Here is a 72,089-nt window from a genome sequence, read left to right on the forward strand (position 1 = left end):
CACATGCTGACGAAAGTGAGATCCTGCTTCCGCCAACAACATTTTGCTGTCCTTGTACAATCAATCATTCTTTCCAGACTGGACTATTGTAATTCCATCTATCTAAGTCTAACCAAGAAAAATCTTCAAAGACTTCAGCGGATCCAGAACACTGTGGCTAGGTTGATCTCCGCAAAAAGCAAATTCGATCATGTTTTCCCACTTCTGTCAAAACTTCACTGGCTTCCAGTGATTTCTAGGATTCACTTTAAATGCACCTGTCTAATTTTCAAGATCCTACATGGCATTCTTCCTCCCCTAATCCCATTATCCTGGAATTCGTCGAGACCTGAAACTACCAGATCTGCCCACATACTCAAACTATCTTTCCCCTCATTAAAAGGTGTCATGTATGCAGGTAAATTAGGGAAATCCCTTTTCTTCAAATTCACTGAGCTTTGGAATAACCTCCCTGCCCTGCTGCGGAACCTAGGCTCATTCCAATTTTTCCGATAGCATTTGAAAACCTGGCTTTTCTCCAAAACGTAAATCTATCTATTTAAAATGTAAAGCTAGCTATCCTCTTCCTAACCTCTAATTTCTTATTATGTCCTTCCCTCATTTATTGAATTACCTGTAAACCGTGTCGAGCTCTATCTTTATGGAGATGATGCGGTATACAAACTTAAGGTTTAGTTTAGTTTATCTGTTTTTTTCTGTTTGTAACCTTTTGCAAATGAAGTTATGTATGCAATCTATATATTTTTGTCATGTGCTTTATTTGCTGAATCCACCTGTTTCAAGAATGTCCTCATTGGAGCAATCTTTAATGTGAAAAAGAGAGTAGCTTTTTAGCAAGAAACATAAAGCTGTTTTTTTCATGTGCTGTGCTTTAGTTAATGGATCTTTCCCTCTAATTAGCAAATAGCATTACTGTTTGCCCAGAAAAATAGAAGGTTTTGCATGCAATATCTTTGTATTGATGTGCCCTGTTTATGTAGTGGCTTATTAAATGTATTTTGAGCTTAATAATGCAAAAATAAAAACCCAGAGAGTTATTTAGCAGATCGCATTAAGGACATCCAAACTGTGCCTAAGTTCCATCCTTAGATCTCAGGTCTATCTGAAGCCTTAACTATGGTCAAAAGTAGACTTCCTTACAATGCCTAGAAGACCTAGTTTTACAATTGCTATGTAGCACACTGGTTAAACCTACAGCCTTCTACCCTAATGTTGCTGGTTTGAATCCCAGTCACTCTGTCTGATGGAAAAGAAATAAAAGCATTAAACAGATCCAACTCCCAGTATTACAATTATAAAGAAAAACAGTCTAAAATCACCATTCTCATAACATAATAATAAAATATTATAACATTAAGGACATTGTTTGGACGTCTAAATCTCACCTAAAACCTGTTTCTCTACAGGATGCCTAAAAAGTTAGACACCTAAACAGTGCTGAATGTCGCTGAGCATGATTCTACAAAGGACACCTAACTTTAGACGCGTTTTGCAGAATCAGGGCCTAAATGCTAACACGTACATAGAATATAATGGGCGTATTAGCATTTAGCATGCACTAAATCAGCTAGCATGCCTTAGTAAAAGACCCCCCTAAGAAGTTGTTTGAACATTGGATGGGCTCTTATTTGCTTACTCCTGCGTGACTTCACCATATATGATATCTTATAGACTTTGTAAACATTTGTTTTGAATTTTGATAGGCTTTATGCCAGTTGTTTAGGATTGGGGGTTTTCTTGGGGGGGGGTTTGTATTTCTTTTTAAGCTGTTAGGGGGGTTTTCTAACATAGTAGAGGTAGGCAGGACCGATAATTGAGCCCAATATTCAAAAACAGCTGAGCTCTTAAATTTATGCTTCTAGGTAAAGATCGTAACTTTGTACTATTTTTGATCAACACAGGAGTCTAAGATTTCTTCTGAAAATTCACCTAAACTTATATACTGTATATACTTGAATATAAGCTGACCCAAATATAAGTCCAGACCCCCCATTTTTCCCCCAAAAGGAGGAAAAATGGATGACTCGAATATGTCGGGCAACATTAATAAAGGGTCACGTCAATGAAGTGTTAATTAATAAGAACAAAGACCACAAGACAGAGAGTGTTTTCACAGACTTTTTAGTCCTCTCGACTACCACCGTTGAAATACTGCTGAGACTCCACTTTTTGTGTTTCTAATGCTAGATGAATACAGGGATGGAGTTGGGCGTGATGCAAGCACTGACAATATTCAATGCCACGGCCTACACAACTAATCCAAAAGATAATCATTTGTTTACAAATCTTTTCTTCGAACTCTGCTCAGAGACATGAAGGCTGATTTCTCCGCCTCACCACCCAATCATTGCAGTGTTCAAAATGAACTCACTCTGAAGTATAAACTTTTTCAATAAATTGAGTGCTAGCTTAAACAGCTATGCTGACACTATCATTTCAAAGGTTTAATATTTTTAAAGAGTAAACTTAGCTTTGAAAGTAGTGACTGGTTCCGACGTGCCACGTTTCGTTGCTGCATCAGGGAACCGACAAAACAGCTAGATTTGAAGCTGGAGGTGAAGTCACATTAAATTTAAACGCTGGATCACTTAGCTACTCAGAAAATACTTCTTCTTAAGAAACTCGAACCAAGAAGTATTTTAAGAAGAAGTATTTTCTGAGTAGCTACGTGATCCAGCGTTTAAATTTAATGTGACTTCACCTCCAGCTTCAAATCTAGCTGTTTTGTCAGTTCCCTGACGCAGCAACGAAACGTGGCACGTCAGAACCAGTCACTACTTTCAAAGCTAAGTTTACTCTTTAAAATATCAGCCTCACATGATATCTTTTCTTTTAATCTTATCTGTAGGGGCTTGGGGCTAGATTCACTAAGGCCGCGGATTGGATCCGATCCGTGAGCGATCCGATCCAATCCAAGGCCGGAGGGGCTGATTCACGAAGCACCCTCATGCAAATGAGGGCGTTTGGAATCACGCTCCCAACCGACCACCCAGATCGTTCTCCAGCAATCCTGACGCATGCACAGACCATCCACTTTGCCTGTAGATGGTCTGTACATGCTCACCGCACTTGAAACTCTTTTTGTTATGTGTGTCAGGAGGAACATTACTTTTTTTTTTTTTTTTTTACTTCGCGAGCCCATGGTTTTAACCCTCTTTATACCTGCAGGTTAAACCATGGGCTTGTGCTGCGAGGAACGGCAGGAGAGAAGGGGCAGAGAGGAAGAGATCGGGGCAGGCAGAGAAGCAGGATCGGGGCAGAAGGCAGGGTAGTCAGAAAGGACCTGAGCGACTGGTCCTCAGCAGTCACTTATTTTTGGATCAGTCAACCCACTCAGTGTCCCTCATTTTTTTTTAGTGAATTGCTGCCTGCCAACATTTGAATGTCGTTCCCCCTCATTTACATGCGCTGATCGGAGGATGATCGGGATAGAGGTTAGTGAATCGGGTTGGAGGGAAATCGGGTCACAAAGGGGTCACTATGTGGTCGGAGCTTGATCGGTGGGCTTAGTGAATCTAGGGCTTAGTATGACACAGTATTTTGGAGCCCATGTGTTCCTATCTGAGGAAGAAAGAAGGACATGGATAAAATTGTGATAACAGATAACAGCGGAAAAAAGTACCAGCTAGCCAGTCTAATGTACCTCATTATTCCTGCATAAATGACACTTTAATGAGATTTTTTAATATAATAGGATACATTTCCAGGGGGGTCTGTCATGACAGACCAAGGCCAGGATTTTCTCAGCCTGCTTGAAGTAGACTGCAAAAGACTCGATACAGAATACTTGAAGGCTGGGATTTCATGAGTATGCCACACTGCTTTGAATAATAAAGCAAATTATGTGTCATGAATGCTATGCATTACTTTGGCTAACAAGAATAAATTGCAGAGGCAATTTTGAAAGATGTCTTCTGAAATGGAGGATATGCCATTTGTTTTCTGTTCAGCAGCAGGAACAGATTAAACATAAATGCATTAAACAAAGATACCTTTATATATTTTTATAGCATTAGTGTATTTTAATGATGCAGTGTCTAAACTCGGTTGGCAAGTGCTAATTATATATGAAGGGAGTAACTGCTTAGCCCAACCCATTCTCAGTTGGATTGAACTATATTAGCTTCTTGCCAAAGATTGTTTTAAAATCTGTACAGCGGATCGGTTATCCTATAAAATGTAGCTGAAGCCATAGTTAATGGTCCCAGGGGCCTCCATTCCAGGCTGTTTTGTTATCTCAGGGGGCTTGCTTTCTTTACTTCTGACACTATTGTGAAGGAAATCTGCAGAAAACATGAAGAGGATATTAAAATATTTATTTATTGGGATTTATTAACTGCTTTTATGAAAAGATTCATCCAAGGTTTTCAGGATACCCATAATGAATACACATAAAATAGATTTGCATAGAATTGAGGTAGGGCTTGCAAATTTATCTGATGCATATTTGTTGCGGGTATCCTGAAAACCTGATCAGCTAGGTGTGTCCCAAGGACTGGGTTGGGAACCTCTAGCCTGGACTGAAGGATGTACTGCTTATCGGAATCTGACAGACCAGTTTCTACTCCTCTCAGTGTCAGCTTTCCAAAGAAGTGTTCTTATCAGCCGAGTACCAAAACCTCAAGCACCAGTCTTGCATTTGGTCTTCATGGGAAATGGATGTTCCCTAGACCAGTGTTCTTCAACCACCGGTCCATGGACCAGTGCCGGTCTATAGAAATTTCCTACCGGTCCACAGGGCCAGCACGTGCATCAGGCCCAAAACAGTGTTCTTCAACCGCCGGTCCACGGTGCGATCGATGCGGCGTTATCTTCGAGCCAGCTCCCTCTTCCTCACTGATTCAGAGCACAAAGCCACGGGCAGTGGCTTCTACGGGTATCCTGCGCCTGAACCGGAAGCCTTCTCTCTGACGTTGTAACGTCAGAGGGAAGGCTTCCAGATGAGGCACGGGTCGTGCAAGCTGCAATTAGTACTATTATGGGGGCAGTGTCTGGGGTGGAGATTGGGTAGAGATGGGCAGGGTCTGGCCCACAACTTAGCCCAGTGTTCTTCAACCGCTGGTCCACGGACCGATGCCGGTCCACAGAATAATTCTTTTATTTCTGCCAGTCCATAGGTGTAAAAAGGTTGAAAAACACTGCCCTAGATGTTTATGGCCATTACAAAATAAACAAGCATTTGTAAACCTCCATATGAACAAGCATCTATTTTAGCAGTATTTTCAGTACACAAACTTTTATGTAAGTACATACAGTGGAACTTTGGTTTGCGAGCATAATTCGTTCCAGAAGCGTGCTTCTAAACCAAAGTGCTCTTATATCAAAGCGAGTTTCCCCATAGAAAGTAAGGGGAACTCGCTTGATTCGTTCCACAGACACCCCTCCTCCCTCCCCGTGTCCCACGAGGCCACCGGTGCTGCACGCTTCCACCCGATCCCACCACATTACATTCCCAAAAAGACTCCCCCACCCCCGAGGCCTCTGGTGCACTTCCACCCCACCCCTGAGAACCAGCATCTCCCCCCCCGCCAAGAACCGGCATCGCCCACCCACCCAAACCCTTACCGCAATCTGGCACCAGCAGAAGATCCTGCCGCTGATCTCTGCTGGGCTGGGCCTTAAACATCTGCGCATGCTCAAGGCTCCCGCTCTCTCCAAGATTCTCGGAGAATTTTTTGACTGAAGTCAAGAGTTTCTCACTGGTACATTAAGGAAATGAAAGATGGGCTTACAGTGGAAAGACTATGAAGAAAACACATACATTGGAAATATGGTCGTATGAAGATTCACTGAAAAGAAATAATTTAAAATGAGAGAGTGTAAGGGGTGAGGAGAGGTGGAAGACCTCTGGTAGAAGGCATAGCAAAGGAAATATGAGATTTGCTGTTCATCATGTATATACTTATGTTTATTACCATTTGCTTAATCACTTTTTTAATGCATAAATCAAAATGATGTACATTATAAAAACAGAAGTAGAATTTAAGAAAGGAACGCCATCAGTTTAGAGAAAGTCAACAATCATACCAAGAAGACTTCTCCCCATTCTAAACAAAAAAATACGCTGAATACCTCTCCTCCTTGGAAAGTAATGTCATTAAAAAATACTTCACCACAAAATGGGGCCTAAGTTTGACTTTAAATTTTCTGAAGGATGTTTCGGACCCATCATGTATTTAAGAGGACCTGGTGGCAAATTGGCCCATCTAGTACTGGAGGGTATAATAGAAAAAGAGACAGAAAAAAAAACAGTCTGGCAAAATAATATAAAAGTGTGTAAGGTCTACAAACAAGAATTTATTTATTTAGTTTTCTATACCATTCTCCCAAGGGAGCTCAGAATGGTTTACATTAATTCATTCAGGTACTCAAGCATTTTTTCCTGTCTGTCCCAGCGGGCTCACAATCTACATAATGTACCTGGGGCAATGGGGGGATTAAGTGACTTGCCCAGGGTCACAAGGAGCAGCGTGGGTTTGAACCCACAACCCCAGGGTGCTGAGGCTGTAGCTTTAACTTTAACCACTGCGCCACATGCTCCCCATGAAGTGAAAAGAAAACCTGAGCACATAAGACTGGAGCATTGCAATTGTCATTATTCATTCCAAAGATGTCACTTGATGATATTTTGATCAAAAACTTAAACTCTTTTGCCACAGTGCTTAAGCCCAATATTGGAATTAATTATGTTAGTGATTGATCAATGTCTTCACTCCAGAACTTTCACCTAGATTCTAGCCCAAAATCTCAGCCTACATGCAGGGCAGGATTAAAGGGTATGCCAAGTAGTTCCCACTCGGGCCTGAAGAGTTCAGGGGAGCCCCGAACACTTACTACTCTGATGATGTCAATGTACCTACCACCATGCCCGACTCCAGAAGTCCAAGTAGCACCTTCTCCATCCTTCTTCATTGTTCAGTGCAGCTGAACTCACAGTTTTCGAAAGGCAGTAGGATTTTGCATCAGAGGGAAGGCTTCCGGGTCAATGTGTAGGAATTGCTGCCCGCGGTCTTTTGAAGACTGCAAGTTTGGCTGCACTAAATAATGAAGAAGGAAGGAGAAGATGCTACTTGGTCTTCTGGAGCTGGGCCTGGAGGTACACTCTCGCAGGAGGAGTGGCATGGGGTGGGGCAGAGGCCATGAGAGGGCAGGGGTGAGAAAGGGGCAGGTCCAGGAAGCCTTATGTATTTGGGTGCCTAGGGCCCTGCCTACATGATCAATACTGTCACCTGGATCATCCATTAGTACCCTAAACTTAAAATGGAAAAAACAGAACTTTTATATCTTTCCTGAAAAGCTCCCATTTGCTTAACCCTCTGTGGATAACACTGGTATCTCTCTGTTCCCAAACCATTCATCCTCGAGGTCATGTTCAGTTTCTTGCTCTCTTACTTGGCACTATGGATGTGCATGGCAAAAGACAGGTAAACCCCCAAAATGTCAGGCTTTTTCACTGCCATTAGAAATTACGTGATGGAGTGGTGCAACAACATGGACATGTCAATGATATAATCCACGTTGTTTCATGTGATTAAAACCCAAAAATGACCAGGAGAAATTTGAAAAATCAGCCCTCAGAAAATGGTGGACACTATTTGACAAAATAAACTAGAAACTAAAACCCTGCAAATGACACAGGAAACTAAGCAAAGTGATTTTTTTTTTCCTGCACACCCGAGCTCTATACAAATCCAAAGCCTCGCTAAAATAGGTTTCTTTCTCAATAACATCACAAACATCCATCCCTTCCTCTCTGAATAATTAGTGAAATCATTATCTACTTATCATAACCTTCTCCTTAAGGTCTCCTATTGAATCATTTATCTCCACTACAGTCCATTCAATATTCAGCTGTATGAAAGGGATAAAAAATGATGTCTTATGCATGAGATAAATTTGCATACCAAGAAGGTGGCATATGGAAATCTATCTCACACATATTCAGTGTGGATATCCTGAGATCTTAACCAAGGTTCTAAAGCTTCTTATACCTCCCATGTTTTAAGTTTTCATTGCTAAACTTGTTTTTCTTGTAGTAAGCACTCGGTGGGCTCTTTGTTCTCGGGAGAGGGGGAGGGGCTCTAGGAACTGTAGAAGAAAAAGTTATTTTTGTCTGTGTGATCCTGAGTGGAAGGGGAGCAAGTAGGCTCTTAAGATCCTACCTTGAGAGACAATTTTTACTTCTCTCAGTTATCAGTGTCTCTCAGTATCATGTTACACAGTTCACCTCCAAAAAGACAAATCATTCCAATGGTATGATTACAAATATAATTTATTAATAGGTGAAGGTAAAAAAAATATATACAGTTCGTGACCTTAGAATTACAGGGTTCTAATTGTACCAAAAGCCATTCTCAGGAATTTGTGGGGCAATTGGGTGTTCAATGACATGTGCAGATTCATTTATTAATTTAACACCAGAACAGAGTTTCTCAAAATCCTCATGAGTGTTGTAACATCTACATGTCAGATAGAACCCGGAAGTCATTGGAGTTAAAAATACTGAAAATTGTCACTTAGAACCTTGTAATTCTAAGGTTGCGAATTTACTTCTTCCTTCACAGGGCTAGATATTCAAAAGCACTTAGATGAGAAACCGCAGCCAATATGTGGGAGGAGCATGGATGTTCCAACTAATTCTATACTTAGAAATTTTCAGCTGCTATCTGCATAGCTATATAAAGCAACAGAGAAAAAAATAATGCAGATAAAGAGCATATGGCCCATCCAGTCTGCCCACCATCTACTATCTCTTCAAGGTCCTAGGTACTTGATCTAAACTTTGCTCAATTCAGATATGGTCTTTTCCTCCACCACCTCCACCGGAAGGCTGTTCCACATATTTCCCATGCTTTCCTACTACTACTATGATTAATTATTTCTATAGCGCTACCAGATGCATGTAGCGCTGTACAGAGTCACAAAGAGTAAGAAAACAGTCCCTGCTCGAAAGAGCTTACAATCTTTCCTCAGGTTACTTTTCAATCTGTCTCTTTTCACCTTCATTCACCTCTTGTCTCTGTATAAGACTATGTTAGAAAATGATTTTTGCTGTTATGAAACTGTTTTATATTTATTTTAGTATTTATATACCACTTATAGACTAAGGGGCTCATAATCGAAACAGAAAAATGTCTAAAAACCGCCCTAAATCGGCACTTGGATAATCAGTAACAAAAGTCGTCCAAGTGCCGATAATCGAACAGGGTTTTAGACGTATTTAAAAACGACTTAGGCCTTCAGAGTGCTGCTGAACAACCAGAGCTAAAAGGGGCATTTTAGGAAGAGTGGTGGGTGCGGGATTTGGGCGAGATGTGGTCCGTCCTAGACTTAGTTGTACTGCATGTATAACTGAAGGTTTTACAACACTGCCTAGAGTAGACGAAACTTGGACGTTGTGACTTAGGCCATCTAAAATCAGGTCTAAGTCCACAAAAGGTACCCAAAGTGACCAGATAAGCACTGCAGACACAAAGTACAGACCCCCACACACAGCCCCAGTGATCACTGACCCCTCCACCCCCACCCCCATAAAAACCTTCCAGAACATCAGCACCTGGCAACCTGGCATAGGAAAGCCTAGTAGAGCTGCACAGAGGTGGCTTAAGTGTTCTTGGGGGTGGGTTAGTGAATCATGGAGAGGAGGACCCAGGCCCATAAGCCACTCTAATCACTGCATTCATGGAGAAACATGTGCACCCCCCAAAAAAAACCCCAAACCCTTTTGTACTGCCATATAAGTGTCTCCTGCAGCCATAAGGGGTATTGGGGTAGTAGATAGGTGGGTCTAGAAAATTCTGGGGGTGTTTTGGGGGGCTCACCATAAGGGAGCTGTAGTGAGATGTTTATGTGGCACCCTTTTTGTGAAGTTCACAGCAGTGCCCTATAAGGCACCCCACTACTCTGGTGCCCATGTCTGGGTGTCCAGTCCCTTACTTTTCTGGCCCCTCCCACACCCAAAAGGTCTTTTTCTAGGCGTTTTTGAGTTGGACAAATTTTTGGTCGAAATTTGGTATAAAGATGGACGACTTAGCAGTCTGGATGATCAGACGGCTGGATGCATAGTTGGATGATTTTCGGAAAAAAAAATATGCTGGATCTATGCCCCTCCATGTGGTTTACATTCAGGTACTCAAGCATTTTTCCCTATCTCTCCTGGTGGGCTCACATTCTATCTAATGTACCTGGGGCAATGGGGGATTAAGTGGCTTACTCAGGGTCAGAGGGAGCAGCATGGGATTTGAACCCACAACCTCAAGGTGCTGAGGCTGTAGCTCTAACCACTCTCTGTGCCATACACTCCTTATGTTTTCCCACCTTAAGGCTCAGACTCTCAAACTAATTAAGAAAAATCACTATATTATTTGAATATAAAATGTAAAAGGTCAATATTTAGCTGACCATGTTCCAACATGATATCTGGTGGAGCCTAACTGGATAGTGTTACTCAGTATCATGTCTGACCACCATGCCGCTATCCAATTAGTACAAGGGTAGAAAACAGAAGTTATCCAGACACTGCTGATATGTGGTAGGGTTACCAAATTTAACAGACAAACCCGGGCACGTGGCCCCGCCCCATTCTGCCCTAGCACTGGCATGTTCCACCTCCATCTACAGCCCCACCCCCAAAAAAGCTTCATCTCTTTTTTCCCAACTTCCAGGCCGTGTCAGGAGGGCATTCAGTATGGGCGGATGCATGTGACACTATCCACGCTCAGGGCTTTCCAAAACATGGATAAACTACTGGGTTTTGGAAATTCTGTCCAGGAACCCAGAAAGTCCTCTAAAAAGACATCTGGTAGCCCTAATATTTCATGTTGGTACCTGGGTACTGAATAGCAGTTCTGAATATCAGCAGTACCCCGATAACGTCTGGCAGCTGCCCAAGGCTTGGATGTTCAGTGCCAGTAGGCCAGGATATGGCCTAGCACTAAATACCTGGGACTAAATTAGCCCATAGTGGAAAACATTTAAAAGTCACTGGTGCTACAGGCTGAATATTGCCTAGTAAAGACTACAGTTTACTTTTAAAGAACCGATGAGTAAAAAACACCCCAAACAATTTCAAATGGCATATGATGGACATAAAAGACATCTACCTTTGTCAGGAAAACCTTTCCCCAGACAGATCAGAGCCTATTTTTTCAACTTACTGTATACTAGAGGTCAAACAACCAACTTACTGTTTTCATGAAAGCACAGTCAATCAGCTCACTGCCTCTGTTTTAAATTAAAAAGCTGAGTCATTAGGAAAACTCCAAAGCAGTCAAAAACAGCCCTATCTATACTGTGACAAGACAATATGAAATGGATATGTGCTCTAAGCTGTTTTTCCCCCCTCTATAAGGTTCTGCTTTAATTGGGCAATTCTATGCAATGGGCACTAATATTTATGTGCCAAATGTGTATGTAAATGATTAGAATATCAGCATACTTCATAGGGAAATAATAAATATACTTTTGTGGACCTATATCATATAGAAATATTTCTTCAAGACAAAACTATGTTTCAGACAGTTTCAGGAAATAATGTAAAGTGGTTGATGATAAATATGAATAAAAATGGTTGAAAATTTTCCTTTTTTTTTCTTCTTTTTCTAATACCCTTAGGACATGAGACAGTCCCATTAATGTGGGCTAGATTTTATTGAGATGTTGTCTGAGATTCTTTTTCTTGATTATTTTCTTTTTTAACTTCTTGTTATGTTATGTAACAAATAAATATAATAGTAATAAAAAAGTATATCCGCATACATGCCAAAAATCTGCCTAAGCACTATTCAGTAAGTACGCACAACTTAGCAAAGCGTGTATTTGTCAGATGGTTGAACGTATTGGCAGAGTATGAATGTATGGGAGTCATGCATGTAACTTACAGATCACTAACTAGGGAATTCTATAAATGCCATCAAAAGGCTTTAATTCCGCACCCCCCTTTCAGCATGGAAATGCATTCTAATGGATGCAAGGTGCCAAGATGGGGCTGAAATGGCAGATCAGCACAGAAATACTCTTATGTGCCCAGTTATAGGATAGCATCTAAATGCATGGATGGATTAGGGACTTCCAGAAAATTGCACACAGTATTGTAGAATACTGTAGATCAGGGGCATAGCTACAAGCGGGTCTAGATGGGCCTGGCCCACCTAGTCTGGGCTCAGGACCACACATTCAGCAGCCACAGGCCGCCAGCAGCAATTCTTGCACACTGCCGGTGACTGACCCGGAAACTTCCCCTCTGACACATTTGCATTTTGCATTGGGGGGAGGGGCAGAACACAGCAGAGAGAAATATTCAAGGCAGCTATTCAGAATTGCTGTCACAGGAAATAGATTTTGTACACTGGAAGGTGAGGGGGAAAGAAGGGGAACGTTGGGCTATGCTGAAGAAAAGATAGGAGATACTGGGCCCCAGGGCCCCCTGGAGCCTTTCTAATTTAGTTGTGTAGGGGGAGAGAGGATGAGAGAGAGGGGGGGCATGCTGGACCAAAGCTGGGGGGGAGGGGCCTAGAGAAACAAATTATCGGCCCAAAAATGGGAGGGAGAGGGGATGAGAGAGAGAGAGAGATGGTAGGCAATGGGAGGGAGGGAGAGATATTGGACGCAGGGAGGGATGAAAGCACAGTTAAGAAGCAAAAACAATATTGGTCTCAGGGATGGGAATGATGGAGGGAGAACTGGTGGACAATGAGAGGGAAGGAGGGATGAGAGAGATAGAAATGCTGGACTTGGGAAAGGAGGGAAAGATGTTAGATAATGGGGCAGGAGTAAGGAAGAACAGCAGGAAAGAGAGGGAGCAGAATTAGATGGGGGGAGAAAGAGAAGAGATGTTGGACTATGGAGGGGAGGAGAGATGGACCACAGAGGGGAGGAGTGAGGGGGAAGAGAGATGGGCCAGAAAATGGTGGAGGAAAAGGGACAGGTTGATATGAGATCATAAAAGGAGAGGAGAGGGAGAGGAGATGCTGAGCTACAAGAGTGGAGGTATGGGAAATACAGGAAATGTGGGAGAGATCATGTGGGAGAGATCAAGGGGAGGGATGGCAAGAGAAGAGTGGGAGGAATATTGAGAATACAGAAATAGAAATGTGGTAATGAGGTGCAGATGAAATTTAGCAGAGAATAGGAGGCTGGGGAAGGTGTAAAATGAGAAATTAGAGATAGAAAGTTGTAAAGGAAAAAATAAAGAGTGACATTTGAGTGGACAGAGGCAGAAAAGAAAAAAAAAGGAGGAAAGAACTAAAAGGGAATGATAATTATATCAGAGACAGTTGTAGTGAGCAAATGAAACAAGGCAGGAGAGATGAGAAAAGCCAAATAGTAGCCACTGGAAAGAGAATTAGCAGAAGACACAGAAAAACAGAAAAGACAAACTTGGAGTAACATGATGAGAAAAAAAAATGTCTAGAAAACAATGGTAGAAAAAAAGGTATTTTATTTTGGAATTTATTAGCTAGAATATATTAGCTTTGCATTGTTCAGTGGCATAGCCAGGCAGCTGATTGGGAGGGAGGCTGAGCCCAAAGTGTGTGGGCACCAAATTGTCTCCATGCCCCCTGCTCAAATACAAAATATAAATACCTGATCTGGCAGGGATCCCCAAAACCCACCACCTGAAGATCCCTCTCTTTAGTCAGGCAGCCAAATTAGGTCTATTGAAAATAATCAAAGACAGAGGTGTTGATATTGGGAAGAAAGGAACTGGTATGCCAGCCTATTGAAGTTCTTTCAGGGTCATAGAAGGTCTCTGTAAAAAAAGGAAATATGTTTGTTGAGAGCTTTTTTGGATTGCCAGCTGGCAATGCAGAGTTCAAGAAACACAAGTTGTGAAATAACCATTCTTTCGATTGCGTGTGTTGAGGAAATTAAAGTCTTCAGTATCTATGAGTGATTTTCGGAGTGTCTTAGGAACTGCAAAATATAGATTACAAGCGTTACAAATAATTCAAAGGGCAGAGGCAAGAGTTTTGGTGGGAGTGAATAAGTGTTTTTCAATGACTCCAATTCTGAAACAGCTTCACTGACTGTCAGTAGGATGGAGAGTCCAGTATAAAGCAATGTTAATGGTTCTTCGGGACTTCTATGGTCGAGCACCATCATATTTACAACAAGCACTGGCTATTTATTTACCTAGGAAGAAACTGAGATCAGAAACTGCTGAGTTTGAAGATTGATACTGTACGATATGTAGCAACTTGTTGATCAGCTCTTTCAGTGGCTGCAATGAGAATGTGGAATACGTTACCAGAAACTTTGAGATTATGTAAAGATAGTGACCAGTTTCATAAATTGATAAAAGCAAGTTCTTTGTGATTAAGAAATTCAGGGTGTTTTTAAAAAAATGATATTTCAGGCTGCTGATAATGTTGGTTGATACTTTTATGATATAAATGGATTTTATGTGTGTTATTTGAAACTCGCCTAGGTATTAGGTTGGAGATGAATTTTAAAATAAATAAATCTCTCCAAGCACTGCAGCTGGTGGCAGCTCAGGAACACTGTCGCTGGTTGCAGAGTTTGGAGATTTCTGGCTGCAAGACTGAATGAGGAAGTGATCTTCAGTTGGCAGTAAAGGAGATGGTTTATTTTGGGGGGGGAGACTGGGCCCAGGACTCCCTTTGGCTATTTGCAGTCCCTTGTTCTGTATTTGGTGATGGTCTATCTGTGTTTTGTGTGTGAAGAAATCATCTTATTTAAAGTTTGTTTTGTGTGTGGTTACGGCAGATGAGGAGATTGAGGGCCCCCTCCTTCATTTTTGCCCTGGGCCCCAGCATGTCTAAAATTAGCCCTGTCCTCAGTCCTCAAGCCCCATGAGTTAGAAGAGGTCTTCCGGTGGCCAAAACAGGTCATTCCCTTATTTGCTGCAGCCAGTGGCACTATCCACGCATTGATGTCATACTGCCTACCCCCCTCACCCACCATGTATGAAAACTGAGCATGTGTGGGAGGGAAAAGGCTGGTGCAGCAGTACGTGGACCATTCCAGTGGCTGCTGGAACATCTCTTCCAGCTGGTGAGGCTTAAGGATCCCTACCAACTGAGGTATTTATTTTATTTGTTGGAGGTCACTGGTACAGGTGCAGAGGTAGGGGCAACTATACGATTGGTTATTTAAAAAATCAAAATATGAACATGTGACACCATTGTTGATTACTGTGCATTGGCTACTGATATAGGCACAAATTATGTTTAAACTAGCATGTTTAGTATTCAAAATATTACAGGGTTAAACTCCAGAAGATATAATGGAATTAGTTCAAGTTGCTTCTGGAAGAGGGATAATGAGATAACAATATTTTTGACTCTGATGTTCCCTTCCTTTAGAGCAGGGGTTCTTAACCTGGGTTACATGGATCACTAGGGGGGTCTATGGATGGGTTTCATGGGTCCATGAGGGTCAGATAAAAATTAACATTTATATTCTCTATACAGCCCAGTACTGTTGATTTTTCTTGCAGATAATGAGAGAGTAGATGTAGTAGTAGTAGATCTGTTTTAATTTAAACAAGAGGATTGTATTTCATAATTATAATGAGTGGCCATTACTTTTTGCATAAAAAAAGAAGTGATTTTTTTAAGATTGTTTACTTTAAAGTTTAATTATACTTTGTGTATGTCATATATTTTGAGACAATCAAATCTCGATAAATAAAGTACATTATATTTATTGCATGCAAAGTTGAGTTATGTAAATATTTCTGGGGAAGGGGGTTCATAGGTTTCATCAGATTCTTAAAGGGGTCCGTGACTCAAAAAAGGTTAAAGAATCATTGCTTTAGACTTTTAGAGGAACAAAATATAAGGGCTTGTTTCAATCTGAATTTGTCTATGAAACTGTAGCTCTATGGAATAGTCTTCCTTCATCAATCTAATCAAATTTTTCTTATGAAAGTTTTTTTTAAAAAGTCTAAAAACTGTGTTATTACAGATATTTTTAGCTTGATTTCATTTTATTGATTATTGGCATGTACTGTATGTATGTTGGCTGTTGCTGTGCAGTCATTCAATTTGTCTGCTGTAAAACCGTTTTGGACCCAGTTTTGGTGGATAACGGTATATAAAAATCAGATTCGATTGGGCAAAAAGAATGGGAAGGGGTAGAATTGTGTGCCCATCCAAAATACCATGGCTGCTACGCCTCTGAATTGTAGTGCCTTAACTGATGGAAATGTCAAAAAGACAGTGATCTGAAACTGGTGCTCCTGTTAAGTCAAGTGTGTGGGACCCGTCCCTAACCCATTAAGGGCTCCTTTTACGAAGCCGTGCTAGCGGCTTTATCACATGCAACTTTTTAGTGTGTGCTAGCCGAAAAGCTACCGCCTGCTCAAGAGGAGGCGGTAGCGGCTAGCACGGCCGGCAAATTAGCACGCGCTATTACACGCGTTAAACCGCTAACTCGGCTTCGTAAAAGGAACCCTAAGTTCTAGATGCTACTGCCTGAATTAGGCTGGGTACCAGCATTGAATATCGGGAATTTTGGCAGCCTCTCTGGAGTCACAGATATTCAGTCAGGGCCCATATAATTACTTGGTTTAAAAAAAACTGTGCAAGTCAATTTAAAAGTAATACAGGCCTGAGTAGGCATCCAGTGAAGATGAACCAGCAATGGAGTACCTTTATCAAATTTTTTTAAACCTGAAAACTAGCTTGACTGCTGTATTTTCCAAAAGTCGTAGCTTCCTCAGCAGTTTAAGACATATTCCAGAGTATAAAATGGTACAGTTGTATTTTCCTTCAAGTTTCAAGTTTATTATTTATGTGCTATACCGCCTATCATTATGTCTAGATCAGGGATCTCAAAGTCCCTCCTTGAGGGCCGCAATCCAGTCGGGTTTTCAGGATTTCCCCAATGAATATGCATAAGCAGTGCATGCACATAGATCTCATGCATATTCATTGGGGAAATCCTGAAAACCCGACTGGATTGCCGCCCTCAAGGAGGAACTTTGAGACCCCTGGTCTAGGTGGTTTACAATAAATTTAATAAAAACATATCTTATAAAACAGGGGATTAAAAGATAACATTATTACTGGGACACAGAAACAATTTTCCAACTCTCGCTCTCATTCTGATAAATTCCACCCAACACCACCTACAGGGGTGTCCAACCTTTTGGCTTCCCTGGGCTGCATTGGCTGAAAAATATTTTTCTGGGGCCGCGCAAACGCTGCAGCAAGACAGAGGAGGGAGCTGGCAAGACGGTAAACACCCGGGGACAGCAGAGGAAAACACTGCATCGCCCTCGACAAAATACTTCATGGGGATACATGCGGCCCTTGGGCCGCAGGTTGGACTCCCCTGATACACCTTCTAATCTCCTTTCCTTTTTCACCTCCCCGAGCCACTTGCTTCCGTTTCCCCTTCCTCCAGGGTAGGGGTTCTCAACCTAGTCCTCATATCACACCTAGCCAATCTGGTTTTAAGGATAGCCACAATAATTCCACAGAATCATTTTGGATACAGTGGAGGCGGTGCATATAATGAAGATGGCAGGCATGCAAATCTGCCCAATGCATATTCATTAGGGCTATCTTGAAAACCTGACTGGCTGGTAGTCATCCAGGACAGGGTTGGGAACCACTAATTTATGTGAATGTGGCCTATAGTGAATCTTTAGTCAAACAAAATCCCAGGTTTATATGTTGTTTGACTATCTTTTTAACACTGCTGCCTCATCAAACCTTTTCCAAGGTCTGCTGTCTCTAACCTTTCCTGCGTTTATCATATAAACGGCACACAAAAGCCGGGTTATAATTTGTTGTCATCAACAACCGGAATATAATTTGCAACCAATTCATGAAATGACTTGAAAAGACCCTCTATACAGCTGACAAGGAAAAGATGTTTCCCTCCCCCCGTTATTAAAAAAAAAAATGATCATGATCAAACAGAACCGTTTGAAGAGAATTATTTTTGAAGTGTTCGCAATGCAATGAAGCGCTTGGACAGCTAGTGTAAAATACAAAGTTTGATAGAAAAAAAAAAAGGAAAATCATTTGAGCATCCTATGAGCTGCATCTCCTGACAATTTTGTCAGCTCAACTCTCCTTGTTCCCATTAAGAAATCCATATAATATGGAAGATTAATAAGTACAGAGCTTGAAAGACATGAAAGGAAAATTTGAGCTGAATAACAATTCAGATCTAATTATTCCACAGTGCTTCGGTCACGCTGCTATTCCACCAGAGGTGGTAGCTCAGAGATGACTAGACTGGTAGCTGAAAAATAAGTTACAGCTGCCACAGAGATCTCTTATTCTCTCCTTATCCCCATCTCTCAATATTATTCTTTTTCTGTGAGGTTTTTAAATTGTCATTATAATTTAAGGCTCCCAAATCTTTACAACTCAAGTATCTTTCTGTTCAATTACAACACACCTTGATACACACCTCAGACACCTCCAGCACTGTCTATTGTAATTCTGTCTACTCTGGCCTCTGAACAGCCAAACTTAACACCTTCAGACTAGAGAATGACACGGTGACAAAATTCATCACCATTCCTGTCCCTGCCGATAACTGCGGGAAACAATCCCGTGTCATCCTTTAATGTCTATCTCAACCTCAGCTCTTCTACATCAGCATTTTTCAGTGCAAGGCTTGAAGATCAGTGGCTCTGCCCATTCATACCCTGATTCTTATGTGAGCCAAGTCTTGGATAATCAAGCCATTGTGACATCAGTAATGAGGCTGACTCTTAGGCATTGGTGGAATGAGGCATTATTAGGGACCTGGAATGGCCACCATGAGAATGGGCTACTGGGCTTGATGGACCATTGGTCTGAGCCAGTAAGGCTATTCTTATGTTCTTAAGGTGACCAAACAGGTTGAAAAGGCAACAGTGAAAACTAGAAGGATGCTTAGGGATCCTTTTATCAAGCCGTGCTAGCGGGGTTAGCGCGTCGGACATTTTATCATGTGCTAACCCCCGCGGCCAGCTATAAAACTAACGCCTGCTCAATGCAGGCGTTAGCGGCTAGCACGGTAGGTGGTTTAACGCGCGGTATTATGTGCGTTAAACCCGTACCGCAGTTTGATAAAAGGACCCCTTCGTGTAAAGAGAGAGGAGTGGCCAGTAGGAAAAAGGAGGAATTTTTGCCCCTCATATAGGATTCTGGTGAAACCACATTAAGAATATTGTGTACAATTCTGGAGATTGCACCTTCAAAAAGATAAAAATACGATGGATTTGATCCAGAGGAAAGCTACAAAGTGGTCGGTGGTCTAGGTCATAAGGCAAACGGTGACCAACCCAAAACTCTGTGTGTTCGCTACTGATTATATGCAAATGATATCCAATTCTTTTTTTTCCTATGTCTGATTGGCAGAATGAACTGAAGAATATATTGGCACTGTGAGAACTGTAAATGCTTGAACATTGCATCGGAAATTGGTTCTGAACCTGGCTAAAACTGTATTAAAGGTAGGGAGAGTGGAAGATCCTGCATGGCCAGAAGAAGTTGAAGTGGATGCTGTGATAATCCCAGTTAAGAGGAAAATCATAGTTCTGGAGGTTTGATTAGACTCAACTTTGTCAATGAGAGACCAGATTTTGACATTAATAAACCCTCATTTTTTTCAATTGCATCTTTTAAGCAGCTTGAAGCCATTGTTGGATTGTGGTTCAAAGTATGATACTGGATTATTGTGATGCTCTATCCCCCTCGTTTACAAAGCTGCGCTAGCATTTTTAGCGCCGGCCACCGAGGTAACAGCTCAGATGCTCATAGGAATTAAATGAGAATCGGAGCTATTACCACGGCAGCCGGCACTAAAAATGTTAGTGCAGCTTTGTAAAGGAGGGGGTATACCTGGAGATGGTATCCTCTAGGTGAAGAGTATTGCAGGTGGTTCATAATGTTGCTGCATGGCTGATTTGTGGAGATGGCAAATTTGAGCATTTTCCCCCTTTTGCAGAAATTTCATTGGTTACCTGTTAAACGTAGAATTATATTTAAGGTATTGATGTTGATTTTTCAGGCTATTCATAATGGAGCCCTAACACGCCGTCGCCATCTTATTTTAAAGAAAGAAGAATATGGTAGTCGGATGACAGCGGCAGTGGTAAGACATTGAAAATTGAATTTAACATTTCATGGTTGTTTAAAAATGAATGATAGCTGTGAAGAATGTTAAGACAGATTTTCTGTTTATTATAGAGCGGATCCCTGACGAAGCCATAGCGAAACATGTCGGGTCCGGCCGTATGAACTGCTAAAGTTAAGTCAATCATTCTGATAAATGAATAAGCAAATAAAAGCCTTAAAAAGACATTTATATACAAAATATGATCTAGACCTATGAGGATAGAATACCAGGTTTTCCCCGCTGACATGAATGCACAGAGGGCGGTGGAATGGTATGTCGGAGTGCACTGTGTCCTGAATGAAGTTGATGTAAAATGTTGTAAATATTTCCCACCGCGCCACAACACTACCTTGTGAAAATGAATTGTGAACTAAATAAAAACACATCAAAAAGTTTTATGGTGTATCTTGCAGAAGAATATAAAGTCAAAAAGTAATGTTTCAATTAAGCATATGTTCGAAGTGCGCTCTCTTTGTATGAAGGCATGCCTTCAGCCTTGGCTGCTACTGATCTATAGACTTTGTAATGTCACTCTACTTCAGCTCATCCCAAACAGAGATGAGGCGCTGTTTAAGGTCTTTGAAGTCAGATATCGCTGTCTTTTAACATAGTAAATGACAGCAGATAAAGAGACCTGAATGGTCCATCCAGTCTGCCGATTAATTATACCCATTAAAAAAACATGATTGTCTCTTCTTTCATATTTCTGGGTCATAGACTGTAAAGTCCACTTGGTATTGACCTAGGTTCCAAATGTTGAAGTTGCCATCCAAGCTCACTCCAGCCTATCCAACCATCCTGTTTGCAGAATATCTACCATAAAGTCTGGCCAGTAACATCCTCATGTTCCAAGTTAGTGGCGTTCCCATTGATGCCCTCCCCAGCCTATCTTACACCAAATCACCACATATGGGACACAGACTGTGCAAGTCTGTCCAGTACCGGCCTTAGTTCTTTAATTTACATCCTTCATTTTCTAATTAGAGACCCTCTATTTTTATCTCGCAACCTCAAATTATGCCCTCTAGTTTTACCATAATTTGAGGTTGCGGGGAGGAAGACTCAGGAACAATGTTAGGAAATTATTTTTCACGGAGAGGGTGGTAGATGCTTGGAATGCCCTCCCGAGGGAAGTGGTGGAGAGGAAAACGGTGATGGAATTCAAAAAAGCGTGAGATAAACATTTGGAAGCCTTCACATGTGCGGACATCGATGCAATGACATCACACGCATGCGTGTGTGCATATGATATCATCATATTGATGGCCGCGCATGCATAAAGGCTTCCAGACGCAGCCTCCGAGCTCAGGATTTCTCAAACCAGGTTTTGGAAATCCCTCTGGGCGCCCAGACAGTCCTCTAAAAGTCCTTTGTGGTTGGGCTGAAAACCTATTAGGACACCCCCTCCCCCCCCTCCCACACACACACACACACACACATGAGAATGACTTGAAAACCTCAGAGCAAAAATGAGAAATGATTTTTTTTTTTGGCTAATGAATTTTAATCGAACATTATCATGTAAAGTTATCAGTATATGAACTAGACAGCATTGTAGAAGAAAGCATTATAATTAGGGTTACCGTATGGCTCCAGAAAAAGGAAAACGGATTGAGACATCCAGGTTTTACTTCCATTGTTTTCAGTGGAAGTAAAACCCGGATGTCTCAATCTGTCCTTTTTTTTCTGGAAAACACACTGAATGCACCAAACAATATCGTTCACATGAGTAACTGAAATTGAGTTTTACTTTTGTGCTCAGAGATCTATTGTCATTGAGATCGTTGAGTGAGCATCATGCCCACTTTTAAATGGCTCTTCTCCCAATCGCACAAATTCTTCATTTTTAAAATCAATGCTAATATTATTTGTGAAAACACTTAACTTATAATGAAGAAGTGAATTAAATCTTTCTTGTGAATCCTTCATTCAAGCATTTCGCTGCTTCGGAGAACCCTGACAGACAGAACTGAACTTTCAGTGGACTTTACCTACACAGTCTCTAAAAAGTAATTCAAACATCAATTGAAACATTTATCTTAAAAAAAATCTTTCTACGTACATTCCCTGCCATTCACAGCACTAGGCTAGAGACTGTACCTGCGTTTCCCTTTCTAACATTCCAAAAGGCACCGATTTCACTCCTCCTCCCTTATAGTAAAGAAATACAGTGGTGCCTCACACAACGAACTTAATTCGTTCCAGGAGCAAGTTTGTTATGTGAAAAGTTCGTTATGTGAAACGCGTTTTCCCATAACAATACATGTTAAAAAAAATAATTCGTTCTGCAGCATAAAATATGCTAAGATGACATAAAAAAAGATAAATTTGTCAAAATGGTGAAAATGGTGGTCTTGCTGAGGCCAAACTCTTTGACGAGGTCACACTGTTTTACCCCACATTCACTCCTTCTAATTATTTCCCGTTCCATTTCAACAGAAATCACCTTCCTGCTTTTTTTAGAAGCCATGATATATAAAAAATATTGAGTTTATCTTAAAAGGACGACTGTATACAGTGAGAGAGGGCAGTTAAGCGCAGTGACTAACGACTGCCTGCAGTGCCTGCGCGGAAGGATGCAATACATCGGCAGCTCGGGCGACTTCGTTGTGTGAAACGAAGTTCGTTGTGTGAAACGAAGTTCGTTGTGTGAAGTTCGTTGTGTGAAACGAAGTTCGTTGTGTGAATCAAGACATGAAGTTCGTTGTGTGCAGCGTTCGTTGTGCGAGGCGTTCGTTATGTGAGGCACCACTGTATATATTTAAAGAAATATTTATTTATTTATACACCACTTTTATCCTAAGTGATTTTACATTCAGGTACTTTATCATATTTCCCTATCTGTCCTGGCAGGCTCAACTCTTTCTAGTGTACATGGGGCAATAGGGGGGATTAAGTGACTTGCCCAGAGTCACAAGGAGTAGCAAGGGATTTGAACCCACAGCCTCAGGGTGCTGAGGCTGTAGCTCTAACCACTGCAGAAAAAAGACCAGCTCCCAACTCTTAGTGAAGCAATTGAGACTGTGGGTTACCATTGGAGCTTTGTTTCAGAAACCTTAAATCAAATTATTTAAACACAGAGCTGTACAATCAGTTTATGGGAACGTCTCATAAATTCTGAGAGTTCGCCTGGGTTTATTCGCGCGTGAAAGTGTTTTGGCCCCTCTCTTTTGAGTAGGCTAGATTTTTTGCTCTAACCACTGCACCACATAGTAAATGATGGCAGATAAAGATCTGAGTGATCCATCCAGTCGGCCCAACCACATATGCTCCATAAATTAATTTAGTTTAAATTGTCCTTTTTCATAGATATTTCTGGGCCAGAAACCCAGAGCCCTGCCCAGTAGTGTGCTTAGGTTCCATTTACTTGAGTCTCCATCAAAGCTAATTCCAGCCCATCTTAACCAATCCAGCCATCGAAACTCTACCCAGCCTGTCCTCAACTGAATGTCCATATACGGGACACAGCCAGTACTGGCCTTAGTTCCTTCAATGTATACCCATTATTTTCTGATTAGAGATCCTCTGTGTTCATCCCTTCTTATACATTAATTTAAGTGACATGCACCCCCTGTGCTGCATCTTCCTGATTGGGTGTGCATGGACTTTAACTTTTTAAAGGTCTGAGGTGACGTGCACGATAGAGAATGACACGGTGGCGGTTTACTCGCGGCTACTGCGTTTAGCCACGGGTAACCCGCCAAAAATGGGGAATGAAAATTAGCAGCCTCTGCGGGGACGGGGACAGGGCCATCACCGCCCCGTGGAGCGGTGAATGGTCTTGTCACCGCAGTAAGGCATAAAGGATCGTGCGGTCCCCGCAGCCCCCACCTGCCCACCCGCACGTCGGCTCGATCGTTTAACCAGCTTCCTCTCTCCACCTCACCTTAGTTTGCCGGCTTTCTTTTTCAGCGACCGGAACGCTTTCAAAAGAGCCGCGCACGCGCGGCTGCTCAGTATTCAATCTTCTGCTCTGACCCAACCGGAAACAGGAAGTTGCAGCAGAGCAGAAGATTGAACTTTGAGCAGCCACGCGTGCGCGGCTCTTTGAAAGCGTGCCGGTCGCCGAAAAAGAAAACCGGCAAACTAAGGAGAGCTGGAGAGCAGTAGCGTACCAAGGGGGGGGGGCGGGAGGGGCGAAAAAGGTAATGGCGCCAGACCTTGGTGCACCGAGGCAGACCGCTTCTCCCCCCTCCCAGCCGAACCCCCGCTGACCCTCCTATCTCTCCCCCCCGTGAACCTTTCCGACCCTCCCAGCGAAAGCAGCAAACCTCCCTCCAGTAGCGTCGGCTTTCTTCTCCCTCTGCCGCATCACTGATGACGACATCAGTGACGCAGCAGAGGGAGGAGAAAGCCGCGAAGGAGGTTTGCTCGCTGCTCTCGCTGGGAGGGTCGGAAAGGTTCACGGGGGGGAGATAGGAGGGTCAGCAGGGGGTTCGGCTGGGAGGGGGGAGAAGCGGTCTGCCACGGTGTTCCATTACCTTCTTCGGGCAGCAGCAGCGTTTACAATTCGCTGCTGTTGCCGGCTTCAGGCCTTGTTCTCTGCCGGGTCCTGCCTACTTCCGGTTTTCATGAAGACAGGACCCGACAGAGAGGAAGGCCTGAAGCAGGCAACAGCAGTGAATTGTGAATGCTGCTGCTGCCCGATGAAGTTCAGGACATCGGGGAAGGAGCAGGGAGAAATCAGCTGCTGGCTTGGTGGTGAGGGTAGGGAAAGAATCGTGGAAGTGGAGAAATTGGCACGATGGCTTTGTGGGGGCTAGGGGGAGAGAGAAAGAAAGGAAAAAATAAAGAGGGGGGGCCAGGGGGAGAGAGAAAGAAAGGCAGAAATAAAGAGGGGTCAGGAGGAGAGAGAAAGAAAGGCAGAAAGAAAGAGGGGGACCAAGGGGAGAGAGAAAGAAAGGCAGAAATAAAGAGGGGGTCAAGAGGGAGAAAAAGAAAGGCAGAAAGAAAGAGGAGGGCCAGGGGGAGAGAGAAATAAAGAGGGAGGCCAAGGGAAGAGAGAAAGAAAGGCAGAAATAAAGAGGGGGGCCAGAGGGAGAGAGAAAGAAAGGCAGAAATAAAGAGGGGGTCAAGGGGGAGAGAAAGAAAGGCAGAAAGAAAGAGGAGGGCCAGGGGGGAGAGAGAAATAAAGAGGGAGGCCAGAGGGAGAGAGAAAGAAAGGCAGAAATAAAGAGGGGGGCAAGGGGGAGAGAGAAAGAAAGGCAGAAATAAAGAGGGGAGCCAGGGGGAGAGAGAAAGAAGGAGGGGGGGGCAGGAGAAGAAAGAAGAAGGATCAGAAGAAGGACCAGAGACTCATGAAATCACCAGACAAAAAGGTAGGAAAAATGATTTTATTTTCAACTTAGTGATCAAAATGTGTCAGTTTTGAGAATTTATATTTGCTGTCTATATTTTGCACTATGGCCCCCTTTTACTAAAACGCAATAGCGGTTTTTAGCGCAGGGAGCCTATGAGAGTCGAGAGCATCGTGGGGCATTCAGTGCAGCTCCCTGCGCTAAAAACCGCTATCGCAGTTTAGTAAAAAGGGAGGGGGAATATTTGTCTATTTTTGTATAGTTGTTACTGAGGTGACATTGCATAAAGTCATCTGCCTTGACCTCTTTGAAAACCCGCGGAATATAAATGATAATTAACATTTTCTCTGCATACAACGTGCTTCGTGTTTTTAAAATTTTATTGTTGGTAGATCATTTTGACTTGGCCACAAAGGTAAGGGGGAGGGAGGGAGGGGAGCTGCTGAAAGACATCTAGTAATCCTTGCAGGCTTGACTGTGCAGGGAATTATTTTTGTAAAATCATGTTTTGTTATGTGACTGGCATTATCTAGACTTTAATTTCTATGAATGAATAGAATGAAAATGATATAAAATTACTTGCTTGCGGGGACCGCGTGTTCCGGCTCACACAAGGAAGGAAGGGGTGAAAGGGAAAAAGTTTCTCTTCCTTGGAAATAGAGTCTGAAATGACCTCATCAAAGAAGACCAGCACCAAATGTACAAGAAATCCCTTAAACAATGTCAAAAAAGCCCAAAATAGAAAACTGCTACTGCCTTGAGACTCCATTATTGAAGGAATCAACTTGAAATCACAGAAGAGACAGGAAAAGGTTAAATGCCTCATGGAATCCTCAGGTACAAAACACAAACCAAATTGTGAATGAAATCAGAGCAGACAGTAAGAATTATAAAATTGATGTCATTATCCAACTGGAAAAAAAGGTGTACTAGAAATAATGCCTCAGCAATACAATTTTCAGAAGTTCTATTTGCTCATGGTAAGGGAGAAGAGAGACTGCTAGTGATGGTGGGGGGACTGATAGAAGATATGAAAGAAGGGTGGTAGAAAGGAACAGATGGTAAAGGAGGGAGGGAAGGGTGGTGATGCAAAGGAATAGAACAGACTTTGAAAGAGGGTAGAGAGGAACAGACCCTGAAAGGAAATGTGGAAGGCAGAGTAGGGAGAAGACGCTGGAAGGGAAGAAGACAGATGCCAGACTATGGGGGAGCAGAGGGAAGAAGATGGGTGCTAGACGGGGACGGTGACGGGGCGGTGAATGGGATGGCAGTGGCGGTGACGGGGCGGTGAAAGGGATGGCGGTGACGGTGACGGGGCGGTGAAGGGAACGGCGGTGACGGGGCGGTGCAGAGGATGGTGTGCCGGGGACGGTGCAGTGACGGGGACAGATTTTTTCCCCGTGTCATTCTCTAGTGCACGAATTCAGAAATGATTGAGCTCATACATAAATAACTTCAGTGTAAAAAAAGCCACCCACTCCACCTCCCGGTTCAGGCCGAGAGGGGGCCATTGTCTCCCATCAGTTTATCCACTCTGGTTCCTTCTGCCATAACCAGACCACTAAGTTCTCCTAGGACAAGCAGGATGAGTCAGCCACATATGGGTGTTGTCCCAACAGCTCCCAATTTGCGGATAAGCTCTCCAATAGCTCAGAGAGATTTTTTTTCTCTCTCTCTCTCTCTGATCATGTGCAGTGCCTGGGCCCCACTGGGCATGCCCGAGCCCTACCCATTTCCCCCTGCTTCCCCCTAATCCCCAGTCTTTAGTTTCCGCCCGTTCCCATCGGTCGGTTTTTCTACAGCTCTCCATTACAACTTTTCTACTCATCACCTTGAAGATGCCTGAATCATCAAAAGAAATGACTGGGATGCAGGAGAAGGATAGGTGATTGTTTCCAATACAATATAACGTAAACCCTTCAGATGGTGCTCACGAGTGATCCAGTGTTGGACCAGTGGGACTTCCACTTTACCCCTCCTGATCTAACTCAGATGTTCTATTATTCTGATACGGACAGCTCGCATCGTGCGGCCAATGTGAAATAAACGACATGGACTTTGGATCAAGTAAATCACGTGCATAGTACTACAGTTAGAACTTTGTCACAACTGATGAACGCAATTTAAACGCGGGTGAACAATTGCAGAGGTGGACATGGCGTGTTGGTATATGGAGCAGTTACCTCAGCTACTGTGTTGTCCCTGTGTGTTCTCTCTTCGGGCACCTTCACTCATATATTGTGATCTTCTCAGACAGTGGCTTATTAAAATTGTTCATCTTTCAGTTGTCGCTCAGCTTCCCAAATATATTGTTTTGTGTCCCACAGCACCACACCACCTCCTTTTTCTGGAGCCATATGGTAACCCTCATTGTAATTAAAGTATGGTTATTTCTGTGCGAGGATTTTTTTTTTTTTAAGGTGGGAACAAGGAGAGGTTTGTCTGTCTTTTCTGTATTGCATTTGAAGATTGCTTTCAATTGAAACTAGGCTTCCAGCCAGGTGGGGGATGGGGTTTGTACCAGTAAGCAGAAATCTTTCCACTGGAGCGGGGGAGGGGGGAAGCTGCATTAAAATCTGCTCTGCACAGAGAGTGAAAGCAGCAGGGTTGCCGCCACCCTTGTGCAGCTTCATCATTTTCTTGCTTGTGTTGCTGTGATGATTTAAAAAAACCCAAAACCTCCTCTTGATAATATTAGCATTAAATTCCAATCATTCTTTGTACCAAGAGAGAGACTATGCAAGTGACATTTCCTTGTATTTTCCATAGCTCCATCTGTGTCAGTTCATTGTTTACCATACATTCTCAGATTGAAACCTCAGAGCTTATCAACTCTAGATGCGGGAGAGGGAGATTTTAAATGAAATTTCTTGATGTGCAGCATAAAGGATTATGCCACTGACATGCCGAGATTTTGACGGTTAGAGGATTGCTGATCACCATTATATGAGAAGGAACATAATTACGACCTGATGCTTTAAAATGTAGATAACCATGAGCAGGCTGCATTGTGGACTAAAGATGATTTTACATTTCCCATTATTCAAAGTGCTTAGACTAGAAAGATGTATTTATTTATTTGGATTTAAATCACACTTTATTTTAGCAGTAGTTCAAGAAGAGTTATATTTGGGTAAACTAGGTATTTCATTGGCGCTGAAGGACTTAAAAGCTAATGGTTCAAAGTAGAAAATAGCACGGTAGAGTAATGCACTAGAGCAGTTTCTCAACACGAGCACCCTTAGGGGTACGGGAGCCGCTTGTTGTTCCTTAATGTCCTCTGGCATCGCTGAGGATCCCATGCCTTTCTTCCTGCCCGCCCTCCTCCGCCAAAGCCAAAGCTGACGCCAATGCCATCGGGGATCCCATGCCCTACTTCCTGCATTCCCCCCTCAGCTGAAGCTGACCCGGAAGGCTTCCCTCCGATATCAGAGCTGGAGTTGAGAAGCCTTCTGGATCAGTGGGGGATCCCAGTTACCTCCTTCAGGGCCATCCATCTGGGCTGCTCCTTCCTGCTTTCAGCTGCACAGAGTCACTACCCACATTTCAGTGCGGCTGAAGACAGGAAGGAGCAGCCCAGCTGGATGGCCCTGAAGGGAGTTAGTGTGGCCCTGGAGCAAGCAAGTAAAGGAGAGAAGGGACATGACCATGGTACAAAGGGAGAAAGGAAGAGGGTAGGAGCGCGTTGGTGACATGGTAGGGGTACAAATTTGGGACAAAGGCTGGAAGGCAGGGAGGGGGCCATTAACTCAGGACACAGAAGGAAAGCAGTGGGTATGAACATGGGACACAGAAGGGAAGGAGGAAGGGGGCACTAGCTTGGGACATAGGAGGGAGGGAATAGAAAGGGAGAATTGTTGGGTATGAGTGTGTGAGTGAGAGGGAAAGAGATGGTGCACATGGGGAAAGGAAGAAAGAGGAAAATTGGGCATAGAGGATAAAGATAGAGTTGTATGGGGAATAGAAGGATGAGAAGGACAAATGTTGGATATGGTGGTGGACAGGGAACAGAGGGACAGATTGAAGGGGATGCAAGGGGAAGAAATGTTGGACATAATGGAGGGAGAGATGTGGCATGGTGCTGGAGAGGGGTGATAGAAGGAGAAATGGGTATGGGGCTGGTGGGCAATGGTGAAAAATGCTGCACATGATCCAGGGGATGAGAGAGGGAGAAATGTTTGATGTGGCAGTAGAGGGGCTGGGTGAGATGCACCCTGGATCTCTCTTTCCCCATTTCCTTTGCAGTAAGGGATGGAATGAGAGAAAGAAAAATGGACGGTGAGAGAGAGAGAGAGGGAAACATGTTGCCAATAGGGGTGGAGGAGAGAGGAAGAAAAGTTGGACTCATGGAGGAACAGAGAGAGATGTTGGTGGGGAAGAGAATGATGTCCGGAGGAGAGGAAGCGTGCAGAAGGCAGAAAGAAATAAATATTGGATGCACAGTCAGAAGGAAGTGCAACCAGAAACTCATGAAATCACCAGACAACAAAGGTAGAAAAATGATTCTATTTTCAATTTAGTGATCAAAATGTGTCAGTTTTGAGAATTTATATCTGCTGTCTATATTTTGCACTAAATTTGTCTATTGTCCTATAGTTGTTACTGAGGTGACATTGCATATTTTAAAGTCATATGCATTGACCTCTTTGAAAAAAACCAAATATAAATTATGATTAACATTTTCTCTGCATACAGTACGCTTTGTGTTTTTTCATTTTTGTGGCTACTATTATGTATTAATGAGATTATATTGTGTGTATATGAAAAATGAATGGAAGAAATTGCATTACAATTAGTACTATTGTTATGAGGGTGGGTCTGGAGCAGAGCTTGGGCAGGAGTACTCGGTTGATATTTATTAGACTTAGGGGGGTACTTGGCTTGAAGAAGTTGAGAAACACTGCACTAGAGCTGTCTAATTCAGGAAACATAAATTTGTTAGATCCTAGCTTGCGCTCGCTATCTAACATCAACTCTGGCAGAATACACATTTCAGATCTGACATACTGTAATCACAAAATAGAAAACATTTTTTTTCTATCTTGTGTTATCTTCCCCCTTCCTTAGGTCCGACGGTGGCAGCAGAGAAAGCAGCACAGCACCCCACCCCAGTACCCTAGGCAAGCTGAAAGCAAAGCTGTGGAAAATAAGGCCCTGCATTTAAATAACTAGAATATTACCCTTGGTGTGCTAATTATGGCCCTCTTTTACTAAGGCGTGGTAGAGGTTTCTACTGCAGCCCAGAGCACTAAATGCTCTGACACTGCTCTGACGCTTGTATGAGCGTCGGAGCAATGTCAGAGTATTTACTGTTCTGGGCTGAGGTAGAAACTAGAGAGCTGCACGGGAAGGGGGACAAAAGGAATCTCGCGGGACACACAGAGTTTCTGTGGGGATCCCCCTTGGGTCACAGGAATCCCGTGGGGACATCCCCTTGGGTCACGGGGATCCCTTCAAGGACATCTTTAGTACCATCTAGCGGGAGGGGGCAGAAAAGGAGAGAGTGAGAGAGAGAGCGGGCTCATACATATTGGACCAAGGAAGGAGTGCATTGGGACATGGGAGGAACCCAAACATGGGACTTAGAAGAAAGGGAAGGAGGGAGCGCAGTTTTGGACACAGAAGGAGGAAGGGGGCACGAACCTGGGGCATAGGATGAAGGAACATAAGAATTGCCGCCGCTGGGTCAGACCAGTGGTCCATCGTGCCCAGCAGTCCACTCATGCAGCTGCCCTTAGGTCAAAGACGAGTGTCCTGAGACTAGCCTTACCTGAATACTTTCTGGTTCAGCAGGAACTTGTCTAACTTTGTCTTGAATCCCTGGAGGGTGTTTTCCCCTATAATAGCCTCCAGAAAAGCGTTCCAGTTTTCTACCGCTCTCTGGGTGAAGAAGAACTTCCATACGTTTGTATGGAATCTATCCCCTTTTAGTTTCAGAGAGTGCCCTCTCATTCTCTCTGCCTTGGGGAGGGTGAACAACCTGTCTTTATCTACTAAATCTTCCTTTCATTATCTTGAATGTTTCGATCATGTCCCCTCTCAGTCTCCTCTTTTCCTCCAGCCCCTTAACCATTTTCGTCGCTCTTCTCTGGATCCTTTCGAATAGTACTATGTTCTTCTTCATGTACAGTGACCAGTGCTAGATGCAGTATTCCAGGTGAGGGCATACCATGGCCTCCGATCTGTTCGTGATCCCCTTCTTAATCGTTCCTAGCATTCTGTTTGCACTTTTCGCCGCTACCACTCATTGCACGGATGGTTTCATTGATTTGTCGACCAGTAATCCCAAGTCTCTTTCCTGGGGGGTCTCTCCAAGTACCGCACCGGACATCCTGTATTCGTGTATAAGATTTTTGTTGCCGACATGCATCACCTTATCCACATTGAACCTCATTTGCCATGTCGAAGCCCATTTCTCAAGCGTGTTTATATCACGTTGCAGATCTTCGCAATACTCCTACATCTTCACTACTCTGAATAACTTTGTGTCATCTGAAAATATAATCACCTCACTCGTCGTACCAATTTCCAGCTTGTTTATAAATATGTTGAAGAGCACAGGTCCAAGCACTGAACCCTGCGGCATTCCACTCGTGACGCTTTTCCAGCCGGAGTATCTTCCATTTACCCCCTCTCTCTGTTTCTTATGCTCCAACCATTTTTTAATCCACCCTCGATTCCATGGCTCGCAATTTTTCAAAGTAGTCATTCATGCGAAACCTTGTTGAAAGCCTTCTGAAAATCCAGATATACAATGTCGACTGGGTCACCCTTGTCTATCTGCCTGTTTACTCCCTCGAAGAAGTACAGCAAGTTTGTCAAGCAAAATCTTCCTTTGCTGAAGCCGTGCTGGCTGGTCCTCATCAGATTGTGTCTGTCAAGATGATCAATGATGCGGTGCTTTATCAGCGCCTCTACCATCTTTCCCGGTACCGAGGTGAGACTCACCGGTCTGTAGTTTCCTGGATTTCCCCTCAAACCTTTCTTGAAGATCGGCGTAACATTCGCCACCTTCCAGTCTTCCGGAATCATTCTGATTTGATCGACAGATTGGCTATTAGTTGAAGCATTTCAGCTATAGCCACTTTCAGTTCCTTGATTACCCTCGAATGCATGCCATCCGGTCCCGGAGATTTATCGTTTATAAGCCTATCAATCTGCCTGTATACCTCTTCTACATTGACAGTCAACCCTGTCAGTTTCCTGTCTTCTATTCCTGCTTATAGCCTGTTGGCTTCCGGTATATCCTCTTCGATAAATACAGATGCAAAAAATGTGTTCAGTTTGTCGGCGATGGCTTTGTCCTCCTTTAGCACTCCCTTTATTCCATGGTCATCCAGTGGCCCCACCGCTTCCTTCACGGGTCGTTTCCCCATAATATATCGAAAGAATGGCTTGAAGTTTTTCGCCTCCTTGGCTATTTTTTCTCGTAGTCTCTTTTGGCCCCTCTTACCGCCTTATGGCACCTGCTTTGATGTTGTTTGTGCTTTTTCCAGGTTACATCCGTTTTTGACCTTTTCCATTCCGTAAATGAAGTCTTCTTGTCTCTGATCACTTCCTTCTCCGCCACAGTGAGCCACGCCGGTTCCTTGTTCTTTTTCCTCTTGGATCCCTTGTTGATACGCGGTATATATAGGGACCATGCTTGCTCTAGCATTCTTACAGTGCTTATCCTCTTCTTAATCTTCTTCCCCACCATGAGTCTCATCCCTTCCTAATTCCCTTTTCAGAAGTTCAGTGCCGTGGCCTTCATTTTGGATCAATGTTTTGTCCCTGTGTCCAGGTTAAAGCAAATCATATTGTGATCACTGGTTCTCAGTGTCCCTTCTACTTCCACACCTTGCTGAGGTGGGGGAGGGAATAGAAAGTGAGAATTGTTAGGGGGGGGAGTGTGTCAGTGAGAGGGAAAGAGAGATGGTGTGAAAGCAATCTCAAGGATAGTATGACGCAAGATCTGATCACGTTGGAAAACTGGTCCTCGACATGGCAGCTGGGCTTCAACGCTAAGAAGTGTAAGGTCATGCATCTCGGCAGTAGAAATCCATGCAGAACATACACCTTGAATGGAGTAGCACTAGCTAGGACTTCAGAAGAACGGGACTTGGGAGTTATCATCAGTGCAGACATGAAGGCTGCCAAACAAGTAGAGAAGGCCTCATCCAAGGCAAGGCAAATGATGGGATGTATCAAGAGAAGCTTCGTCAGCCGCAAACCTGAAGTCATAATGCCACTTTACAGATCCATGGTGAGACCTCATCTGGAATACTGTGTGCAATTCTGGAGGCCGCATTACCGTAAAGATGTGCTTCGAGCCGAGTCGGTCCAGCGGATGGCCACTAGAATGGTCTCCGGACTCAAGGGTCTCTCATACGAAGAAAGACTGGGCAAATTGCAGCTCTATACTCTAGAGGAGCGCAGGGAAAGGGGTGACATGATTGAGACATTTAAATACGTCACAGGTCGTGTCGAGGTGGAAAACGACATATTCTTTCCCATGGGACCCTCGGTCACAAGGGGGCACCCGCTTAAACTCAGAGGAGGGAAATTTAGTGGTGACACCAGGAAGTACTTCTTCACGGAAAGGGTGGTGGATCATTGGAACAAACTTCCGAGGCAGGTGATCAAGGCCACAAGCGTGCTCGACTTTAAGAATAGATGGGACATCCACGTGGGATCCCTACGAGGGTCGAGCAAAGGAACTAAGTCATCAGCACTCAGATTTAATGGGGTGGGTCAGTAGAGTGGGCAGACTTGATGGGCTGTGGCCCTTTTCTGCCGTCATCTTTCTATGTTTCTATGTTTACATGTGGAATGGAAGAAAGAGGAGAACTATTGGTCATAGGGAGAAAGTGAAGTACAGATTCTTATGGAAGAGAAAGATTTGTGGTGGAAAGGGAACAGTGGGTGGGACAGATTGAAAGGGATGCAAGATTGAAAGGAATGTTTGACATAGTGGTGGAGGGAATGGAGGGAGAGATGTGACATGGTGCTGGAGAGGGGTGGTAGAAGGAGAAATATTGGGCATGGGGCTGGTGGGCAGGGACGAAAGATGCTGCACATGATCCGGGGGATGAGAGAGGGACCAATGGACAGCAACAGAAGAATTTGCAGAAGACGGGAAAGTGGAAAAAAGAGAAACTGGACCAACTTGATGGAAAAATAAGTCTCCAGACAACAAAGCAGATGTCTTTGTATTGTGTTCAGAAGAAAAAGAAATGTATTTCTGGTTTTATTTCTACAGTGCTGAAGTACTTGCTGACCTTTTGCTGTGGCTGGTGGGGATTCCCAAGCATCGCCAGCTGAGGACCTCCTTCAAAGATGGCCAGAACTCCCCTCCACCAAGTGCAGCAGTCGCTCGCAGCATCCCTGAGCCACTGAGGGATGCTTGGGGGTTCTCATCAGCTGAGTGTTTAAATTTTATATTTACATTAGAGGCTCTGGCAGAGACCCGTTTACAAAGTCTTTGCTTATTTGTAATGGGTCTCTACCAGAGCCTTTAATTCAATAGCATAATTAAATGAAATAACTACTTCTGAAGTTTATAGGGATGGGTGGGGACGGATTCAATTACTTATGGGGATGGGCGGGGATGGATTAGATTCCAGCAGGGACAGGTTTGATTCTACTGGGGATGGGCTTGATTTCTGTCCCCGCGCAATTCTCTAGTTGAAACTTCTACCGTGGCTTAGTAAAAGGGGAGTATATTTGGTAAGAAAAGCAGTACCCGGCTATAACACAGAAAAAGAAGAGCCAAACTAGAAGTGTATAATCTTACCGCTACTCAAGAGTTCCAGCAGTGTCCAATGGAATAATCACTGATCATCTGCCATTTATAAGCCCCAGCAAAGAAAAGTGACTTTTCACTTTACTGTGGCACTCTAATAGGTCACTGACTATATTACGTGCGATCAATAAATTGGCTTCAGTTCAACTGAGTGAGCTTTTTTCCTTTTTTAAGTTCAGTATGATCACTGTCTGCAATAAAATTAGGGAAATGTAATCCAATTTATGCTACAAGAACACCTGGCTCTCTACATGCTGTCAGAGTCCTGTTTTCTGTTGCCTGCTAAGTGTTTTTCAGAAGAGGGAAATGGGTACAGTGAAAGGAAAGCATATAGATGGTGACTAAAGTGAAGCTTTATATGGCTTATGGTTTATTTGTTATATCCCGCCCTTACCCAAGGCAGGTTACAAAATAACATACATATACATCAACTCTAAAAGAACAATACTGTACAACATAAATCACGAACAATAAAAATTAAATAGGCGACCAGTACCTCACTTTCATCCTAGGTTCAAAAAGCAAATTCCATATTTCAGTTTAAGTACTGTATTTTTTGCTCTATAAGATACACTTTTTTCCCCAAAAAAGTGGATGGAAATAAGGGTGCGTCTTATGGAGCGAATGCCCAACCCCTTCCCCCAACCCCCCACCCCCCCGCGCCTGGTTAACATATTTTAGTTCCTCAGGCTATCCGGCAGTCCTGCCCTTCCCTCCGGCTAACTTCCATACTAGCTGCTGCAGCGTCAGAGCAGTGCAAAAGGCAGACGCAAGATTTTTGCGCTCCTGCTTTGTCCCACGCCGCTCTGAAAATGGCTGCCGTCAGTTTTTACAGGACTCGCGAGAGCCATTCACAGAGCAGCGCAGGACAAGGCAGGTGTGTGATAATCCCACGCCTGCCTTATGCGCCGCTCTGACGCTGCAACTACGGTAGTTCAGAAGTCAGCCAGAGGGAAGGGCAGGACCGCCGGAGGAACTAAAATAAGGTATGGGGGTACGGAGGGGGAGAACCTTTCCTGTCTGCTTACCTCTAGGTGGGGGGCCCTGCCTGCCTGCCACTAGGCCACTAGGTTTGTTTGTCTGCCTGCCACTAGGTCACTAGGCCTGCCTGCCCTGTGCCCTGTCCCCTGTCCCGGCCTACCACTAGACTACCAGAGAGGGGACAGGTATAGAGCCTGGCAGGGAAGGGAGACAGGGTGCAGAGCCTGGCAAGAAGTGTGGGGTTAGATGCAGAGCCTGGCAGGGAGAATTTGGTTCAGAATTTTTTTTTCTTGTTTTCTCCTCTAAATCTAGGGTGCATCTTATGGTCAGGTATGTCTTATGAAGCGAAAAATACGGTAATCGCTTAAAATTCTGCAAATTCTGTTCACGTATATATAAAGGGAACCTATTCCATTCTCATGGGCCAATACAACAGAATATACTATCCCTAGACACTTTCAATCAAAGATCTTTAACAGATGGAATTTGCAATTCTACAAGCCCTGTAGAACCAAGTTGACGAGACGGAACATATGGCAGAACGCTCTCAATCAAACATTTATGAGTCAAATTATGCAAACACATATAGACTGTTAATAACAGCTTCTAGCGGATCCTATAGGTCAACTTTAACCAATATAGACTCACATAGTATTCGGACACATGTTCCCATCTCTCCAACCTAAACAATGTTCTAATTACTGAATTTTGTGCATCCTGGAGAGCACAACAGTTCAATTATTTTGTACTTGCATTAATGCCTATGTCGTGGGAGAGCTCGCTGGCAGCATTGTGCCTCATTTGCCCCAATCCAGAAAGTTTGAAAGTGGTAGGAGCTGAATTTGATTCCAGTACTAGCAATTTCTTTTAGGTTTTATTCAAACTTCATATACTAGTAATAACAACAGGGAAAAGAAAAGGGTAATCGGTGGCCCAAGATAATAGGAGACGGGGCAACGCCCTGCAAGCAGAGGATGCTCTCGGCAATACTACCGCTAATTTGATCTCAGGGTACCATTGGGGTGTAGAGGACGGGCCAATGCTGTTTGCATGAGTATTCTACTGTGTCCTTGCATGATCTTTCTTTATTTCACACATCTTCCTCCCTTAAAGAGTTAGTCTTCATGCTGGGCTCCAGCAGGTAGTTGTGCCTGGTGTGCAATAAAACTGTCCAAATCTGTTGCAGGAGTGGTGATGCCTGCTATAATGAAAGTAAATTGTGTACCCATCTCTGAAGGACGCTGAAAAAAAAAAAAGAAAAGAAAATCCACCTATAAATGAGTTGATTTCCATAGCGCCAGATTAAGTTCTAGTTCTTTTTCCTCCTATATAATAGTATCTAAACAGGAGAAGGAGAAGGAGAATGGTTCTGTCTAATTTTTCAAGACCTGCTCAATCACAAGGGCTCTTGTGCTTCTCACAATATATCTGCTAACGTCTGCTACAAAACAATCCATTTTGTAATCAAAGGCAGATCACTGTTGGGTGCACAGTCAGCTAATGTGATTTGGGATTCTCAAGGTCCTCACCACTGATCCTCACAGGCCTGCTCTTAGGCTTTCTCTCTGCCATAGTCCTTCCTTCTGATGTAACTTCCTGGTTTTGTGAAACAGGAAGTTACATCAGAAGGAAGGACTCCAGCAGAGGGGAAGCCCAAGAGTAGGTCTGAATTGGTAATTCTGTATTTTTTTATAAAACAAATTGATTTGTATCAATTCAGCCAAACTGGATTGGTGAATCGATTCGAATTGTCAATCATGGAGGGAGAAGTGTCCTAGTGGTTAGAGCTACAGCCTCAACTCCCTGAGGTTGTGGGTTCAAGCCCCACACTGTTCCAAATGACCCTGGTAAATTCACGCAATCCCCCAGATACATTAGATAGATTGTGAGTCTATCAGGACAATTAAGAAAAAATGCTTGAGTACCTAAGGTTACCAGATTTGTTCAAGAAAAAAAAAAAAGAGGATACGTGGCTCCGCCCCCACACAAACCTCATCTCTTCTCCTTCCCCAAGTCCAGGCCATGTCTGGAGGTCCTCCAGATGTGGCCCCGAACTCAGATCCTCCAAAACCCGGACAGACTGCTGGGTTTTGAAAATCTGTTCAGACACCCGGACAGTCCTCTCAAACAAGGGCATGTCCAGGTTTTCCCAGACATCTGCTAATCGTATGAGTACCTGAATGTAAACCACTTAGACAACCTCCATTGATAGGTAGTATATAAATAACTAATAATAATACCATGCACACATGGCTGAGTGTGAAGCCTCTCTGTGAATAAATGAAAAACTGTATTACAACAATGAGCATGCAAATTACTGCCACATTAATAGGGTTATTAGATTTTCCCGAAGGAAAATTTGAACCCATGGCCAAGGCCTCCAAGCATACACAATTCCTCCCACGTCCGGCCTCATCCCACCCCTTAGCCTGTTCGTGCATCGGAACGGAATTTATGCATGCGCGGAAGCGATGCGATGGTGTCGCACGTGTGTGTGTGACATCACCGCGTTGCATCCGCGCATTCGCGGATGCCGTCCCGACATCAGAAGCTTTTCAAAACCCAGACAAAGTGTCAGGTTTTGAAAAGCCATCCGGGGAAATCCAGATGACTAGCAACCCTACACATTAAAAATGCAGCAGTGACCATAGCTCATTGTGAAATGTCCCCTTTCTTGTCAGGGGATGTTATGGTTGGCAGGGAATGGGTGTAGAAACAGTATACAGCATGCCAATCCTGTCAATAAGGGGTAATTTTTATCTTTATGATCAGCCCCTGTAATGATTTTCCAGTTTGGGAGTAGTGTGTCTGACTGGAGACCTTGCTTTCAGAAATTCCCTAATCCCTATTTGTCCCTTTTGTCTGATATGAATAGATTGTAAGCTCTATCAAGCAGGGATTATCTTTTACATGTTTAATCTACTGTGCTGCGTACGCCTGGCAGTGCTATAGAAATGTTAAGTAGTGGTAGTAGTGATAGGGATAGTAAGCAGCTAGCCTGTCAGGAGAACCTTATCACTGCTGTGTGCTTTGGGAGAGGAATCTTGAGAAGATGTTAATGTTTTAGCCTTAAACACAAAAATAACTTGTGTGCCCACTCCTGGGGCCATCCTCAGCCCTACTGCATTGAGAATTTGGCTTCAACTGTATTATGCAGAGTAGCCAAAATTGGTGGTCACTTCCTGAGATGCCAAATTATGCTTGATTTATCATTGCTTATTACAACCATCCTTCCTGTCTGAAAAGTTATGACTATCGTGTAATTTCAGACTACTGTTTATGCTGTGTAAATCTCTAGTGTCTATAAAAAGGCTGTTAAACTTCCTGAAGTGTATTCAGGCTTTGGATTTTCCTTCCTGTGAGATTTATTGCCTCGCTTGTGACACTTCGAAACTGTGTACCAACCTTACATTTTAAAACCGACTTTATTTCAGTGTAATTGCTATTGTAACCCACTGACATTATGGGGCTCATTTTCTAAAGAGAAAAATGTCCAAAAATGGCATAAAGTGGCATTTGGACATTCTGGTTTGTTTGTTGTTTATGCTAAAAAATCAAAATAACTATTTTTGAAACTCATATTTTAGATGCTTTTCAATGCAGTTTATCTACAGTGCATCTAAAATCTCAAGAGGGTGTGTTGGGGGTATAATTTGGGCGGGACTATGATATGGACATCTTTCTACAATGATGGAACATTGTAGAAAAAGCCCAGGGTAAACGTTTTAGGCTAGGCTAGGTGGACGTTTTAGGCTAGGCCTGTTTCAATAACAAGTAAGTGCCAAAAAGGTGCCCCAGCTGACCAGATAAATAACTAGAGCAGTGTTTTTCAACCGCTGTTCCGCGGCACACTAGTGTGCCGCGAGATGTTGCCTGGTGTGCCGTACGGTCAGGGCCGCCATCAGGGCAGTACCACCAGTCTAGGGAGAGGGGCGGTCCGCCCCACGTGGACAGGAGAGAGCTGGACGGGGGACCCGCGGAGTTCAATACATCTCGAGCCGTGAGGCTCGTCTTCTGTTCCTACCTGCCCTGCAGCTAACATATAGCCGATCCAAAGCGTTCCCCGATGTCAGCGCTGACGTCGGAGGGAGGGCTTAAGCAAAGCCTGCCCTCCGACGTCAGCGCTGACGTCGGAGAATACTTCCGTTCGGCTATTTGTGCGCGGCAGGGCAGGCAGGAAGCAGAAGACAAGCCTCGCGGCTTGAGCTTCGTTTTGCTGAGAAAGTTGCAAAGATGGGCTGGGAGGCAAACACGGAACACAAAAGGGGGGAGGGAGTGCGTTTTGGACACAAGGCATGAACTTGGGAGAGAGGAAGGGAGGGAAAGAGATGCTGAGGTGGGGGAGGGAATGCGTTTTTGGACACAGAAGAAATGGACTTGGGAGAGAGGAAGGGAGGGAAAGAGATGCTGAAGTGGGGGAGGGAATGCGTTTTTGGACACAGAAGAAATGGACTTGGGAGAGAGGAAGGGAGGGAAAGAGATGCTGAGGTGGGGGAGGGAATGCGTTTTTGGACACAGAAGAAATGGACTTTGGAGAGAGGAAGGGAGGGAAAGAGATGGTTGTGTACACGGGGAATAGAAGAAAGGAGAATTTTTGGTCATAGGGAGGGAGTGAGGTACAGATAGTGGCATACCAGGGTGGGGGGGGGCGGTCTGCCCCACCCCGGGTTTACGTCCCAAGGGGGTGCACAGCTGGCCACCCTCCAGTGTTGTCCCTAGGCCGGCAAACTGCGGCTCTTTAGCCACTTGAGTGCCACCGCCGCCATCGGGAACAGGCCGGCGCCAAGTTCTCCCTGCTTTTCCCTGTGGGGCCGGCCAACTCTCGCCACTCGCGTCAATTCTGACGTCGGAGAGGACGTTCTGGGCCAGCCAATCGCTGTCTGGCTGGCCTAGAACGTCCTTTCCGACGTTAGAATTGACGACGGGTGGCGAGAGTTTGTTGGCCCCGCGGGGAAGAGAAGCAGGGAGAACTTGGCGACGGCCTGTTCCCGATGGCGGCGGTGGCACTCAAGTGAATTACTTTATATATAGTCAATATAGGCACAGAGTTAAATTTTTTAACATTTTCTAATGGTGGTGTGCCTCGTGATTTTTTTCATGAAACAAGTGTGCCTTTGCCCAAAAAAGGTTGAAAAACACTGAACTAGAGGGATTAAGGCATGAGCCATCCTTATTCCCCCTGTAGTCACTGACCCCCTCACACCACCCAAAGATGTGAAAGAAACAGTACGTACCAGCCTGTATAACCGCTTCAGATGTTATGAGCAGATCTATAAGAGCAGCAAGCAGGTTCCTGGAGTAGCCTGGTGGTCTGTGCAATGAACTTTAAAGATGGAGGCCCGGGCCCATATCCCAGTGAGCTCTCCAAAACCCATCCAAAACCTACTATACCTACATAAAGATAAGACCTGCAGACATAAAGGCTATTGTTGTGGTATACAGATGGGTATAGTAAGTTTTGGGTGGGTTTTGGAGGGCTCAACATATAATATAACCGGGCCTGGACGGGATCCACCCAAGGGTTCTGAAGGAACTAAGACAGGAAATAGCGGGCACAATCCAACATGTTTGCAACCTATCCTTGAAAACTGGTGAGGTACCAGAGGACTGGAAAGTGGCAAATGTCACACCTATCTTCAAGAAGGGATCGAGGGGTGACCCCGGGAACTACAGGCCGGTGAGCCTGACTTCAATTATAGGGAAGATGGTGGAAGCTATGATCAAGGACGGCATTTGCGAGCACATCGAGAGGAATGGCCTACTGAGAACAAGCCAGTACGGATTCTGCAAGGGAAGATCATGCCTAACGAACCTTCTGTACTTCTTTGAGGGAATAAGCAGTCGGGTGGACAATGGGGAGCCCATAGACATCATTTACCTCGATTTTCAAAAGGCTTTCGACAAGGTGCCACATGAAAGGCTACTTAAGAAGCTGTGGAGCCACGGGGTGGGAGGGGATGTGCACAGATGGATCAAGCACTGGTTGTCAGGTAGACTGCAGAGGGTCGGAGTAAAGGGTCAATATTCTGACTGGCGGGGAGTCACGAGCGGTGTGCCACAGGGATCGGTGCTGGGGCCGATACTCTTTAATATATTCATCAATGACCTGGAAAGGGAGGTAAAGTGTGAGGTTATAAAATTCGCAGACGATACCAAACTGTGCGGCAGAGTTAGGACCAGGGAGGAGTGTGAGGACCTGCAAAGGGACCTGGACAAGCTGGAAGACTGGGCAAACAAATGGCAAATGCGCTTCAACGTGGACAAATGCAAGGTCATGCATATAGGGAAAAAGAACCCGCTGTTCAGCTATAAATTGGGGGGGGTATTGTTGGGAGACAGCAGACTCGAGAGAGACTTGGGTGTGCTGGTGGATGCATCACTGAAGCCATCTGCACAGTGCGCGGCAGCCTCGAAAAAAGCCAACAGGATGCTGGGCATCATAAAGAAGGGCATAACAACCAGAACACAGGAAGTCATCATGCCACTGTATCGAGCGATGGTGCGCCCACATCTGGAATACTGCGTTCAGTATTGGTCGCCGCACCTCAAGAAGGACATGGCGGTACTTGAGAGAGTCCAAAGGAGAGCAACGAAAATGGTAAGAGGGCTGGAACACTGCTCATACGCCGAGAGGCTGGATAGGCTGGGGCTCTTCTCTCTGGAGAAAAGGAGGCTCAGGGGAGATATGATAGAGACCTTCAAGATCATGAGGGGCATAGAGAGGGTGGATAGGGACAGATTCTTCAGACTGAAGGGGACAGCAAATACGAGGGGGCATTCTGAGAAACTGAAGGGAGACAGGTTCAAAACAAATGCAAGGAAGTTTTTTTTCACCCAAAGGGTCGTGGACACTTGGAATGCGCTACCGGAGGAAGTGATCAGGCAGAGTACGGTACAAGGATTCAAACAGGGATTGGATGGTTTCCTGAGGGATAAAGGGATCGTGGGATACTGAGGGAGGAGCTGGGATGTAACACAAGTATAGGAAGTTAACCAGGTAATGAGAATTAAACCAACCAGGTCGTGCATGTGCAAGACCGGAGGGCTAGGACTTCGATAGGAAGGCAGGACTTAAATGGGAAACCAAGGTGGCAAGGGAGCCCCTTCTGATGATTAGACAGGTCTTGACCTGTTTGGGCCGCCGCGGGAGCGGACTGCTGGGCAGGATGGACCTGTGGTCTGACCCGGCGGAGGCACTGCTTATGTTCTTATGCTTATGTTCTTATGTTATGGTGAGATATGTACCTGAGACCTTTTAAATGAAATTCACTGCAGTGCCCCCTAAGGTGCCTCAGTGCTCTGCTGGGATGTCTGTGTGGCCAATCTAATGCCTTGTTTTGTGTGGTTTTCTTTTTTTGACATTTTCTTTTTTTGAAAATGGTCCTAAAAGACGCATTAAGCTAAAGAACATCTAGAAAATTGTCATTTTCAAAACAAAGAGGCATACTGGATTCTTTATTGGATTTTTGGACGTTTTTTCTAAAACGTCCAAAATCGGATATAGACGTCATATTGAAAATGCGCCTCCACATAATATGAAGGACCAGATTTAAAGTTTTTGCAAACATAGAGGCCCTTTTACAGAACTGTCACAGTTCAAGAGGGTTCCCCAAATAAACTCCACTTAACCAAGGGATTTAATAAGGAGAAAATGTTATTTATTATGAGATAATAAGTTTAACCCCCCCCCCCCCCTCCTTTTAACAAAACCGTAATACGGTTTTTAGCGCTGGCTGTGGTGGTAACAGCTCTAACACTCATAGGAATTCTATGAGCGTTAGAGTTGTTATCGCCACGACCAGTGCTAAAAAGGGAGAGGGGGGTTAATTAATTTAAAAAAGAAACGTGTAGCACGTGTCCTAACTCGATAGTAGATGTTAAAATTCCAAATAGTGTTCAAAGATATTTATACTTGGATAGACTTGAGGATATTACAGTAACAAATTTTAATGTTCACAATCAATGTACATCTTAACACCACAAGGTAGGGGGTTGAATATTAAAGCTGCATATGTAGCAGAGTCTTCAAATAAATGAATTTGCCAAGCAGCTGAAGGGACTCTCTACTTAAATTCTCCTCATGTAATGCAACTCAAACTTGTACTTCAATGGCAGACAAGGTCTGTATGTTCACGTGGTTTAGCAGAGGTATTTTATCTTCACTAGTTTGCCCTCTCTCATGTTGGGCATCTTTGGTGTTTGATCTCTGTACAATCTCTTCTTGAAGGTGGTCAGCTCTTCGGTCCACCATCTATCTTCTCTCTCAGCATCCCCCCACTCTGAGTCCCTATCCTTTCCCCTGTGATCAGCATCTACCCCTGTGTCCCTATCCCTGTCATTTTCTAGCATTGCCCCTCTGTGTTCCTTTACTACTACTAATCCAGCATTGGTCCCTGTTCCTATGCTTATTCTATGCCCAGCATCTCTTCTCTGTGCCCTATCCCTTTATTCTCTCTTCCCTTCCTTCTGTACCCCTTAATCTGGTTCCAGCATTTCCCCCTCCTTCTTCCCTGCCTCCTTTGCAGTCCAACATATCTCCCTTTCTTTCTTTATGGGCCCCACTCCTCCTCTGTACCACCCACTGACCCAGTTTCTGTCTCTCTTCCATCCCCCTTCCTGGGTCTAGCTTGTCTCCTCCTCTCTTCACCTCCCCTAGTCTGGTTTCTCTTTCTCCCTTCTTGTCTCCCACTGAGTCCAGTATTTCTTCTTATCCCTCTTCCCCCAGGTTCAACATATCTCCATCTCCCTCCTTTCCCCATATCTCTATCTCCCTTTCTCCCCCAAAGTTCAGCATATCTCTATCATCTTCCTCCAAGTTCACTATATGTCCATTTATTTACCCCCAACCCCACCCCCTGGTCCATCTCCCTTTTTCTCTTCCGTCTCCTACTGGCTCAACATCTCTCTTTCCTACCTCTATACCCCCACCAGTCCAATGTCTTTCTCTCTCCCTACGCCTAAGATGATGCAGCATCCCTCCCTCACCCTGCCCCCATGGGTCCAACATCTCTCCCAACCCCTCCCCCCAGAAGTCCAGGAAGTGCACCTGCATTGCTCTACTATCTATGAAGAACCTCTGTTACAGGAAATTAACTCTGCTTTACCTAAAGCACTCTGTTCCATTCAGTCTAGTTGGCAGCTCGATTTCCTGAGTAGCAAGACTGTGCACTGCTCTTGTTTTTCTCATTTATAGGGCTGTAAACTCCTCCTCTTCCAGGTTCCAGCTTCCTGTGGTAAACATGTTACCCCCCTGATTTTTTATAGGGAGGCACTAATTGTATGACTGTATGTTCCTTCTTTTCAATCGCTTTCTTTATTCTGAGGGTTTCATTTTGTGGCTATGGGTTCCTCCAGCATGTTTTCCCTTTCTGTACTCTGAAGCTATGATGATGAGATCTACACTAGAGAATGACACGAGGACAAATTTTTCCCCGTCCCAACAGGAACTCATTTTGTCATCATGTCCTCGCGAGTTCTTTTCCTGTTTCTGCCCCATTCCTGCAAGCTCCATCCTCATCTGCACAAGCCTCAAACACTCTAAAATTATAAGTGTTCGAGTCTTGTGCAATTAAGGCAGAGCTTACAGGAATGGGGCAGGGACAAGGACAGCGACAAAACTCTCAGGGACAGAGACATATTTCCTGCGGGGACGGGGACAAATTTGTCCCCGTGTCATTCTCTAATTTACACTCTATCGTACTTTTTATTTTCTTTCATGTGATATCATTGACAAAATGCTGGTAGACTGATGTTTAAAATCAGCCTGAAAAAAATGGATAGATAAATAGATTGCCCCCCATGCAATAGCTGAGGAAAAATTACAGTGATTGTATTTTCAGAACTGAGCCAATATGATCTGGAAGACATACACAAGGAGCCGAAATATCTCATTTTCTCAAATAGACAATTAGAAGTATAGAAATGCCTTAAAGGCATTTAGTCTAACTGTAATCCATTCTTTATATGTATGAATGGCAAAGGCTCCTGCATAGCATGCTAAGCATTTAATAATGACCTCTTCAATAGGCATTTGTCTGAATAGAGTACAAGACCTCTGTACTCTATTCATTTCAGAATGAAAGCAAATTGTATAATAGCTATATCAGTGTCATAGGATTCTCTTTGATCTATATTTTCTGATGTTTGAAGAACTAGGATTAGCAATGTTAGCTTTTGCCTTTTCATCCTTTTTTATTTTATTTCATTTCATTTTATATACATATTAAGCACCTTCTCCTTAAGCTCTAACATGACACAAAACCAAATATGTTATCTATGATTAATACTAAATTGTGTTAGTTCAATAACACAAATCTTTGCAGAAAAAAAATCTAACAGGTACTATTTCATTTGGCGCAGGCCGTGTGGCTACAGACTTATGTAAGAATACAGGGAATCCAATATGTCATTGCATTGTACAGTGTTACCTTGGAACCCGAACTTAATCCGTTCCCGAACCCCGTTCGAATTCCAAAGCGTTCGAGTTCCAAGACAATTTTTCCCATTGAAAATAATAAAAACTGGATTAATCTGTTCCTGGGTCCCACAAACTCAAATTTTAACAATAAAATATGCAATGCAATAAACAACCGTTAGCCAAATTTCATAGATGTTAGGCTAGAGAAACTGGGCCTCTTCTCCAGTGGCGTACCTAGGGGGGAGCGGGGGGGGGGGCGGGCCGCCCCGGGTACCAGCCCTAAGGGGGTGTTCCCGGCCTTGCCGTTCAGTCCCCCGCCACCCCCGAAGGACCGCTCGCCCCACTGACCTTCCTGCACCACCTGTGAAGCAGCCCGCAGCAGGATCGCGAAGTCAGCGTCAGCATCCCTGCGCTGCTTCCTGCGCCGCGATCCCGCCCCTCCTCTGACGTCAGAGGAGGGGCGGGACCGTGGCGCAGGAAGCAGCGCAGGGATCGCTGACGCTGACTTCGCGATCCTGCTGCGGCTGTTCATAGGTGGTGCGGGGAGGCCAGGGGGGCGAGCGGTCCTTCGGGGTGGGTCAGGGCATCAGGCCTTCAGGGTGGGGCGGGCGGGCAGGCAAGCAGGCTTTCAAGGGGGAGGGGGTGACAGGCAGGCAGGCAGGCCTTCAAGGGGGGACAGGCCTTCGGGGGGGGTGCAGACCTTCAAGGGGTGCAGGCCTTCAAGGGGGGCAGGCAGGCCTTCAGGGGGGTGCAGGCCTTCGGGGGGGGTGTAGGCCTTTGGGGGGGTGCAGACCTTCAAGGGGGTGCAGGCCTTCAAGGGGGGGAACAGGCCTTCAAGGGGGGAAAGGCAGGCAGGCCTACAAGGGGGGGGACAGGCCTACAAGGGGGGGGGGACAGGCCTTCAAGGGGGGGGGACAGGCCTTCAAGGGGGGGTGCAGGCCTTCAAGGGGGAGACAGGCCTTCAAGGGGGGGAAAGGCAGGCAGGCCTTAAAGGGGGGACAGGCCTACAAGGGGGGGACAGGCCTACAAGGGGGTGGGACAGGCCTTCAAGGGGGGGACAGGCCTTCGGGGGGGTGCAGACCTTCAAGGGAGTGCAGGCCTTCGGGGGGGGGTGCAGTCCTTCAAGGGGGTGCAGGCCTTCAAGGGGGGTGCAGGCCTTCAAGGTGGGACAGGCAGACCTTTAAGGGGGGACAGGCCTTTGGGGGGGGACCATGATTTAGAAGTACACGGAGGAAAGGGGGTGTTCAAAGAGACATGCATATGCCAAACTTTGGGGGGGGGGAAGAAATAATGGGTCTGAAAATAGAGGAGAGGGAGAGAGATGATGGACCATGGGATTTAGGGAGGGAAGGAACAGAAAGGGAGAGAAATTGGACACAAGGGATGGTGTGGAGGAGGGATAGAGATACTGGATAGGAGGGTAATTAGGAAAAGAAACGGAGAGATGGTGGACTCTGGGATGGTGGGGAAGGAGGGAGAGATGCCGGATGAAAGGGTATTTAAGAAAAGGTGGATCTGTGGAGGGAGATGAAAAAAAGGAAAGATACCAGACTTCCTGGGAAGGGAAGGGAAATGGAAAGGGAGGACAGAGTTGGCAGATGGATGGTTAGCATGCAGAAAGAAGGAGACCCTGGCAAGCAAGTTATCAGAAGAAAACCAGAGCCTTGGACCAACAAGATTTGAAATATAACCAGACAACAAAAGGTAGAAAAATTAATTTTATTTTCTGTTTTGTGATTATAACATGTCAGATTTGAAATGTGTATCCTGCCAGAGCTGGTGTTGGACTGCAAACGTGAGCTAGGATTTAACAGAAAGAGGAAAAGTCCTTTTTGTTTCTTTATTTTATTTACACCACAGCGCCAGTGTGGTTAGGAGAAGCCAAAGGGGGTGAAAAAGCTATAAAACCCACCAGGAGTTTTGAAAAAAATCACCCAACTGGGCAGGAAAATCGAATTGAAAAACCAATTCAATAGGGCTGAATCGAATCAAAATTTTTTTTTTCCTGTATCTGGCAGCATTAGTTTGCGCTACTGTCTTAGACTTTAGGACCTGGGATTGGGGAGAGATGGCATCCTCAGTACTTTATAATGCAAGTGAAACGAGGATTTGGTCAGACTTTTGAAGGGTCTGCAGAAAAAAAATATTGTATAGGCCGGGGACATGAGACAGCAGGAAATGGGAACTTTTCTTCCTTCTATTTTTGTGAATGGAAAGGCTGAGGATGTCAGAGAGGTCAGTTAAAATATGTGCTTTATAAGAAAATATAATAATGTGTTTTATAAAGTTTATAGCATAGCTGGCCTACCCAGTGAGGTGTTCCTAGTGGTGATGGTGGCAGCGTGTCAATGTGTTGAGAGGAAGAGGTGGTCTGGGAAATTCTGCTGAGCAAACTCCGGGCCCATTTCCACCCCCCAGTTAGTCCACTCCACTCAACTGATTCACACACTGAGTGGGTCTTTGGGTGTTGTTTTGGGATCTTTTCCAGTGGTTTATCTCCTTCTGGTCCAAGGAAGGAAACTTTGTTATCCTTAGCATTGACCTACAGAATATGTTTGTAACAGCGCTGCTTGTGTGGCATTAGGCTATGTAGTGATCGAAAGAAAAAAACAGACCTTTGCACATTTTTGCACTATATGGTGGGTGTATGAGGAGATTCACATTTCCTGCACAGCTAAGTCCATGTGAAGTTACCTTGTGCTGTATTTGACATCTAGCAAGGTCTCTGTTTGAAAGGAAAGATCTAAACTTAAAAATGAAGTGGCCAGAAGTTATGGTAAAAGCAGATAGTGTAGCTGGTTTTAAGAAAGATTTGGACAAATTCCTGGAGGAAAAGTCCATAATCTGTTATTAAGACATGGGGGAAGTGTCTGCTTGCCCTGGATCGGTAGCATGGAATGTTGCTACTCTTTGGGTTTTGACCAGGTATTAGTGTCCTGGATTGGCTACCATGAGAATGGGCTACTGGGCATGATGGACCATTGGTCTGACCCAGTTAGGCTATTCTTATGTTATGTTCTCATCTGTAGGGGCCTTTGTTTTCACTTCTTATTTTAATGTATTTTTTTTCTGGGAACTTATCAGTGTTTTTTATAATGGGAACAAAAATGGAAGAGAATTAATGTGTGTGGAATGGGGGGTAACTAATTTCTTCAGCTAAATAATTCAATCCACTTCAAACAGACATAGGAGAACTTGTGCACCATTCACACACCCTCCAACCAAAAACGTCAAAAGAAAAAAACTGTTCGACAACCTCCTAGCCATTCGAGCTGCAACACTCGACCCCCAACTCTACAACCAATTGATATCAACCACAGACTGCAAAACCTTCAAAAAGAAATAAAAACCCTTCTATTCAAAAAACACATAAAACCGAACTAACACAATCAGAACTGTCCCAAGCATCACCTGCAACTACTCCATATGTACTTCTAATGTCATGACAATTTAGACATAATTTATGTTATGTTATGTTTGGAATAATGGTTACATATATGAGGTTCAATAAAAGAAAATTTTCACTGCCTGTTTCTATTCTGACCATTTATTCCATTTCATGGTTATTGCAAAAAAAAAAAAATTTTTTTTACATGGGGGGGGGGGTGTCAAAAAATGATGGGCCCCGGGTGCCACATACCCTAGGTACGCCACTGCTCTTCTCCCTTGAAAAGAGGAGACTGAGAGGGGACATGATCAAAACATTCAAGATATTGAAGGGAAATGACTTAGTAGAGAAAGAGAGATTGTTCCCTCTCTCCAAGAGGGCACTCGCTAAAGTTAGAAGGGAAAAGATTCCGTACAAACGAAAGGAAGTTCTTCTTCACCCAGAGAGTGGTAGAAATGTGGAATGCTCTTCCAGAGGCTGTTATAGGGGAAAGCACCCTTCAGGGATTCAAGACAAGGCTGGATAAGTTCCTGCTGGAACAGAACATATGCAGGTAAGGCTAGACTCAAATAGGGCACAGGTCTTTGACCTAAGGGCCGCCGTGTGAGCGCCCTCCTTCACATGCCTAGTTGGCCTAGTGATTAATCCGGCCCTGGAGAGGACAGATTCACGAAATCCAAACGAGGACAGCATATCAAGGAGTAAGCTGTGATTTACAGTATCAAAGGCAGCAGATAGGTCAAGAAGGATAAGGATACAGCAAAGGACCTTAGATCTGGCCATGAACAAGTGATGTACAGTTAAAATGGGGGAATACATGTAATTGTATGAAACATGACAAGAGACAAAGACTCCAACTGATGAACTGGAACGACGGGAAAAAGGGAAAACTACAATTTGTATAGGAAAGAAATATAAAAATGGCAGAAAGAGGGGAGAGGGATGCATTTGCTTCATTTCCCTTAGTTTATAAAAGAAAACAAGTTTCATTGTGATGCTTCTTCACAGAACTTTGTGCACTTGTCAAATGAATTTCCTTTGATTTTCTGCTTTTACTTATCTAAATCGCCTAGAATCTAGGCTAGGCATTTAATCATGTTTTAAATAAAACTTGAAACGTGATCTGAGGTCTTGGAGTAACAAATGAAATATTTACATAGAAAATGATGGCAGATAAAGATCATAATGACCTTTCCAGTCTATTCATCCATACCATCTACTGTTCTTTCTTCTCCTTCCATGCTTATCTTATGTTTTATTGAATCAGACAGTCTTCATCTCCACCACTGTCATCAGGAGGACATTCTATGCAGTAGTGCTGCCCGATTTGCAATTCGAATCAATTCACCGATTCACTTTGAGTGAATCGATTCGAATCGATTCGTTTAAACAAAAAATTGGCCTCCCAATTCAGTGACCAACCCTCCTCCTGTCTTCTGGTCTCCTAAAGCAGGAGCGGCAGCATTGCCTCTTGCTGGCCGTCCACTGCCGCTCTTGCTTTAGAAGACCTGAAGGCAGGAGGAGGGCTGGTCACCGAATCGGGAGGCCAAGGGGGGAGGGCCTGGAGCTGTTAGTGGATCTCCGATTTTACCCTCGCCTCTGATCCGAGTTGAAGTCACACAAAGGTGGAGCGCTGCATTTTGGGCACGGATTCACCTTAGTGTAATAGGACAGAGGGGAGCCAGGAACTAGCTCCGGAGAATCAGAACCTGGGATCCCCTCAGGAGACCAGTAACGGATTCCCCCCAAACTAGGCAGCACAGAAACTCCTTTCCCTGTCCCTGCTGGAGTGCTACTGCTTCCATCTCGCAGCATGGCTCCCTTCCTCTGCTACTGCACTTGCTCGGTCACTTCTTCATTTTGCATTCGGAGCTACCCGCAGGAACCTCAGCATTCTATTATTAAAAACACTTGATAAACCCGCCCCCTCCACCACGGCCGGCCAATAGGGAGGGGGAGGGAGAGAGAGGCGGGGCAAAGCGACAAGAAGAATCCTCCAGAGGGTGGCTCGTTGGTCTGTTGCTTACAATTGAACCTAGAGTGATTGGTGGAGGGAGGACTCATCTGGCTCAGGATAGGCGGAGAAGTGGCAGCGGGGATTAAGGATGATCTTTGGGGGGGTCTGGGTTTCTTTTTGGGTTTCTGGTCTAGCGGTGTTTTGCCATGTTTTGGGGGTTTTTTTCAGTAATCTATTGTTTTTGGACCTGTGTTTCTAGCTGTTTCAACAGGAAATAATTTGCTAGTCTGCCCCTTCTTCCTTTTTTTTAAGTATTTAAAGTGGCTTAAGCCAGACCTTTATTTTTGTGGGGCCTTGAGCCCACAGTAGGTTGACACAAAATTGGGCTCTGGCTTCTTCCCTGCACTCTATACCCTCCTACCCTCCCTCCTCCTAGTGACCTCTACAGCTGAAGAGGTTCTCCTCCTGGGGCCACAGCCAGAGATTCCCCAAAGCTAGCAGTTGGCATCCTTTTCGATGGGCTGTCGCCATAACTCTCTCCCCCTACCACACACACCTTGCATGGTCAGTTTTTGTGAATGCGTGAAAGTCAGGCATGCTTGGGAGGGGGTAGTGCACGATGGTCCTTGAAAAATACATACCAGTGCCACCAACCACGAGTATTGAGAAGGCACCAAAGTAGTACTTCTGCTGGCAGGGCAGGTCAGGGCTTTAGCACCAGTGTCACAAATTGGGGGGGAGGGGGGGGAGGGAAGCAACAGCACTGTTTTGCATACTATATAAGAATCTAGGCAGCACACACATCAGGTTCACTATTCCCTCTCACCACAGCATTATAAACATTTTAGTGAGCAGTATAACATCAATATACCTATTGCAGGGGTGAAACTCAGGCCCGCAGAGTAATTAAATTTGGCCCGTGAGAAAATAACCTGTACCCTCCCTCCATCTCATTGTCCTCCATCTCTCTCCTGGCTTCCTGGTCTCACCTTCAAAGCAGCCTGCAGATGATTACTGGTCAGCTGTAGCGATCCTAGTACGTTTCCTCTGCCGCGGTCCCATACGTCAGAGAAGTTGGATACAAGGGATGATGTGGAGGGGGGATAGGGATACTGAATAGGAGGGTAGTTGGGAAGAGAAAGGGAGAGATGATGGACTCTGGGGTGGTGGGGAAAGAGGGAAAGATTCTGGATGAAAGGGTAGTTGAGAAAAGGAATGAGTGGATATGGGGATGGTGGAATCCATTGCTGCAGCTGTAGAGATGGAGACGAAAAAAGGAAAAATGCCAGACCTCCGGGGAAGGGGAGGACAGAGATGGAAGATGGATGGTTAGCACGGAGAAAGAAGGAAATGACAAATGGGCAGCAGACCCTGGCAAGTGAGTTATCAGAAGACAACCAGAGCCTGGAACCAACATGATCTGAATAATGACCAGGCAACAAAAGGTAGAAAAAATAATTTTATTTTCTGTTTTGTGATTACAATATGTCAGATTTGAAATGTGTATCCTGCCAGAGCTGGTGTTAGACTGCAAATGTGAGCTAGGATTTAACAGAGAGAGGTAAAATATTTTTTATTTTGTTTACACCACAGCGCCAGTATGGGTAGGAGAGGGCAAAGGGGTGAAAAGGCTATAAAAGGATGAAGAGGCTATAAAATAAACCCACCAGGATGTTTGGAAAAAAAAAACCCAAAAAACCCCCAATTAGGCAGGAAAATCGAATTGAATTGAAAAATCGATTCAATAGGCTGAATCGAATCAGAAATTTTTTTTTTCCTGAATCGGGCAGCACTACTATGCAGCCACCACCCTTTCTATAAAGAACTCTTCCCTTAGGTTTCTCCTGAGTCTGTTCTCTTTCACCTTCTTCCTCATTCCAGGGCTTCTTTTCAGTTAAAAGAGATTTACCTTCCTTGCATTTAAGTCACAGAGGTATTTCAACATCTCTATCATATCTCTCCTCTCTTGCCTTTCTTCCAAAGTATACATATTGAAATCCAGTAGGCAGCTAGAAAGCACACAGAATAGAAGAGCAAAGAATTGAGTGGTTTGGGATGGATGGATGATGCTGGGAGGAATATGCAGATGGACTTCTAATTCTCCCCAGCATCGCAAAGCCTCCCCAACATATGACCTATCAAGTCTGGCCATCCATGCCAGCTGCTATGTCCTACAATCCTTTCCTCTCCCTTGGCGATCATCCGTGCATTTCCCGTAATTTCTTGAATTTAGATGGTATCCTCGTCTCCATCACCTCCACCGGAAGACTTCTCCATGCATCCCTCACCTTTTCTGTACAGGAATATTTCTTTTGATTTTTCCTAACTCTACCCCCTTTCGCATCTCCCAACAACCACAAACTGCCTCAGTTCTGCTCCAGGATATATTACATTACATTACTGATTTCTATTCCGCCTCAACCTTGCAGTTCTGGGCGGATTACAAAAGAATCATCTGGACATTTCCAGGATGATTACAAAGAGACTTCTGGACTTTTCCAGAAGAGTTACAAGAAGAACATTTCCAGAGGAGTTACAAGAAGAATGGTGTAGTATAGTTTAGGGAATGGGATACGGCAAGGAGGATTGGGCTATTCCAGTGGATATACAATTCAGGATGCTGTACAGATAGGATATAGTGCAGTTTCAGTATATATGCAGTTAGGGAAGCAGTTGACAAGCTTGGGCTTTGAGGGGAAGGGTAACTGGTGAAGAAGGGAGGATGGGGAGTCACACTGAGGGGAATCCAGGTTGGAGTTATGACATACTCTCCTCATCTCCTCGAGGCAGATGTTTTTCTTCAGGAATGGATGAATCTTTTCCTGTATGCATTCCCTCCATTCCCTCTCATTCTCAAGACGTCATGCCACATAATTCTAATAGCACCTCGGTGGCCAAGGCAACCCTGGTTCTCCCTTCTACTTCAGCTCAGAAGCAGGGAGCCATACCTTCTACCACTGTTTCCATCTCTGCTTACACAGAGTCAAGGATCTCTTCTTTATCCCAACCTGCAGTCTCTATACCACCGCATTCCAGAACTTCCTTTCACTTGAAGGAGGCTGATCTGCTGTGAATGTATGCCTTGGAGGTATTTAAGTGTTTGTAGCTTATCTTCCAAAGCACAATATTATTTTCAAATGGCCTTTTTAAACTGATGGGATGTGAATTCGGGTCTTCAATCTGCATTTATATATTCTTATATTTTCATTTATTTTCAATTAATTAATTATTTTTTTTATTTTATTAATTTAGATTGTTATATAATATTATGTATTAGGAATGTTATTTTTTTCTTTTTTTCCTTTTCTTTTCTATTTAAATGGAGTTCTTTTCATAATTTTGATTGAATTATATCGTAAACCGCTTTGATCATTTTTTTGGCTGTATATTGTGACAGGGAAGCTCCTTTAGAGGGGCTGTGAAGGCTCGTGGAGGGACCACAGTGCTAAAGCAAGGAAAACAAAGTTAATCCTGTTAGGACTATGAAGGTGAAAACAGGAGAAAGGTGAGAAAGCCGGCACAGGCTATGCTGTGCCATAGGGAAGGAACTGAAGATAGGAAAATCTGCTAAACCCAAAAAGGGGATGTGGGGACAGTGAATGCCCTGATCCAGGGTGAGTTTTTTTTTTGTTTTGCCTTTGGATTGATTTGATAATGAGGACTGAACCAGTGCTGTACTGAGCCTAATGTAATGCCCCTGGACTGAGCTATATGGGAGAGCGAGCCAGGGCTGAGAGAAAGTCCAAGACATCAAGTTTGTTTGGTTTTCCTCCTTTTTATTTGGGGCACTAATAAACCTGATGCTGTTTTCCAGAAATCCGGTATCCGGGTTTTTCCTTCACCTCACCACATAAAAGGCGCTACAAAATTCTTACTTGTGGTCCGAGCCGGGCTTTCCCACATACTTGGAAACTGGCCGGCCACAATATGCAGTATATAAAGATTTTAATAAACATAAACATATTCATACCTTTAAGTCTGTCCTCATATGCTTTATAATAAAAACCACTGAGCACTTTAATAGCCACCCTGTAGACTGATACATCCTGCTTATATATTTTTGAAGGTGCAGTTCCAAAATTGTACAGAGGTACTATCACCTCCTTTTTCCTGTTTGCCATTCCTCTCCCTATCCACCCAAGAATCCTTCTGGCTTTTGCCATCACCCTTTTTATTTGTTTGGCACTGTTCCATCGCTGTAAATGCTACAAATACAGCTCATTGTTGTCTTTCAAGTCCTCTCACCAGAGAGAAATGAGGCAGCCGAGGAGCTTGCTGGTGACAACTCAGAAAATTATACCATTCTCCTTACTTGAACTTTATTTCATTTTGCAAGTTTGAAAGGTACATGTTTCTTATATTGTGCATTTCAGTTATACATCCTGATTTGCCTTCAGGATTTCTTTTCCATCAGTAATTATGTTTTGCTTCTAATACCTTCAAGTAGAATACAGGGTCTAATTCAAATAAAAATGTCTGGCTCCTAATAGTTCACAGCCAGAGGTCTTTTGTGAAGTATATTTTCATTTACTGAAAGCAGGTCAATTGCTACCTTTACATCTAACTAGAAAAACTGCCATCTGCTCAGTGTGTTATCATGTGCATTGTGAAAGGCAATAGCCCTATAACTATGCAATCAAACTAAAATATATATTTTTACAGGCAGACTTAGAGGAAAAACTGTACACATACATTGGAAAATACAGAAACAGGAAGTTACATCATGAAGGGGAGGGAGGAGAAGAGAATTAGACATGCAAAGTATTACAGCAGCCCTGCGGCATGGGTTTAATTCGTTTACAGGTTGCGGCAGCAGCGGGAGAGAGGGCAATGAGGGAGTTGAAAGGAGGGAAGCTTCCATCACCTCACCACACAGTCGGGGGCCCCCTGCCCTATTTGCTGCCCCCTAACACTGGCCCTTGAAGGGGAAGGGGAAGAGATGCCCGGAGAGCCTGTTTGCCTTCCCCTAATGCCGGAGGGCCCCCCTGATGTTTTTAGGCAAGCAGTCCAGGGCCCAGGAGGAAGAAAATAATTTGTGCACTGCCGATGGGTGTGTAAGACACAGAGAGAGGGGGAGAGGAGAGGAAAAGGAAGGGAAGGGGAGGGGAGGGGAAAAGAAATGCTGCTGCGCCCAATTGGGGAGAGGCTGTTATAGGGGAAAACACCCTCCAGGGATTCAAGACAAAGTTAGACAAGTTCCTGCTGAACCAGAACGTATGCAGGTAGGGCTAGTCTCAGTTAAGGCACTGGTCTTTGACTTAAGGGCCACCGTGGGAGCAGACTGCTATGCAGGATGAACCACTGGTCTGACCCAGCAGTGGCAATTCTTATATTCTTATGAGAGCGAGGGAAGGAGGGAGAAGGAAGACCCAGGAAGGGAGAAGAGGGGAAGAGAGATGCCAAGACCATGGGAGGGAAGGAAAGGAATGAAGGAAAGGAGATACCAGACCATGGAGGCGGAGGGAGAGATGCCAAGACCATGGGAGGGAGGGAAAGGAAGGAAGGAAGGAAAGGAGATACCAGATCATGGAGGGGGAGGGAAAGATGCCAGACCAGGGGACAGGAAGAAAAGAAGGAGAGAAAGGAAGGAGACGAGAAGCCAGATAATGGAGGGAGAGATGGAAGAGAAGGCCAGAACTTCCTTGGACTCCTCCCTAAGGAAGTCCCTGATTGGCTGAGGAGCCCGAGGTGCCTCAGCCAATCAGGGCCTTAGGCCCCACCCCGTGCATCACTTGATGCATCGGGGCAGGGCCTAAGGCTGCACTCGTCAGAGGAGGCCTGGAGCAGGAGGGACTGAGCAGCCCTCCTGCTCCCAACTGTAAAGGTATGGGAAGGGGGGGTTCCGGCTGGGAACCAGGAGGGGGCATCCCTTGGGTGGCAGGAGGGCGTCAGCAACTCTCCTGCCATTTTTTTTGTGCGGTGGGGGAAGTAGTAGATATGCCAGAAGGGAATGGGGACAGTCCTGCCATAATTTTAAAAGCGATGGTTTAAGGTATGGGGAGGGGTGGGCCAGGCCTGGACCGGCCGATGATGGGTTTGCGATGGCAGGAGGGAGTTAGCATCCTTCCTGCCATATTCATTCATTTGTGCGCGGGGAGGGGGTGGACAGCGTTAGGCCCGATGGCAGTGGCAACGGTGGTGGCGGATTTCGGGTTAAAACCACAGACTTTTTTATATATTCCTTTTTTTATATATTCTGCTAAAAAGCATTGCGAGCCCTTGGCTTTAAAGGGAAGAAGAGGGCAGGAGAGTCGGCAAAGATAGAAGCGACTGGCTAGCAAGGACCCTAGGCACAAGAAATGTAGGCCAGGGTTTTACAGGCCCACAGTTCTGGCGCAGAATCACAGCCAGTGGCACCTAGTGATACAGAAGTCCAGTGCCACCCCTAAACACACCCATTTAGAACCAGGTGCTTGACCCGGAGGGATGCCTAATTTCTTTTCTTTTTTCTTTATTTATTTATCATTTTTCAATAACATATCAAGTATCCACTTGTACAGAAAGATAAAGTTAAACAAGAAATAAATTTAAGGGAAAAAAATAAAATAAAATAAAATGTCATCTAATCGGTACAATACTTACATTTACAAGTTTGATTGTGAGGGGGGAAGGGAGGGTAAATTTATTGTTACATATTGTATAAGGTATTGATTATATGATAAGAAAGGGTGGGAAGGGTGGGAGATAAGAGCATATTATTTGTACCATTGATGATTATTAAGTGTTATATTTATTGTTAATTTGTTTGGATATATTGTTACACTTATTGTAAATTTGAAAATGAATAAAGAATTAAAAAAAAAAAACAAGAAATAAATAATAAAATACAAGATGGCGGATTAATTGTTTGGCTGAGCATTCCGCTTCAGAGAGCTCGCCTAACTTTGCTTTCCTAATTTCTTTTTAATAACCCTATATCTCATGGCTGTCTGTCCAAGTTAGATTGTAAGCTCTCTCGAACAGGGGCCATCTATAAATGTCAAAATGTACAGCGCTGCGTACACCTTTCAATACTATATAAGTGATAAGTAGTAGTAGTAGTAGTAATTTAATTAGTTTTTAAAGGTGCAACCAATTATTGTGCCACTTAAAACAATTAAAGCACTTAAGTTAGGCGCTGATAGGCACAATCTAAGCACCTGGTAGTGTCTAACTTTCGGAGACTTTCTCAGAATTTGGCCCTTAAAGCATTACTTGTTAAGGCTTATCCTCTGAATGAGTAACATGTACATGTGGGATTGCGTTCAGACAGTAGCAGGAAATGAGAGTGATTCAGGAGATAGGCAGAAAAACTGATTGGCTATGATACGGAGCTAGTGGTGGTTTTTGATTTATTTTAGTATATAAGGCTTTACATCACTCCTTACAAAAAATGGTGAATTCCTTATTGGAATCTCAGTCCAAGAATATACTGGCTTTTCCTGCTATTTGACTCATATCCAAGGCAACTAGCCGCTTTCGTGTTTTTGGTAAGGACTTCCCTTCCCGAGTTACTTTGTTTGATACCTACATTTTTTACCTTTTCGCAAGAGTTTGAAGACCTTTTTTTTTTTTTTAGAAAGGCTATTTATGATCTGTGATGGGTATTTATTTTAATTTTTTAAATTTATACTTTATTCATTAATGGTTTTATAAGATATGTATATATGTGTTTGTATAATTTGATTTATGTATGTTACTTCTTTAACCTGCATAGAATTCAGATATGCGAGATATACTGTAAATGTTTAAAATAAATAAATTTATGGTAATTATGTATTTTATTGATTATGTATGTATTTTTGGACTCCACAAAGGAAGAGTTGGAATAAAATGAATAAACTAAATTAAGAAGCAAAGCTCATTAGGGCATAATTGTTCAGAGCTCTATGAACTCTAACCAACAGCTTGAACTGTACCCACCAAGCAATAAGTAACTAGTGCAACACAGGTGTAATGCCAGGTGCTGATGTTCTGGAGGCAGGTATGTACGTTTTTAATCTGATTTTTATGGCGGTGTGGGGGGACAGTGATCACTGGTGGAGTGTATAGGGCTCTGTACTTTGTGTCTGTGTGGTTATCTGATGAATTTTGATACCTTCTGGGCACTCAGACTTGCTTTTAGATCGCCTAAGTCACAACGTATAAGTTCCGCCCAGGCAGCCTCATAAAACTTTTAATTATCCCTGAAATACAACTATCTAGGTCAGCCCACATCCCGCCCTAACCACTCCTTCAAAAACACCCCTTTCAGCTCTGGGCGCACAGCAGCATTCAAAGGTCTAAAAAGTCTCAGATACATAGAAACATAGAAACATAGAAATAGACGGCAGATAAGGGCCCACGGCCCATCTAGTCTGCCCACCTTAATGTCCCTCCCCTACCTTTGCCCTGTGAATAGATCCCATGTGCCGATCCCATTTGGCCTTAAAATCAGGCACGCTGCTGGCCTCAATCACCTGTAGTGGAAGACTATTCCAGCGATCAACCACTCTTTCAGTGAAAAATAATTTCCTGGTGTCACCTCGTAGTTTCCCGCCCCTGATTTTCAACGGATGCCCTCTTGTTGTCGTGGGACCCTTGAAAAAGAAGATATCTTCCTCCGCCTCGATGCGGCCCGTAAGATACTTGAACGTCTCGATCATGTCCCCCCTCTCTCTGCGCTCCTCGAGCGAGTATAGCTGTAATTTGTCAAGCCGTTTTTCGTATGGTAGATCCTTGAGTTCCGAGACCATCCGGGTGGCCATTCTTTGCACCGACTCCAGTCTCAGCACATCCTTGCGATAATGCGGCCTCCAGAATTGCACACAGTATTCCAGGTGGGGCCTCACCATGGATCTATACAATGGCATAATGACTTCCGCCTTACGACTGACGAAACCCCTTCGTATGCAGCCCATGATTTGTCTTGCCTTGGACGAAGCCTGCTCCACTTGATTGGCAGACTTCATGTCCTCACTGACGATTACCCCCAAGTCTCGTTCTGCTACCGTTTTTGCTAGGATCTCGCCATTAAGGGTATAAGACTTGCATGGATTCTGGCTGCCCAGGTGCATAACTTTGCATTTTTTGGCACTGAAGTTGAGTTGCCATGTCCTAGACCATCGCTCCAGTAGGAGTAGGTCGTGCATCATGTTGTCGGGCACTGAATCTTCATCTGTTGTGCATTTGCCCACTACATTACTCAGTTTGGCGTCATCGGCGAATAATGTTATTTTACCTCGAAGCCCTTCTGCCAAGTCTCTTATAAAGATGTTGAATAGGATTGGGCCCAAGACTGAGCCCTGTGGTACTCCACTAATCACCTCCGTCATTTCGGAGGGGGTGCCGTTCACCACCACCCTTTGGAGCCTACCTCCAAGCCAGCTCCCAACCCATTTCGTCAATGTGTTACCTAATCCTATAGAACTCATCTTGGTCAGTAACCTGCGGTGTGGTACGCTATCGAATGCTTTGCTAAAGTCCAGGTACACGATGTCCAGGGACTCCCCAATATCCAGCTTCCCAGTTACCCAGTCAAAGAAGCTGATCAGGTTGGATTGGCAGGATCTCCCCTTAGTAAATCCATGTTGTCGGGGATCCCGTAGATTCTCCTCATCCAGGATCTTATCTAATTGGTGTTTGATTAGAGTTTCCATTAGTTTGCTCACTATCGATGTTAGACTCACTGGTCTGTAGTTTGCTGTCTCCATCTTTGAGCCTTTCTTGTGGAGTGGAATGACGTTAGCCGTCCTCCAGTCCAACGGGACGCTGCCTGTACTAAGGGAGAGGTTGAAGAGCGCGGACAGTGGCTCCGCCAAGACATCACTCAGCTCCCTAAGCACCCTGGGGTGCAGGTTGTCCGGCCCCATTGCTTTGTTAACCTTGAGCTTTGACAGCTCACCGTAGACACTGCTGGGCGTAAACTCAAAGTTACTAAACGGGTCAACTGAGCCAACCCTTGTCTGTAGCTGAGGGCCAAGTCCTGGCGCTTCTCGGGTGAAGACTGAGCAGAAGTATTCATTTAATAGTTGGGCTTTTTCTGAATCCTTTTCCACATAGTCTCCGTCTGGTTTCCTAAGACGTACAATCCCGCCTGAGTTTTTTCTTCTATCACTGATATACCTGAAGAAGGATTTATCTCCCTTCTGGATGTTCTTTGCTAGAGACTCCTCCATGAGGAATTTAGCCTCCCTGACTGCTGTTTTGACGGCTTTTGATTTGGCCAGGTAGTCTGCTCTAGAGTCCTGCTTCCCTGATTGTTTGTAAGAGATGAATGCTTTTTCCTTCTCCTTGATCAGGTCTGAGATCTCCGCAGTAAACCACTGTGGCTTATTGTTCCTTCGCCGTTTACTTACTGAATTTACATAGCGGTTTGTTGCTTCTTGTATGGTTGCTTTCAAAGTCGACCACATGTAATGTAATGTAATGTAATTTATTTCTTATATACCGCTACATCCGTTAGGTTCTAAGCGGTTTACAGAAAATATACATTAAGATTAGAAATAAGAAAGGTACTTGAAAAATTCCCTTACTGTCCCGAAGGCTCACAATCTAACTAAAATACCTGGAGGGTAATAGAGAAGTGAAAAGTAGAGTTAGAGGAAAAATAAAAATAAAACAAAACATTTTAACATGTCTTCCACGTTATCGGTTTCTTTTTGGCTTTGTAGCGCCTGGTGAACGAAGTCTCCCATTTCTTTGAAATTTGTGTCCTTGAATTTGAGGACTTTGGTTAGTGTAGTAGATTTAGTGAAACCTTTCCTGATATTGAACCATACCATGTTGTGGTCACTGGAGGCCAATGTGTCGCCCACCGAGACCTCTGTGACACTTTCTCCATTGGTAAGTATCAGGTCCAGTATTGCCTGATCCCTTGTCGGTTCCAACACCAGTTGCCTGAGGCTTGCTCCTTTCATAGAGTTTACATAGTAACATAGTAACATAGTAGATGACGGCAGATAAAGACCCGAATGGTCCATCCAGTCTGCCCAACCTGATTCAATTTAAAATTTTTTTTTTTTTTTTTTCTTCTTAGCTATTTCTGGGCGAGAATCCAAAGCTTTACCCGGTACTGTGCTTGGGTTCCAACTGCCGAAATCTCTGTTAAGACTTACTCCAGCCCATCTACACCCTCCCAGCCATTGAAGCCCTCCCCTGCCCATCCTCCTCCAAACGGCCATACACAGACACAGACCGTACAAGTCTACCCAGTAACTGGCCTAGTTCAATCTTTAATATTATTTTCTGATTCTAAATCTTCTGTGTTCATCCCACGCTTCTTTGAACTCAGTCACAGTTTTACTCTCCACCACCTCTCTCGGGAGCGCATTCCAGGCATCCACCACCCTCTCCGTAAAGTAGAATTTCCTAACATTGCCCCTGAATCTACCACCCCTCAACCTCAAATTATGTCCTCTGGTTTTACCATTTTCCTTTCTCTGGAAAAGATTTTGTTCTACGTTAATACCCTTTAAGTATTTGAACGTCTGAATCATATCTCCCCTGTCTCTCCTTTCCTCTAGGGTATACATATTCAGGGCTTCCAGTCTCTCCTCATATGTCTTCTGGTGCAAGCCTCCTATCATTTTCGTCGCCCTCCTCTGGACCGCCTCAAGTCTTCTTACGTCTTTCGCCAGATACGGTCTCCAAAACTGAACACAATACTCCAAGTGGGGCCTCACCAATGACCTGTACAGGGGCATCAACACCTTCTTTCTTCTACTGACTACGCCTCTCTTTATACAGCCCAGAATCCTTCTGGCAGCAGCCACTGCCTTGTCACACTGTTTTTTCGCCTTTAGATCTTCGGACACTATCACCCCAAGGTCCCTCTCCCCGTCCGTGCATATCAGCTTCTCTCCTCCCAGCATATACAGTTCCTTCCTATTATTAATCCCCAAATGCATTACTCTGCATTTCTTTGCATTGAATTTTAGTTGCCAGGCATTAGACCATTCCTCTAACTTTTGCAGATCCTTTTTCATATTTTCCACTCCCTCTTCGGTGTCTACTCTGTTACAAATCTTGGTATCATCTGCAAAAAGGCACACTTTTCCTTCTAACCCTTCAGCAATGTCACTTACATACATATTGAACAGGATTGGCCCCTGCACCGAACCCTGAGGGACTCCACTAGTCACCTTTCCTTCCTTCGAGCGACTTCCATTAACCACCACCCTCTGGCATCTGTCCGACAGCCAGTTTCTGACCCAGTTCACCACTTTGGGTCCTAACTTCAGCCCTTCAAGTTTGTTCAACAGCCTCCTATGAGGAACTGTATCAAAGGCTTTGCTGAAATCCAAATAAATTACATCTAGCATATGTCCTCGATCCAGCTCTCTGGTCACCCAATCAAAAAATTCAATCAGGTTCGTTTGGCACGATTTACCTTTTGTAAAGCCATGTTGCCTCGGATCCTGTAACCCATTAGATTCAAGGAAATACACTATCCTTTCTTTCAGCAACACTTCCATTATTTTTCCAACAACTGAAGTGAGGCTCACCGGCCTGTAGTTTCCTGCTTCATCCCTGTGACCACTTTTATGAATAGGGACCACATCCGCTCTCCTCCAATCCCCAGGAATCACTCCCGTCTCCAGAGATTTGTTGAACAAGTCTTTAATAGGACTCGCCAGAATAGCCTCCTGCTGCTGCCGGAAGCAGAGGTAAGTGTAACCCAATCCACATCAGGCATGTTGAAGTCACCTAGCAATACTGTGTCCCCACGCAAGGTGATATTTTCTATATCTTCGATTATTTCCATATCCAGGTCATCCTGTTGTCTTGGGGGTCTGTAAATTACGCCAAGATACAAGCATTTGTCCTTTCCTCTGGCCAAATTAACCCAAAGGGATTCCCCAGTATACTGGACATCTGAGATTCTCGTGACCTTAATGTCATCTTTAGTATATAATGCTACACCCCCTCCCTTCCTACCCTCTCTGTCCCGGCGAAGCAAGTTGTAACCCGGTATGACCATGTCCCACCCGTGGGAGTCTGTGAGCCAGGTTTCAGATATCGCCACCACATCCAGGTCGGCATTCCTTATTTCTGTTTCCAATTCCAGGATCTTGTTTCCTAAACTGTGTGCGTTGACGTACATAGCCCTCCATGTTATATTTTTGTTATGTCTCAGTGGGGATATTCCTGTTTGAGCTATTTGAACACCTTTAGCATTGTTTGTGTTATTTGTGCTTTCCTGAGGCTCAGAACCACAATGTGTACTCCCCATATACCCAGAACTACAGTGTGTACTCTCCCTAGACCCGGAATTACAATGTGACCCATAAATATGATGTGACCCTACTCCCGACTCAAAAGTGTGTGCACTCACCCCTGACCCAGAATTTCGGTGTCTACTTTCCTCAGCCTCATAAATGTATTGGCATTTTAGTTCGCCTGGTATGTTGTTTGTGCCTGTACCCTCCCCCGACTTACCTAGTTTAAAGCCCTGTGGAGTAGGCAGGCTAGGCGGTGTCCAAGGACATTCTTCCCTCTTCTGGTTAGGTGTAGCCCGTCGTGTCCCTGTAGTCCTTGCAATGCTTCTCCATGGTGCAGAAACCCGAAGTTCATCTCTTTGCACCATCCTCGCAGCCAGTCGTTCGCCCTTTGTATTCGATCCTCTCTGGCTCTGCCCTTGCCCCTCACTGGGAAAATCGAGAAGACTACCTGCGCATCCATCCTCCTCAGCTTCTCCCCCAGGGCCCTGAAGTCTTCAGATATGCTGTCCGGGCTGCTCCTTGCGGTGTCGTTGGTTCCGACGTGGATTAGAACCATTGGGAAGTGGTCTCGGGGCTTGATGAGTCTGTCAATGCAAGCAGTGACATCCCGGATCCTGGCCCCTGGCAAACAGCAGACCTCTCTTGATTGTAGGTCTGGTCTGCAGATTGGTCCCTCGGTGCCCCTCAGCAGCGAATCTCCGATGACCACCACTCTGCGCTTCTTAGGGGTGGGCTGTACTGTTGATTCCGGAGTTGGAACCGTCTGCTGAACAACTACTTGTAGCTCTTTCTCCGGACCTTCCTGTAGCAGCTGATATCTGTTCCTCAGGGCGATATGAGGTGTCGTTGTTGAGCTGTCCTGTATGGGGGGAAAAGAGACAGAGTTAGGTCCTCAGCATTTTCTTGTGGAGGAAGTCACCAACTGCCAGGAGTCAGCGTCTCCAACCACTTCCTGCATTCCGGTAGTTTGTCTCAAGGTGGCCGTTTTGGATGCTATGGGTGTTCCCAGGGTGGTCTTGTCAGGTTCCTGTTCAGCGATCTGAGACAGCTCCTGGATGACTCCATCGATGAAGGTCTCGTCGTCTCGGATGCTCCTTAAGCGCTGAACCTCCTCTCTCAGGCTCTTTAGCTCCATCAAAAGGCTTTCGTCCAGTTGAACCATTACTTCTGTCTGCGTTGAGACTGTAGACATCTTTGAGGGGATGGCCTCGGTCTGTACAGAGACCTCTGCCCTCCGTCCTGGTTCTCCTTCCATCTGTACTCGGACCATAGCCATCCCCTGGGTGCTCTCGGTGACTGAACTGCCTGTTTTGATTGAAGTCTTGCTGCTTCTAGTCCTACTTGCCATTACAAAGGTTTATTGTTATTATTTCTTAATTTAAAATTTTTTTTTTTTTTTTTTTTTTAGGATGTTTGTTAGGGTGGGGGCTGTTAGGTGTTGGTCAGTAAGTGTTAGATACGTCTAAAAACCTGTTTCGATTATCGGCACATGGATGACCAAAAAGACACTGCAGACACAAAGTACAGACTCCCCATACACTCCACCAGTGATCACTGACCACCCCGTCCCTCCCCCCCCCACACTTACACACACACACACACAAACACACACACCGCCATAAAAAATGGAATAAAAATGTACATACTGCCTCCAGAACATCAGCACTTGGCATAGGAAAGCCTAGTAGAGCTACACAGAGGTGGCTTAAGTAGGCTTGGGGCTTGGCTAATGAACCATAGAGAGGAGAACCCAGGCCCATAAGTCACTCTAACCACTGCATTCATGATGGAAAATGTGAGTCCACAAAAAAAACCCCAACACCACCAAACTCTACTGTACTGCCATATAGGTGTCACCTGCAGCCATAAGGGCTATTGGGGTTGTAGACAGGTGGGTATAGTAGGTTTTGGGGATGTTTTGGGGGGCTCACCATGACCTGCAAGGGAGTTGTGGTGAACATAAGAAGTTGCCTCCACTGGGTCAGACCAGAGGTCCATCGCGCCCAGTGGCCCGCTCCCGCGGTGGCCCATCAGGTCCGTGACCTGTGAAGTGGTTTCTGTCTAATCATATACCTACCTCTACTTCTTTCTGAGAAGTTTATGTGGCACCCTTTTTGAGAAGTTCACAAAAATGCCCTATAAGGTGCCCCCCACTATTCTGTTGCCATGTCTGGATGGGCAGGCTGTCACTTTGCAGGTCCCTCCCACGTCCAAAAGATCTAGTTCTAGGCATTTGGGACTTTGGACGACTTTTTGGATGAGAATGTAGTATAACGATAGACATACTAGCGGTATGTATGATCAAACGGCTGGACATAGAAGATGACGATTTTCGGGGGAAAAATATTTGGACATATTTTTCGAGAATGGGCTTTGGACACTGCTGACTTTGGACGACTAGTGCCCTAGGCCCAAAACAGACTTAGACGTTTGTTTTGATTATGCCCCTACACATGTACATATTGCAATACACCCTGAATGAACTTCATGCCTGCATTCTGGGCTTCCTGTACAGCTTGCAAAGATGTTGGAGGACGATCAATATTTAATGCATTACAACAATCAAAGAAAGGCATCACTAGGCTCTGCGCTACAGAATGATATTTCCATAGTTCAGCAATTCCTTCAATCTGGAAATCATTCATAACTTATTAACTCCCCCTTTAACAAAACGGTGATAGTGTTTTTTAGTGCAGGTCGACACGCTGAATCCTCTGTGCTGCTCCCAACACTCATAGAGTTCCTATGAGCGGCAGGAGCAGCGCAGAACATTCAGCACACCGGCCTGCGCTAAAAACCACATTCACTGTTTTGTAAAGGGGGAGGGGTAAATGTTGTCTTTATCACTGCTGTTAACTGGACCTTACATGAAAATGAAGAATCCAATAAGTCTCCTAAACTCTTTGCAGTATCAGGACTGAGAGTTCTTCAAATTAAAATACATCAGGGCCTCTGTTATTACCTGATCTAGGCATTCATTGATCACTGGGTGGTGTGGTTCAATATTAGGACATGTTCAGAGGGTTCATTCAAAAGTGAGGGTCTTAGACTTCAGAAAAACTAGCCACCCCCCCCCCTTTTTTTTTTTTTTTAACAAAACCGTATAGCGGTTTTTAGCACCGGCAGCGACAGTAACAACTCCGAAGCTCATAGACTTCCTAAGCCAGGGGTAGGGAACACCGGTCCTCGAGAGCCATATTCCAGTCGGGTTTTCAGCATTTCCCCAATGAATATGCATTGAAAGCAGTGCATGCAAATAGATCTCATGCATATTCATTGAGGAAATCCTGAAAACCCGACTGGAATACTTCTCTCTAGGACCGGAGTTCCCTACCCAAGTCCTAAGCTCATCTGAGCTGTTGCCGCCACGGCCAGTGCTAAAAAATGCACTATGGTTTTGTAAAAGGGGGGCATCTTTGTCAAGACAGGGGACTACCTCAAGGAGTTGTTAGCTGGATGGAAAGATCTAGGGCATGGGTAGGCAATTCTGGTCCTCGAGAGCTGGAGCCAGGTCAGATTTTCAGGATATCCACAATAAATAGGTAAGAGATGGATTTGCATGCACTGCCTCCTTTAGATACAAATCTATCTCATGCATATTTATTGTGGATATTCTGAAAACCTGACCTGGCTCTAGCTCTCGAGGACCAGAATTGCCTAGCCTGATCTAGGGGAACTAGAAAAGCTGATATTTCAAGGGCAACAAACTATTTTTGTTGGGCAGGCACCCTGAAGTAAGATCAAGACTGCAGCATGGTTTTCTGAAAAATTTTACTTACAAGTTCAAGGAGTTGTCATGGGAGCCACTTTAGCCCCCTCAGTAGCCACGTTATACATAGCGAAGTTGGAATCTACAAAAATTTTTCCTTCTCAGAAGTTTACCCGTCATTTTTTTGGAAGCACATTTAAGATGACATTTTCTTCATATGAAATGACACCAAAGAAAATTTAGTAACATTCTGCGTTTGGTTGAACTCTTTAAATAAGGGGTGTCAAAGTCCCTCCTCAAGGGCCTCAATCCAGTCGGGTTTTCAGGATTTTCCCCAATGAATATTCGTGAGATCTATTTGCATGCACTGCTTTCATTGGAGAAATCCTGAAAACACGGCTGGACTGCGGCCCTCAAGGAAGGCCTTTGACACCCCTGCTTTAGATCCTCAAATAAAGTTTACCATGTCTAGTAATGTTGAGACGATAGAATATCTCAATAGGATGGTTTTTAAAGACCAGAACATCTTAAAAACGACTTTATATCGGAAGCCGGTGGAAAGAAACACACTTCTGCAATATCATATCCATCATCCTCATAGATTAAAATCAAATCTCCCAGAGGGACAATTAATAAGATTAAAACGTTTGTGTACAGATGAGGGGGAATTTTGTAGGCAAGCAAAGATGTTGGAGGCACGGATAGCTCAGAGGGGCTATCTGCAGAAACATATTAGAAAGGCTTATTTATGAGCATAGTTCGCCAACCGTGAATTGCTATTACAGCCTAAACAAATACAACCTACCCGCTCTGAAGAATCCTGCACTATAGACATTAAGGGCCCCTTTTATCAAGCTGCACTAGAGGTTTCTAGGCGCGAGCTGGCGTGGTAAATGCTCCGGTGCTCACAGAATTCCTCTGAGTGTCAGAGCACTTACCTCGCTGGCCCGCACTAAAAACCTCTAGCGCAGCTTGATAAGGGGGGGGGGGGGGGGGTGTAATTAACATGTCCAGGCCATCAGTTTGGAGCTCAGTTCTCACTAAACTTTACAAAAATGACAGCTGCTAGAATTGCTAAAGCAGATTCTCTGCACTCTTTTGCATTAAGGCTGAGCCTCCTGGCTCTGAAAAGACAGCGCCAGCAGCGGAGCAGGCCCTTGCAAATGCCTCGCTGTTGAAGGAAATATTAAAGGGGATGGGACTTGACATACTTCTTTTTTCTGTGTGGCTACAATCAAAGCAATCTGCATATTTTATACATGTACTTAGTCTGTACCTGGGGCAATGAAGTATTATGTGACCTGCCCAGAGCCACAAGGATGCAGGAATCAAACTCTAAACCTCAGGAGGTTGAGGCAGCTGTTCTAGCCATTAGGCCACTACTTCATTAAGAGTGAAAGAACTGATAAAGGTACAGAGATTACAAATGACATTAGAAGACAGTGAATGGAATAAAACTGAGCTAGAAGCCCTAACAGCACAATTCCATCTCTTGTAAAGCGGAATTAAACACCTTGAGGAGAGAGCGGTCAAGATAGTGCCTATGACACAGTGTACTGACACCAAGACAATGGCCATCTGTAAGTACTTCATGACAGGGCTGTAGCAAGCCAACACTTTGGAACCCTCCCCCCCACCCCCTTGTAGACTGCCTCCCTTCTTGCCTCCTGCCTCATCCAAACACACAATGAAGGATATCCATCCAACCCTCTCCCACCCTTCCTCCTCGGAATTCACTTCTTTCAACCCTCCCCCAGCAAGCACAGCAATGCTCCACAGAGCCTCCCACTCTTGCACAGCCAGGCACTGCTGGGTCATGATTGCACAGCAACCGGAAGAGGAATGAGGGAATCAATGCCTGTAACCAGCGCCGGATTTTCCTATAGGCTAACTAGGCTTCAGCCTAGGGCCTCAAGATCAAGAGAGGCCTACATTCAAATTGTTAGCAAAATTAAAATTACATTATTCTAAAAACAGTGAACACTAAAACACTGAACCAAAAATAAGGAGAAATTCTACGCTTCGGGATCAGAACCGGCTCCGGCCGCAATGGGGCGCCGACTCGGCTTCTCCTTTCTTTTTCTCGCCCTGGGAGGAGGATCGGTGAGGGAAAGACGTCAGTCCGGAAACAGCGGGGAGAGAGGCAAAACGTGGATCCGTCAGGACAGGGCGGCCCAAACTGGCATCGGAAGGGGGGTGGGGGGGTTTAATGGAAGGCAGGCAAGATGGCATGGGGGGGTTCAATGGAAGGGGATGGGAGGCAGGCGGGCATCGGAGGGGGGTGAGGTGAGGAAGGACGCACTGGGGGCACTATGGACATAGGAAGGGGCAATGTTGTGTGTTATGTTTGATTAGTTATTGTTATAAGTACTATATATGGTGCTGAGAATAAATGTCCAAATAAGTGTTCTCGACTTTTTTTTATTTATTATCCGTGTCACATTTTTTATAAAGGTTAGTTCCAATAACAACATGTTTCATTTAACAAATTGATATATATCACAGTAATGATGTATTTTATTATCTCTCATGTAATTTACAAATTTAAAAATGGGAGGTGAAAGGGCCTCATAAGTGGAATAGCCTAGGGCCTCTTTTCATCTAAATCCGGCCCTGCCTGTAACGCGTCTGAACAGGACACTCCTTGGAGCACTGCCATGCCCGCTGAATATGGTTCCCATCCACATGTCGAAGTCTAGAAGAGAGGAGGAGAGCCACAAGAGGGAGAGGAAAGACACAAGGGGAGAGACTGCTTGGGAGAAGGGGCAGGAGGGAGGCAGGGAGGCACTCTGTGTTGCAGCCTATGTAGAGTTACCAGATTTCCCAAACGGAAAATCCGGACCCATGGCGTCATTGTTGAGGATATGTTGAAACCCTCAGCTCAATGTGCGGCGACTGCTAAGAAAGCAAATAGAATGTTAGGAATTATCAGGAAAGGAATGGAAAACAAAGATGAAAATGTTATAATGCCCTTATATCATCTATGGTAAGGCTACACCTCAAATACTGTGTCCAGTCCTGGTCACCATATCTCAAAAAAGATATAGCGGAATTAGAAAAGGTACAGAGAAGGGTGACAAAAATTATTTTAAAAAGGATGGGACAACTTCCTTATGAGGAGAGGCTAAAGCAGTTGGGCTTTCTGGCTTGGAGAAGAGATGTTTCAGGGGTGATATGATAGAGATCTATAAAATAATGAGTGGAGTGGAAGGGTAGATGTAAATCGCTTGTTTACTCTTTCCAAAAATACTAGGTCTAGGGGGGGGGGGTTAAATCTACTAAGT

General features: G+C 44.4%; 1 long non-coding RNA gene across 1 annotated transcript; it reads left to right on the forward strand.

Annotated features, from left to right (window-relative positions):
- Positions 1-3,356: 3,356 nt before the first annotated feature.
- LOC117355052 lies at positions 3,357-20,372 on the forward strand. Its single transcript, XR_004538266.1, has 3 exons — positions 3,357-3,434; positions 19,984-20,067; positions 20,163-20,372. It is a non-coding gene; the product is annotated as an uncharacterized LOC117355052 (long non-coding RNA).
- Positions 20,373-72,089: the final 51,717 nt, after the last annotated feature.

The sequence above is a fragment of the Geotrypetes seraphini genome, chromosome 2 (assembly GCF_902459505.1).
Source record: "Geotrypetes seraphini chromosome 2, aGeoSer1.1, whole genome shotgun sequence".
Taxonomy (NCBI): domain Eukaryota; kingdom Metazoa; phylum Chordata; class Amphibia; order Gymnophiona; family Dermophiidae; genus Geotrypetes; species Geotrypetes seraphini.